The sequence below is a fragment of the Jaculus jaculus genome, chromosome 15, assembly GCF_020740685.1.
Source record: "Jaculus jaculus isolate mJacJac1 chromosome 15, mJacJac1.mat.Y.cur, whole genome shotgun sequence".
Lineage (NCBI taxonomy): Eukaryota > Metazoa > Chordata > Mammalia > Rodentia > Dipodidae > Jaculus > Jaculus jaculus.
Genome location: NC_059116.1, coordinates 11,962,965 through 12,035,053, shown reverse-complemented (window position 1 = coordinate 12,035,053; position 72,089 = coordinate 11,962,965).

Here is a 72,089-nt window from a genome sequence, read left to right as displayed (position 1 = left end):
GAAGTCATTGGTTCTTTTTTAAATTTTTTTGTTCATTTTTATTTATTTATTTGAGAGTGATGGGGAGGGGAGAAAGATGCAGATAGAGAGAGAGAGAGAATGGGCGCACCAGGGCTTCTAGCCACTGCAAAGGAACTCCAGATGCATGCACCCCCTTGTGCATCTGGCTAACACGGGTCCTGGGGAATAGAGCCTTGAACTGGGATCCTTAGGCTTCACAGGCACGTGCTTAACTGCTAAGCCATCTCTCCAGCCCTGGTTCTTTTTTTAAAAGATTTATTTATTTGCAATGAGAGAGAGAGAGAGAGAGAGAGAGAGAGAGAGAGAGAGAGAGAGAGAGAATGGGCACACCAGGGCCTCTAGCCACAGCAAATGAATTCCAGATGCATGTGCCTCTTGTGCATCTGGCTTATGTGGGTCCTGGGGACTTGAACATGGGTCCTTTGATTTGCAGGCAAATGCATTAATTGCTAAGCCATTTCTCTATCCCACATTCATTCTTTTTGTAATAACAGAGTAAATGACAATTAAACATTTAAATATTAAGAGCTGGGCATTTATACTACTTTATTTATCATCATTTAATTATCATAATTATAACTTTATAATTCAGAATTTTTTCAAGGCTCTCTGGTAAAACAGGTGTGAAATCCAATGCATCTATAGTGCTTCTTGGTCTGAATGAACTGAATTGTTTCCTGATGTATAGAATTGTTATTTCTAATCACAAGATGTTTTACGGAAAACAATTTTTTTTTCAGTTGGAATTGCAAGTGCAAATGAGAATTAGATATAACTACATGGTCAGTAGGAGCAGAGTTCTGTATAAATCATAAAAACCTACTCGTTGGTATTGATTTCAGCATATAATACATGAAAATAAATAACAGAAGCTGTGATTGATTAGTTGGGGATGGTCACAGGGGAAATATATATACATATAAATATAAATATATATTTTATATATATACATACATATGTAAGTCTTTGAAGAGATAGATGTGTTTTTTATCAGAAATGTGATTTTAAAAATATTTTTATTGGTTAAGTTAATCTAACACAATTCTGACAAATTAATTTGAATGAATCTGGAGTAAGGTATGCAGGCATAGGGATACACACTGCTGAAGCACACTCAACATATATTTGCAGCAGACATAAATATCAAAGATACATTAATACTTACTTTATAGGCAGCAGGTGCTGGGAATAGCTGACTCTGCTCCTATTCTGATAAGTTAGTGGGAACTGTTTTTCTTCTGCTGTGAATTTTAACAGTTGAAGTACCACTTTTCTTGCATATACATTTCCATGTGTTTGCAAGTTTTAAAAATCCTTACTAAAGATTTTCTCTATCTGTCTCTTCTCCAAAGTGAGAGTTTTAAATACTTAGGAAGTTGAAGTGAATAACCACCCCACACACATTTCTTCTCTGCACATGAACACTATGAACAGTGAGAGAAACGCTCTCTGGATTGCACATGGCTTTACCAAGTCAGATTTGTCAACTTGGAGCTGGCTGTCACATTTCTGAGAAGCCAGTCAGTGAGACACACACAGATGAAATCCACATCTTGACCATAGTCTAGACGCCTTTGTGTGTGTGTGCATGTGTGTGTGTGTGTTCATGTGTATGTTTTTTTTGTTGTTGTTGTTTTGTTTTGTTTTTTGCACTTCCCACTTGGAGTACCGTCAGCATTCCTTCTTCCCTATGCTTTCTGTGTCCAAATCTTGCCTCTGGACCTGATCTTCCCACAAGACCTTGTGTCTGAGGCCATGAGCCTCACCACTGCTGGACGTTTTCTCTCTCTGACTTGGACATTGTGCTTCCCTCCCTGTCCTCCCTGATCCTTGCCATGACAAGTCTCTTATGAACATTGATGGAGAGTGCCCATGAGTTTCTTCAGCCGTGAAATGCGCTCTTTTTATTTTGCTGTGTGTGCTTGGCTGTGAGCTTTTTAGCCACAATAATTCAGAAACTGGTTGACATTTATTCAGCCTGGCTTGTGAATGCACAGTGTTACTAATGATGGGCGACCACACTGGTCTCTGTATCAATCATTATGTCAAAAATACAGGTAATGTATCCTTGGAACGCAGGGTGGTCACTCTCCTTGCTAATGGAAATTTCTAGAAATGGGTAACTTTAAAACAGATACCGAACAAGAAGCATGTAAATGCTACAGAAGTTCAAAAAGAACACACATGGGGCTGGAGAGATGGCTTAGCGGTTAAACGCTTGCCTGTGAAGCCTAAGGACCCCGGTTCGAGGCTCAGTTCCCCAGGTCCCACGTTAGCCAGATGCACAAGGGGGCGCACGCGTCTGGAGTTCGTTTGCAGAGGCTGGAAGCCCTGGCGCGCCCATTCTCTCTCTCTCCCTCTATCTGTCCTTCTCTCTGTGTCTGTCACTCTCAAATAAATAAATAAATAAAAATTAAAAAAAAAGAACACACATGAATATAAAATATGTGTAAAGCAGTTAATTTTTCTATTTCATACTAGCTGTTTTATGTGGTATGACAAATATTTTAAACCAAGGCAAGCAGAGAGACATTGGGGATGATCCACAGAGAGACAATCACATAGTAATTACCCATTGTGAACACAATGATTTCATCTTCAACTTTTTAAAAAATATTTTTTATTTATTTATTTGAGAGAGAAGAGAAAGAGGTAGAGAGTGAGAGACAGACAGAGAGAGAGAAAGAGAGAGAATGGGCATGCCAGGGCCTCCAGCCACTGCAAATGAACTCCAAATGTATGTGTGTCTTGTGCATCTGGCTTACATGGGTCCTTGGGAATCAAAGTGGGGTCCTCTGGCTTTGCAGGCAAATGCCTTAACTGCCAAGCCATCTTCGCCAGCCCTATTTTCAACTTTTAACCAATGTGCAGTATGAAGTATTTATAATGAAGTGATACCTAGAACTGATATGACTTAAAACATGCAACACCTTTAGTTGATCTTTTGCGATTGGTTTCTCATGTGTGTGTATGTATGTGTCTGTAGCATGTGTATGTGTATGGTGTGGTATGTGCTTATATAGGTACATGACATATTGAGAGCACTTTTGTGTGTGGATATGCTGGCTTTGGGCAGAGAGCAGTGGATGTTTTTACTAGCCTTCTGGTCTCCTTCATATGGAGTATCACACTGAACCCAGAGCAGCCATGTTCACTTAGAGCGCCTAACCAGTCTGTTGAGGAACTCTCCGTCCTCCACTTCCCACAGACCTGGAGTCACAAGCCTGATGGGCATGCCCGGCCGTTTACTTAGGTGCCCGGAATTGAATTCAAAGTGAATCAATTCCTCTTAGGCCCTTGTGCTTGCAGAGCCAGTCCTTTTACCTTCTGAGCCACCTTCCAGCCCCTCAATTTCTTCTAAAGGTGTTCCTTTAGTTGCAAGTTATGCTGAAAGACCAGCTTGTTTAAGACCATTGATGCATTCACCAAATATTCAATGAGTTTGCTCTGTGTGGATTTTGCTTTGAGTGTTGATGTCCTTTTGAATATAAATATTAAGTACACAGTTTCTATCTTTAAAGTTATTTATTAAATTAAAAAAAGAAAACTTTAAAAAATGGGCCTAGTGATAAGGTTTAAGGGCTTGGAGAGATAGCTTAGTACTTAAGGTGATTGCCTGCAAAGCCATAGAACACAGGTTTGATTCCCCAGGACCCATGTAAGCCAGGTACCCAAGGTGGCACATATGTCTCGAGTTTGTTTGCAGAGGCTGAAGGTTCTGGTGTGCCCATCCTCTCTCTCTCTCTCTTAAATAAATAAATATAAATTTTATAGTCATTTCTAATGAGAGCTAGCTGCAGGTAGTTGTTATGGATGTAAGAGAAAGTACCTTGCATTTTGGAAACCCATTGAAAATTATTTAACCTAGTTTTTCATAAAGCATCTGCCATTTTAGAAAACACAAACACACATGCTTATTCAAAGAGGGAGAAAAGTATTCCATCAAATAACTTTTAGAAATTAAAGTTGTTATGAAATAAATCCAAAGTGACTAAATATTGATTATACCCATAATTTCTTATACTGAAGTGAAAAACAGAATTTCATGTTGTTTTTTTCTAACTACCAAGTATTGTATGAGATTACTTTTCCTAAAAATATTAGCCATTCCATGTTATAGTATAGTATTTAGGATATCTGAGAGAGCTGTAAACCCCAGGGAAGTTTGGGGGACTGTTGCGGAGTTCCCACAGATGCCTGTGGTTATTCCCAGAGTAAGTGAGCACTTTCTAACAATGGTCTTCATTCAGATACAAGACATTTGACCAGGGTATAAAGACTTGAAAAGAATGCATTTGATTTATATATTCGTTTTATGTCAGACTATCATTACATGCATTTTAGATACGAGGACTCATGATTCTGACCTAGAATGTCATAACAAAAAGCTTTCTCTGGTGAAACAATAAGTTACACTTCCTTATAAACTATGTTCTATCCGGGGGCTGGAGAGATGGCTTCATTGTTAAGGGTGCATTTTTTTTTTTTTTTTTTTTTGCAAAGCCTGACAGACTGAATTTTGCCAGCCTGGATTTGATTCCCCAGTACTCACATAAAGCCAGATGGACAAAGTGATACAAGGATATGGTGTTACTTTGTGACCACAAAAGGCCCTGGCTTGCCCCATTCTTTCTCAATGTCTTCCTTTCTGTCTAATAAACAAATAAATAAAATTAAGAAAGCTTCTCTGATGTTCAGTGTAAAATACTAGTAGCAAGAGAAAAAAGGCGTGATGATTAGAGTAGGCTAGTCAGCATGAGAGGACAATGACCACCTCAGCCTAACACCATCCTCAGAAGACAGACATCAAGTCCTCCTGCAAGACATGAGTGAGTCCTCACTGTGGCATCCCGACTTGTAATTGTTATGTTAACCCCTGAGTAATCCTGGTTGGTGTTCTCTAAATGTTCTCTCAGAATACTGCAAATAGACCCATTAGAGTGGCATGAGGTGCTGGGTTACTGACTACTGCAGCCCAGGTTGAGGTCCTCCAGTGCGCAGAATATATCACAGGTGTTTGATAGGTTGGGGCAAGGTGTGCGTAACTCAGCTTGGTGGAATGTCATGTTTTCCTGACCACAGTAGAACCCCAGTCACCAAACCAAGTGGGATCCAGTGATCTTGCAACCTCTCTTACTTCCCTGCTTAAGTCTTTGAATACTGCACTTGTGTGGTCCTCTTTGATCTGCATTCTTCTTCCCCTTTCAGGAATCATCTGCTCTACAACAATGTCATCTGGAATTCAAACACTCTATTACCTTGAAGCATGACAGAAATGAATGCCGTAGTTGGCAATTGGCTGACAGGTCCACAGCATGTGAAGCATTCTTTAAGTAGTCTAGAAATTCTTTGTGTAGTCTATTCCATGCCACTGTCATTGACTTGCAATTTCTTCAGAGTGCTCTGGTTCCCTTTGCTGAAGACCGTGAATCAAAGCCAATTTCTAGGTGTTTTTAGGAGGCTGCTGCTACTGTTCGTTTTCTCCTTTCAGGTTTTCTCTACTGACAGACAAAAAAATAAATAAATCAAAATGTGAATACCAGTGTGCCTTTGCAAACTTCTATGAATATCTGTGTGTGTAACTGTCTGGAACAACACTGAGCTGTGAATCTTTCACAACAGAATCCCCAGTTGAGCTGAAGTTTCAGCTGGGCCCCACCATTGCCTGAACCTCTCCAGCCTCCTTCTGGCTCACCTCTCAACTCATCTTCCCATTTGAGAACCTTGGCTTCCACCATCCATTTACCTAAATGCTAAATTACAAAGTGCATGCAGTGCAGCATTAGAAAAGATGGTCTGGGAGAGCACAGCGTTGAGGGCAGTATGCAACACTTTCCTTTAGATTTATCAGGCTCCACTTGTTGTCAAAAGTATTCTAATTGGTTATTGAGTGTCCTTGTGTACTCCATTTGTCCCATTCAGTGAATTTGCTTCATACCTTTATAATGAGGTTGACATTGTTTTGTAACATCCTATATTACATTCTGGAATTAGCTTAACCCCTAGAATGGCTGAGCTGATATATTTATTTCCTTCCTGATGAAAAAGAAATTGAATTTTTACATAGTATCTGTTCATATTTAAGGAATACAACATAGTAATTTCATTCATGGACACAATATGTAGTGATCAAATAATGACATGTGCCATTTTGTTTCCTTCAATATTTACCATTGCTCTACATTCTGAAGCTTCAGAAACTCACTGTGAGTTAGTTTGAAACATATGATAGTTTGGGTTCTATGAAAACCAAATGATTAGAAAACAGTGGTGCCAATCCCTAATCTTGGCTATATTTGGAAAGTGTGTGCGACCTCTTTACATCCCAGCTAACTTTTCTCTCCTCAGGTGGCCACCATTATGCACTCAATTTTTATGAAACTGATTTCCTTTTGCACTTTCACAAATGAATAAGCATGTTATATTTCTGTCTAATTTTCTAATTTCTGGCTAATTTCACTTAACATGCTATCTTCTGGTCCATTCATATAGCAAATGACCGGACTTCATTTATTTATTTTTTTATTGCTCAACAATATTCTAATGTGCATAATAAGCAAATCTATTAAATGGTGAAAGATGACAGAGGGAAGAGTCTTTCACATAATAGAATATATGAAGACTTTAGATAAACTACTAAAGCATAAACAACAAAAGCAAAAAAAAAAAAAAAAAAAGACAAAATGACTTGTCATGATACAATGCTTCAAAAGAGCCAGTGAACAACCCCATAGAGAAAAGCTGTGAGCTCTGGTATGAAAGAAAACACTAACTATGCAGCTAACAGAGAATTAATATTCAAAATATATAAGGACCTAAAACAAAAAACAACCCTTAGTATCCCTAAGAACAAATAAGCTCATGAACAACTGGGAAGATGGGATGAACAGTTTTCTCACAGAAGGCATATAAACAACCTAAAATATATAATAATATCACTAATCATCAAGGGAACATAAATTAAATTCACAATGTTGTATATCATTTCACTGCACTTAGAAGGGTCATTACAAGCAAAAACAAACTAAACTAAAACAAGTAACTAAAAAACCCACAGGAATCTAGGTTCATTGTGTTCCGACAGAAGAATTCACACTGAGGCATTGGTGGAGCAAGCGAGAAGTTAACGTTTATGTCCTTAGTAAGAGAAGCAAAAGTGAAATGTAAGAAGGCCTCGCAAAGCCAACGAACCCCAGCCAGGGGCTGCTGCTCATCCCCGTCCTCATCTACAATTCCTCTCCTCCTTGCTTACTACCAGGGAGGACTGCGAAGGTCTCCTTTCTCCCAGGGTGGACTCTATCTTAGCTATCTTTACCCAGAGGCCAATGTGGTACAAATAGATGCATGAGATACATGTATATGGATGAAGGTGTCAGTATGCGACTACACATAAAGTTGAGAGGTTTACTACACAGCACCCACACCTTGCACACGTGCTCCTTAGATGTAGGCTCTGTGGGAGCTGACTGGGAGCTGCTTAGACAACATTGTTTTCCCCAGTACCTTCTCCTTCCTCCTGTGTGGTTACTTTGGCTGTCTCAAGTATGACAAAAGACCTTATTTTATTCCCATCCCCACTGTTATAACCAGACTAGCTAGGTTATTATGATTGGGATGATTCTGCATTTGATTAGACCAGGAGGACATTTCCTTATCAGAAGTGGGATCTGCTAGTGGGTTGTGGGATTTTGTAAACGCTGCTTGAAAATAAAGGCAGAAAGTGAATATCAAATAGTTCTGTATGTCACAGAAAGGGGAAGTATGCCATAGCCAGAAAGAATGCATTGTTTTTCCTGTTGGGCTTTCTGCCTTACAAAATCCTAGAGAAGCATCTTTGTCATTGCAACAGCAGTCAGTGCTGTGACCCCTTTCTTATGGCGTCTTTGGTATAAGGGATTAGCACTCGGGGGCGGGGGGAATTTGGAGGTGTTTTGGGATATGAAATGTCCCCCATAGTCTCATGGGTCTGACATCAAGCTTCTCACTCAATCTTCACCTTGTAGCAAAGGGGCAGGCGGAGTGTTGCCCGAGGAAGTGCATCTTGTGGAGAGGCTTAGGGTGCATTTGTCCAAGCCCCGTTTACAATAAAGTTTACTTCTGCTGCCACCTTCTAGCTAATGTGGCAAAAAGGGATCCCCAGCCTCTACTCTGCTATGCACTTCCGTTCCATGATGAATGATTAGAGGCCAAAATAAGCTGTTGCCTTCTCTATGCTGGTCTTGGTTGGATGCGTTGTTTCAGCACTGAAAAGACCACTGCAACAGGAGTTGTTTATGAGTCATCCTTTCACACTTCCAGAAATAGTGAGAGAAAATTCCATCGCAGAAAAGCCAGAGATATTGTACTATATTTGAGGCAGAATGAAACCATAGCCAATATTAGAAAGGTAATCACATTTTCCCTGTCAGTTTGGGAGGCCTGGGGAAAACTCTTCATTGAATTTTAAGAATTTGAGGGTGGTACCTATATTTGTGACTCTGTGGAACTTCAGCTTGTCTCCAAAGTTTCCAAACAGTGCAACTAGAAAAAAAAAAAAATGATAGAGTCCATTGCTTTGTTCTAGGTGGCAAACAATTTTATAATCCTTATCAGAGGTAGCTTAAAAACAGTGTAAATGATTTCTTTTAGAATAAATCAGTCAAGAGAATAGAGAAAATATGATTTTTTCCCAATCACCTCCTTCCTTAAACCTTCAGAAGAGAAGACAGCTGTTGGAAATTCCATGCCTGAGTTAGGAAAATACAGAATGGTGACATCCTCCCCTGGCTGTTTCAGGAGAGAGCTATGGGAAGATCAAAATGAAAACCCTTTACAAATCAGCAAGGGTCTGGTTGAGAAGTGGGCCATGGTTGAAATGTTGTCTGAAGCTGAAGCAAGTAGAGTTTGGAGTCTCTCCGGGGTTCCTGAAGCCGATATGTGGTGCACAGCGATGAAAGAGATCTGTGCGCACTCCAGGTAGGAATATTTTGGCTTTGAGAAATTTAGGGTGTTTTTTAAAAATTATTTAAAACTTTATTTATTTATTATTTTCAAAGGAAGAGAAAGAGAACATGAACACTCCAGGACCTCTTGCCACTACAAACGAACTCTAGGTGCATGTGCCACTTTATGCATCTCACTTAATGTGAGTCTGGGGGAAGTGAGCCTGGGCTGTCAGGCTTTGCAAGCGCCTCTACTGGTGGACCATCTTGCAGTATGCAAACTTTAGTCTTCTAGTAGAATGACTGAAGTAGAAGAAAGTGTCTACATTGCTTTGAAATAATCAAACTAGAGTGATCAGCAGTGGCAATAAATACTAAATTGTGCCTGGCCTCCACAAAAATCCTTAAATATTTCACAAAATTCCTGTCCATTTTGTAATGAATAACCAATTTAAAGAATGAGGAAAAGAATGGCCCCTTACCTCAGAGTGTGGTCATCCTGGAGCTCAGGCATGCAGGATGTGTAAAAAGTGAGAATGGGTGAAAAGAGGTCATTAAACTCATTGGATCTGATCAAAATTAAACAATGGGCATGAGTTGATACTTTTCTTTCCAGTGCCAAAATAACTTATGACTATTTTTTAAATATTTTATTTATTTGAGAGAGGGGGAAGGAGAGAGAGAGACAGAGAGAGAGAGAGAGAGAGAGAGAGAAATGGGTGTGCCAGGACCTCTAGCCACTGAAAACAAACTCCAGATACAAGTACCACCCTATACATCTGGCTTACCTGGGTACTGGGGAATAGACTGGGTCCTTAGGCTTTATAGGAAAGTGCCTTAACAGCTAAGCCATCTTTCCAGCCTGATTTGTGACTATTAAGAAGACTAGATCATTAGTGAGTTAAACAAATGTAACAATGAAAAATAAAGAGAGGGCTAGGGACCCATGTTTGATTTCCCAGAACCAATGTAAGCCTGATATACAAAGTGGCACATGCATCTGAACGTCGTTTGCAGAGGCTGGAAGCCCTGGCACACCCATATTCTTTCTCTCTCCTTCTATCAAAATAAATAAAATATTTTTAAAAATAAAAAATTAAGATTAGAATGGATATGGAAATTTGAGTTATTTGCACAAATGCAAGTACTATGAGAACATCTTATTTAAAATTAGGCAGATTGTGTCAACTATTCCGTTTCATATGTGTGTGTGTATGTGTGTGTGTGTGTGTGTGTGTGTGTGTGTGTGTGTGTAGGGAATGGGCATGCCAAGATCTCATGCTATGGCAAAAAAAAAAAATAATAAAAAAGTTAGATGTTTATTCCACCTTTTGCATTCAGTTTATATGGGTGGCTGGAGAATTGAGCTCAAGCAGGCAGGTTTTTCAGGAAAATCGCTTTAACAATGGGGCAATCTCCCTAACTCTTCATTTGTCTTCATAGATGATGAAAGGGTGGCTTATTTTCCAAGCCTTGCAACACTCAGTTCAACAGGTGCTGAGCAAGACATTCATATGCCTATGAAACTTCAAGTAAAACTGTTTCAAAACTAATTTCAATCTTTTATTCTATAAGCTAATTTATAAAGAAAGCCAATGTCACATCATAGCCAATTACTTTCTAATGCTCCAAGTGGATTTTGTAAAATTATTCATTTTAAAGTTAAAATTAAGTATCACGGAACACACTTTTTTTCCCATGCTCTATTTATAGTTGCTTGCATTTTAAATGAATACACTGTCTAGAGCAAAGGTTATGTTTGCACTGGGCATGGGAACTGGAGCTCTCTGAGTGCTAAATGCATTGATGTGCTGTTGAGTATTTATGCTATCTAGAAACTCCACAAATTATGTTGATTATCAAGGTCACTGAAGTGGTATTCTAGCCACATGAGAAAATATAAAACTACCAATAGCCATGTTATTTACTATTACTATTCTCTATTATAAAAAAAGTCAATTTTATTGTGCCTTTTGAATATCAAGTATGCCCTTAGATATGTTTTGAGCTGCCTGAGTAATGCATAAGGTGAAAATAAGTGAATTACACCTAATAGATATTAAGTATTTATATGAGCTGAAAACAAATCAATATCCCTTTAGAATTTAGTTATGCATGTTTAACTTTTTTCTTTACTATATAATTTTATATGGAGCTAATTCGTTAAAAAATAATGCCGATAACTATTCAATAGAGTAATTAAATTTTATTTGAATACAACCTTATCTGTTCATTACTTCCAGCTCAGGGTGGAGCACAGAATTGAGTATATCCATGCCCACCAGAGATATTACAGAGTTAGCAATGATTTATTATCAAACTTTAAATTATAATTTCCCGCTACAAGTATTTAACTTTTACAGCACATTACTTCATTTGATGGAAACGGAGGCATTGGGTGTTATCTATTTCCATTAAGTGAGATAATGTGCCTTAAAACGACACTGTCAAATCGGTTTTCATTGTTTGATTTTTCTCTTTTTCTACTCCCTTTTGTTTGCCTTCCCCACTTAAGACTTTAAATGGGATTTCGTTCTCTACTAATTTTATCCTTTTCAATTGGAAAACAGTAGCTTTCTCCACCCTGTGTTTCTAATGGACCTTGAAATTAACACCATGCTATTCTGTCATTTATTTATTTATTTTTATTATCCTGGTGCTAAAAAATGGAAAACGTATTTTAGAAAACATTGTTTAGTGTTTAAGTATGCCAACTAAATGAAAGAGTATTTTGAAATGCTGAACATTGTGAGTGGGTTATGGCTGCTGGTTTCCTCACATTATTTTAATGGCTTCTCCCATAAATGAAATAATAACCACCAATGTCAAGTGAAAGTGATAGCTATGAATAGTGGTCACCGAAATCTCTGAGTGGAGATGGATAGCATACCCCTCTTAAATGAGAAGGGAAATTAATCCACTTCCCGTATCCAATTCACTTGGTCTGGTTTTGTCTGGTAGAATAGGAGCGAGGCCCTTGGAGACCAATGCTCTTCTCTGGCTGGGTCGAGGCTGCTGGTCACAGGATTCTGATTAGTGAGCACCTCCTCCGTGAAGGGGAATGGAGTCTCTGCACTGATGAATCTTTGTTGCAAATCAAGTAAGCCTTCTTCATTTTCTTCTACCCATTGACCTAATCACCTGGTCCCTTCAACTACCTTGTGCAAATATAAAATAAGCCTCATTCTTTACTGTGGAGATCCAGGCTTATGCTTGAGAATGTGCTACTGAATTTTTCATTTACATGATCTGGAAGAACGTGATGTCTGTAGACAATTGGGTCCAGTTTCCAGTACTCTTCAGGAGCAGTGGCTGTGCATGCTGGTGCATACTGGCAACCTTGGGCGATGTTGTCCCCGGGGTCCATGGATGAAGAATCGATTTTGCTGACTGGACTAAGGTGGGCCATCTAAATATTCGTACTGTCATACCATAAGATTTTATAACTGTCATAGAAGACTAAGAACATTTCTTGGCAGCTGCTTTAATGACTTGTGTCATTGCTGTGGCAAAGAACCTGGCAGAAGTGACGTGCCCGAGTAGATTTGGGCTTGTACAGTCTATCATGGCGGGGAATGTGTAGAGGCATGAGCAGCCGCAGTCATGACACTGAGAGAGGAAGGCTAATACGCTGTCCTCTTTCTCCTTTTCATCCACCCACACGTGGTAGCCCAACACTTAGTACAAGCCATTTTCATGTTAAGTCTTCTCACCTCTGTTAAGTCTCTTTTGAGGCACCCACAACTATACAACCAGAGGCATGTATCCTAGGTGACTCTAAATCCTGTCAAGCTGACAGTCAAGTTTACCCACCTTAGTGGCTAAAACAACCTGACTGTGTGCTTGGTTGGTGGTAGACATGCAACATCTCTTATTTAGTGGTTTGGGGGTCATTCAGAAATCTGTTGCCTATTCTTCTGATCTGTTAAAATTTAGAGATTATATCTGTCCTTAACTCAAAATGGGTACACAATTTCTAGGAAACTGGGGCTAGATATTTGACATAATGGGGGCTTATCAGTGGTCCCCTGCAATTTGCTTTATAACTGTTGTTATATTTACAAGTCCAGTCAGGTTGAAGAAATATCCTTTTCCCTTGAAGTGTTGTTATAATATTTATCCATAGGGGACCACTGTCTGAGTCATATTTTTTTCAATTTATTCTTTCATAGAATCTGTGCATGGTGTCTTTTAAAGCATTAAATAAGGACAGATTTTCAAGCACAGTGTTTCCTAACAGTTTTCAAAGCTCACACCCCTTACTGATACATATCAGGAAAAAAGGAAGCACTGATCAGTGAGGTAGTTACTGTGAGAGCCCAGTGGTTTCTCAGCTTAAATAGGGTCCTGTGAAAACTCAGCTTAAAACTAATTATTCTACCAATCTCTATATTCTAATCTTGAGAAACTGATGCAATCACCAGTTCCTTATTTTCTTCACTAATCTGTCCACAAGGCTGGTGGGCAGCATGTCTGAAGACTAACAGCAAAAAGAAGACAGGACATTTGATAGAATAAGAATGTACAAATACCAGGCATCCATTCACAGTAACACTGTCCATAGGAATGCCCACCTCTAATTTATCAGTATCGATTGTTCTTTGGTCAAATATTTGATAGACTAAAGATTTTAATTCCAGGTAATTTATTTAACCCATTCTATGTATTCTATTCAACTTTAATTATTTTGTTAATATTCTGTAATGTCTTCAAATTGAATGCAACTTGCAATTCATGTAGAAAATGCAATGTGTCATTCTTTTAAACTTAACAGATAGAAGAAATTTGAAAAGCAAGATGTTTATCCTACATTATTATATTATTTATATTGTTTATCCTACATTATTATATTAAGACTGCATGTTGTCTGTACTTCCTATAGTTTGTGGGGTGACTTTGAGCAAGAAGAGACTCATGTATGTATATATATATATATATATATATATATATATATATATATATATATTATATATATATATATATATATATATATATATATATATATACATATATATCTTAAGTGAGAGAGGGAGAAAGAGATAATGAGTATGCCAGTGCCTCTTGCTGCTGCAAAACAATCTGTGCATCTGGCTTAATGGCTTTACATGTGTATTGGGAATTGAACCTCAGGCCAACACGTTTTGCCAGCAAGCAGTTTAACTGTGGAGCCATCAATTCAGGACAAAAATGGGCTCTTCTAAAGCAGGTAGAAAGCCCAGGTTTAAGGATGTCTTAGTGACTTTGTTACTTGTGTTATATGCAACCTAATGTTCTCAGAAGCAAAACTTCTAATCTATTGAATAAGCTTCTTACACGTACAATACTCTGCTTGATGCTGGGATTTTATAATTCATTCTACAGGACAATCTATTTGATCTTTTACAGTGATAGATTAACTCACTTTCTTCTACTTAGACTGTGATATGATGCCAAAGATGGAGGCCTGCTCCTGGAATTGAAGAACCCAATGTGGTCCCCATCAGACGTCAAGCTTGAACTATGGACAAGCGGATGAATTTTCTATAATTATGCCTGTTACAGCTTTGTTGTTTATAAAGAACTATGCAGTTTCCATACTTTCCAAATTCACTTTGGATGCATAAGATAAAATGGCACCATTTCAAATAAATTTTAAATCAATTTATTTGTCTGCTATGACTGAATGCCTAACATGTATTCTATGTTTTTTGACAGAGGTCTGAAAGCCTACAGTTTCACATAGAAACCTTACCCAAGTCTGGGGCATTGCATGTCCCTTTATCAGTGTCTTAAACCACAGGGGCCCCAAGAAACTCCAGTCATTTCCTGATTCTATCACAGTCTGATCAGCTCCACAGTGTATGACTTCTCAGAGTACCAGATTCTTTCTTTTGTCCCTTTAAGCTCACTGGCTACCCACAGGATACTGGGACCTGCAGTACTCATGCCGAAACGAAGTCAGCAGACCCTAGTTTCTGCCTCCTCATGTGAACTCTGGGTGAGGTCGCAAGCATAGGCACCTGGTGTTAACATCTACATGAGCAGCGGGAAGGAAACAAGCGCATAGGATGGGGTGAAGAAATCGGAAACACACTGACTACACTGCTTCTCATAACTCCAAACTTTCATGGGAAGGGAACGCTGCTATTTCCATTGAATGGGAACTCATTATGACAAAAAGCAACAGAACTTACTGTTTAGGAGTGAGCCAGTACTCCATTCATAAACCTTGACCTACTGAGTTGCTGTAATGTTCTTTCCAATAGCTCTATCACCTTAGGAAAGGCCACTGATAGTGAATCAACAGATTTGGCAAACATAAATAGCAGAATTATCCTAGTTTACATCATGTCACCATTATATTGTACTTTTGATTGAATCAATTCATGTTAACCAAAATCAAAATCCTATTTTTGAATTGATTATTTCTAGGTCCTTGATTTTATGTTTCTTTTCTTCTTGTGAAATTATTTTATTTTATAAGAAAATATTTCAGGTGAAAAATTTACAATAATCACTGCACAAAACCTCTTTGTTATAATGAGAAGTGTAAAGGGTCAGGTTTATTAAAACGTGCTATAATTGAAAGAATTTTGAATTTTAAATGGGATTTCATATTATAATGAAAGAGGTTAAAATACATAATATTAAATGTACCTATTAAGAAATTGATTTAGGCTTTATTATGCCTATGATAATCAATTTAATATCTACTCATGGAAAAACCTGAGTTTTAAAAAATAAAATTCATATAGCATTTACTTGTTAACCTTGATTTAGGATGAATACATACCCAATTAAAAACCATTACTAATTTTCCTGTGACAAATTTGTACTTTTGACATTTTCAATAAATGTCATCACATGAGGAAATCATTAAAAGTATGATTAGTGAGCAATTACAGTGATTTAAAACCTTTTTCTAAAACAACTAGTCAAATATTTAGAGGCTATATATTAATCAGAATTATTCTTTCTAAAATAAATGTATTTTAAATAAGTTCATTTCCAGAATGATTTAATTATTTGAACCTCTATACGGAGAAAGTATATGTTCAGATTATTAGTGAAATATAAGGTTCCTTTTATTCAAATATGAATATAATGTGTCCCTTTATGCATAATAATGCTGTATGTCATATCCATCCATCACCCTTTGATATTGACTTTGTTTAGTGAACATATATTCTTATATGTCATTTCCAGAGAGTTCACCTAAACATGGTGTACTTTTACATAATGTCTCGACAATGGAGCAAAATAAAGTATTTTCATTAGAGATCATTTAAAAATTATTTCTTGAGAACAAACGATCTTTTTTTCCTCTTTTTTATTAATTAGTTTTGTACTCAGCAAATATAGTCAGTTTGGTACCATTATTAGGTTCACCCATTACCTACCCCCTTCCCTTGGCCCCTCCTTGTTGAAGTATATGGGACAGGCATTCTGGAGTTAGCCCACAGTTATGGGTAGGATAAATGTCTGCATATCATGACCCAACATGTGGCTCTGACATTCTTTCCACCCCCTCTACTGCAAAATTTCCCTGAGCCATGTTGGGTCCATTTTTGGTCTGCTTCAGTGATGAGGTGTTGGAGGCCTCTCGATCTCTGATTCAGTAGCCAATGGTGGGCTACAAGAGGGCCTACACCTATTAAATTCTCTATAAAAAAGTAAGGGCTATCTCATTTGTCTGGTGCTAACTCCCTCTTCGTTGGAGAATGTGATTCTCTTTTTCAGATAGACGCAGATCCTAAGGAGAGAACCACCCCATCATACCTCAAAAGGGGCCCGGCTGAATCTAAGAACAGTTGGTGAAACAAGCCAGGGTGCTGTTTTCTTGGTGAACCAGATACCAGCACAAGGGTGAAAGAGATCGACACAGAGAACAATCAACTCCTAGAGAACAAAGGATCTTAAAGGGAATACTGCATTGTTATCTGAGAAGTGGGGTAGCATACACTTTCAGGATTTAATGGCATACTAAGAAAAATTTAAAGCCATAATGCTTACATTTTTGAGTGATTCACATAATGAAGCAAGCACATACCATGATAGATGGTAACATGGCACATTCACAAATACGTTGCAAGTCTAAACTTGTACGCACCTAACACAGCACTATCTCGAACTATAGAAGGCAAACATTGACAAGGCTATGAGGGAACAAAATGACAGACCTGAGTGGCTTGGAATATTGGCTATTCATGAAGTATTTATTTCTATTTCCTCTGTAGTAATAGAATTGTAGCTAGATGTAGGGCTTGTCCTGGCAGAACACTGAGACCATGTGACTGAGTCCTTAATAATTGAATGTGAGAATTGATATGTACTGCCACAAGGCAAATAATAAAACTTCCATCATGTCCTCTCCAATTTCCTTGAACCACACAAAGAAGATATACATAGTTTCAGCACATTTTTCAGGTTGCCATAAATTCATTTTCTAATCCATTCTTCCAGAAGACTCACGGGTAAAATATTCCTCAAAAAGTTTTTCATGTTTACATCTGATTGTTGGGTTCCTTACGGTTGATAGCCTGGCTTAATCTAAAATCAGTGACTTGGCAGTTTTCATTCATTGAATTCTTTGTAAACAATACTTTCTTACTTTCATTCCCAGCACAGTTGTGTTGGAAGTCTGACAGCAATCTGATCTTGTTGTTTTTCAGAAAGGACATTGACAGGACATACCTCACTGTTGGATCTTAGGGGTGGGCTTCTCAATTATCTGCTTTGTCTTCCAATGTGTAGGGTTAATTAACTTTTTCAGTCAAATTTTACAGTTATTTTTAAATTTGTTTAGTTAATACATTTAATTGTTTGAGAGAGAAAGAAAAACAGAGAGAGAGAGAAAGAGGGAGAGAGAGAGAGGATGAACACACCGCGGCACCGCCTTATGCATCTGGCTTATGGGGGCTTGGGGGAATCAAATGTTAACGGCAAAGCTCTTTCCTTAGCCCCCTAGTTATTCTTACAATGCATGCTGCATTTTGTCCTTTATCTTAGATGATTGGTCATGTGGACTCTGAATATGTTATCAGATGTAAGGGCAACTTCATGGGTGTGCCATCAAATCAACTGTATGCGGGCCTGACTGAGACTTTTTCTTGGAGTTTCGTCGTAATAGATGATAGAAGTCTGATGGGTCAAGGAGACTGTGTTTTCCTTGGGGCCTTAATCCTGCAAGTTCATTTCTTTCCAGTTTACATGCCTCCGTAGGGTGGTCTCTTCCCAGTTTATTTCTTTTAAAATTTATTTTTATTTATTTGAGAGAGGGAAAAAGGGAGAGAGAGAAAATGGCTGCATCAGGGCTTCTAGCCATTGCAAAAAAACTCCACATTCATGTCCCATATTGTGCATATGGCTTTTGTGGGTCCTGGAGAATTGAAACAAAGTCCTTTGCCTTTGAAGTCAGGCATCTTAACTGCTAAGCCATCTCTCCAGCCCCCAGTTTATTTCTTCACACCTGTTGCTCTGCAGTATTGCCCAGCCTCAGGCTCCCAAACACAGTGAATGCTGCCACCCTGTACTTGGCAAGGGACTGAAGCAGCAGTTGGGAAGGTCAGTGGCAGACACACACACACACACACACACACACACCTTTACATTCTGCAGTTCTGCAACATGGAAATGACACAAGCTGTCTTCACACCAGGCTGAAAAGATCATGACTCCTCGGATATATTCACATATTGGCGAGTTCAATACCAATCCAGAATAGTGAAGATTTTTCTTTTAAGTGGAGAAGGTTTTAGCGAGATGGCTCAGTGGCTAAAGGCACTAGCTTTTGAAGTCTGCTGCTGTGGGTACAGTTCCCCAGTATCCACATAAAGCCAGATGCATAAAGTAATGCCTGTGTCTGGAGTTCGCCTACATTGGCAAGAAACTCTGGAGTATCCCATACTCCTTCACCCCAACATGCTTTCTCTCTCTCTCACATGCACAAATGCAAATAATAGTTTTTATTTTTTAACGTGGAGGAGGCTTTAATATTACAGGATGTAAAGAAATTATGCAAGTTACTTTTAGCACAGTACCATCCTCCAGTGAAAGCTTCCATCAAGGGACTTACATATTGTTTTGTCTTTAACATGAATACATTTTAGCTGTCAGTGGTATCATGTGATGTTTCAATTCATGAATACATTGCATAATGTTCAAATTAATATAAATATATCTGTTTCCTCAAACAAAATCATTTATTGTGAAAACTTTCAAATTCCTCTAATATTTAAGAATACATAGTCAATGATTGCTGTCTCTATTCACACTGCTTTGACTAGTACATCAGAACATCTTACTCCTGTCTGCCTATTACTCCTCAGTGACCACACTTTCACAAGCCCTAACCCGACTCACTTCAGCCTGAAGTTACGCCCATTTTTCTTTCAGATTCCCTGAGATTAGCTGTTTCATATTTCATTTGTAAGGGAGATGATGTGATTTCTTTTGGGGGTTTGCTTATTTTATTTGAGCATTATCCTTATTTTCATTCATGTTGTTGCAAAGATCACGGCTTTACCACATTTTCTTTCTCCACATCATTCACCAGTTGCTAAGGTTATTTCAATGTCTTGACTATTTTGAATAATGCTGAAATAAAAACAAAATAGCTTAGGGGCTGGGGAGATGGTTTACCAATTAAGACACTTGCCTGCAGAGCCCAGTGACCTGGGTTTGATTCCCTAATACTCACATAGGACCAAATGCACAACGTGGCACATGTATCTCAAGTTCATGTGCAGTGGCTGGAGGCCCTGGCATGTCCATTCTCTCTGTCTGTCCCTCCCTGCTTGCAAATACATACATTCAGTGATAGAATTACTAGATTAGATCATGGTTCTCTCCACATTTTTTGCAGAACACCTCATACAGTTTTGCACATGCCTGTGCTTTACGCTTGTGTATTTTTGCACTAGCAGTGTGCAGGGGTTACCTTTGTTCTAGATACTTTTAAGAATTGCTTTCCATGATAGTTTGAATGGATGTTCATCAATAGATTCAGAAATTTATTCAAGCTTATAACTTGGATCTGCAGCCCTGGCTGGAGATGTCACTATGGGAGGACCCTAGAGCCCAGCCCTAACGTATGTTTGGAGGCAGATCTGGAAACCCAGGTAAAGGTATGGAGTGTGTTTGAGCTCAGTCTGAGCTCCTGGAGCAGGCTCGCCCATGGCGCTGGTGGCGGTATTTCTCTCTGCTTCTCTGTGTGGGCCTGTGAAAGGGGACTGGCTTCTTTGATTAGGGAACTTCCCCTGAATCTGTAAGCTTCAAATAAATAAATTCCCTTCCTCCTGCAAACTGTGTCTGGTCAGGAGGTTCATTCCAGCAATGTGAAGCTGCCTAAAACACTTGCTTAGGTCTTTATTTAATCTTAGCTGTTTTATATAGAATGAGGTGATATTTCATTGTGGTTGTGACTTGCATTACCCTTATGATTATTGATAGTGCATTTCTAAACTCAGGATTATAATGACTAGACTGCCTAGGCATTTGTTTGACATTTTGATAGTATTTTTTTGTGTGTCAGTTGTATTATTTCCTGGCATTTTCTCCCTGTATAACCTAGTGTAGCCTGAAGTTCACAATATTCCCGAATTTTCCTCCTGAAGTATTACAGGTGTATACCATGACACCTGGCCACTGTATTTATTTCTGTCATACTTCATATTGCTACATAAGGCTTCATAATATGCTTGTTATTCTGAAGAATTTTCAGAGAACTTAGCAGTGAAAGATGTAATATCTTATCAGAAACTTAACCTTATTACTTTATTAATATAAGTGTAAGTGCAGCAGGTTTAGGGAGTTTCCCAAGGAAGAAAAAATGTTTAATTTGTGCCTTTAAGGGGATTAGAGGCTGTGCCTCATTGCACAGCAGAGGTATACCTGAACAAATTTTGCTCTGGGAAGTGAGAACAAAAGCTATAATTTAAACTTATCAGGTGCACACGAAGATAACTCGATATGAATTTGGATACTTTACGGTACCAACCCTCAACTTGAACATCCATATACATTTGTTTTTGAAATATAGTTCACCTTCTTGCTGAATTCTCATCCAACTGCATCTTAAAAGATACCCCAGCAATTTTTGTATGGCCTTGCATACATATTACATAGAAAGAGCACACTAGTTTTTGGGTTTTTTTGTTTCTTCTTTTCAGTTAGTGATTCTCTCTCCCTAGAGGATGAGTTCTTGAAGATCAGGAACTTTATCACATTGAACTCCTAATCCTAGTACTGTCACCATGTCTGGTATTAAAAAAAAATGCTAGATATTGCAGATGAGTAAATAATAAAGAATCCAGTGGATTAATTATATTATAATATGTTGGGTCAGTATTATATGTTTTTTTACAGACTCACAATACTTCTTTTTACCTATCATTGAGCAGTAAAAAAAAGGGATTCTCTGAACAAAATGAAGTGTGCATTTCAATATATGCATGAACAATAACTGATTTAGTTATTTTTAGTAAAATATTAAGCGAATCTTCTGCCACCCACTACTGTTTCAAAGTCCCTTAATACTTACTCCATTACTCCCATGGATTTTACGACTTGTGATCTGGATTGTAGCGCCACATTCCCCTCAACTCTTCTAAATAGAAGTACTTCTACGAAGTCAACAACAGCTTGAGCTGCAGGCATAACTGAAAGGCAACTCAAGGGACACATGATAGGGATGGAAGAGGTTTCAGAGGAGGTGAATGATAGGGTAGGGGGACATGCACACAAACTGAATCTAGAATGAATTGGTACCATACAAACTTTCCTCCTGAATAGTAAACTAAAAGATATAACCCTCAGTAGGAGTATGGGGGGATTGTCTGATAAGAAGGGACCTAGACAGTGTCGGATAAAGCTGAACCCTAAAACATTTGGCTCTGGTTTATAACACTTGAACCAGAATTTGATTACATCCCACATTGAGCTATTTATTAGAGAGATTTATGAGGTACCCAAAGCAATATAGGCTCTGTCAAAGCACTTGATTACCAGTCTGAAGTAAAAGGTAATACCCTATTGTGGAAGGCACCAAATGTTGCCAACACAGAACATCAAGAGATCTGGCTAGAATCTGGAATCTGTAAGGAAGCCAGTTTTCAGATGGTTAGAGCATATAGGGTTGGAAGGTACTGCATGGGCTCCTGGGGAAAAATGGCCAACAATGGTGTTTGCAAGCAGGTAACATTGTTATATGAAACCAACCAGTTCCTGACAAGATGAACACATCTGTGCAATATAGCCTATGTGGGTAAACAATGGCTTTCTGACTGGAAAGGAACCCATACCTGGAAATAGGACCTAAGCTAAATCCTTTAGAGACCAAGTTTATGGACTCCAATGAGAAGCTCTTGCTAGTCTTTTACCAAAAGAGAGGCTACACCAATCAGAATTTTGCTAAATTAACAAGGTTTATCCCTTTAACCTATACTGACCTCACTCTCCATTGGACAATCTGTTTTCCTTTTTCAGAAGGCAGCAAGAACTGAGGATAACTAAAAATCTATCAACAAAACAAGAAGGACAGATATCTCCCTGGCAGCGTATAGTCCACCGCTCGCACATTAGCCAGGGTCTAGGTGAAACCACAGAGGAATTGGAAAGATGAGCAAGAGTGTTACTTCCATGGCAAGCCTGGCAATCTGCACAGCGGTGATGGAAGCAAACACTAAGAATAGGAACAGTGTGCCAAAGCAGAAATCCAGAAGATGCTGAGAGATCAACACTAAAGTAAAACACACGCAAGACAGCTCAGAGACTTTTGTGGAAGAAGGGGCACAAAGACTGTAAGAGCCTCAGCGCAGGAGGGAATATCCAGAGGCATTGCCCACACCCTAGTTACTGAATGTGGCTCTCACAACCCAACCCACAGCCCCACGGTGAACACCAACATGCCCGCTGAAGAGGTCCCTCGGTAGAACGGGATCAGGGAGGAGGGATGGCACCCACATATGATGTGATCACACACAGTTCTCACTTAATAAATAAAAGAGAGATGAAGGAAGTGTGAAATATCAAGCTAATTATAATTTTGTTAGCCTTTGTTTTTCTGTCATATTTTTCTCTTTTGTATGGACTTTAATACATATAAACTCAGTAACTCATAGAGCTTTGAAATATTTCAATGACATTTTTGTTGTTATTTTAAATCCCTGTACTATAACAAGGACAGCATCAGAAATTATTGAAATTCCCCTAAGGAGTTAAGAGATTAGAAATGTGCTCAACTTAAAGACAAATTTTATTTTGTTATCTATTTACCATGATATAGGGAAAGTTAAGAGAAATAGAATGCAGTATTATCAGTTGCATTGAATATATTACCAATGATTTTTAAGAAAATAATTCTCATAGATGGGCAATGAATTAATTCATGTTATATATGATATATAACATATATCATATATAATATATGCAATAATATATAAATCATATATATATATATATATATATATATATATATATATATATATAATTATATAGAAATTTTAGACACATCATGTCATAATGTTTTGCTCCCATCATTACCATCCTACCTGATGTGGATGTCAATATCAATGATAAAGATTAAATTTTGAAGAATATTATCTTATATAATAATGCAATGAATTTTTTTAGTAATTTTTCTTCTTTCTTTTTTTAATTTTTAAAAATTTATTTATTAGTTATGTACACAGTGTGTATACAGCCATGTTGGTACCATGGTTAGTCTTTTCCCTGCCCTTCCCCCTCCGCATGGACCCTCCTCATTCTGGAATGTGGTTCGTGCATTGTGGGGGTGGCCATCAGTTATGGGGAACAGGCAAGGTCCCTGTAAATAATGTCCCAACATGTGGCTCTAACAATATTTCCACCCCCTCTTCCACAAATTGCTCTGAGCCATGATTGGTTCATTTTTGGTCTCCTTCAGTGGTGAGGTCTTGGGAGCCTCTGTTTCTCTGAATATCTGGTTTGGTAGGAGTTGAGTGTTCATGTGTCAATCTCCTTCACTTTTTTGCTAGTACCAGGTTCACCAAGAAAGCAGCACTCTTACTCATTTCCCCAATTACTCTTGGTTTCAGTTGTGGCCATTTTGAAGTACAATTGGCTGATTCTCTCCTCAAGATCTGCTTCCATCTGAAAAATAGAAACAAATTCTCCAATGGAGAGTGAATTTGGCACCATATAAATGGGATAACCATTACTGTTTTAGAGATAATTTAATATGCGTAGGCCCACTTGTAACCCATGATTTGTTGGAGCTGTAGTTACTTGACCAAAGTCTGGATCCTCAATTCTCTTCCATTGGTCTCTACTCCTGCTTTTATGCCAGTACCATGCTGTTTTTATTATTATGGCTTTGTAATATAGCTTCATATCAGGTATGGTGATGCCTCCAGAGATGTTTCTTTTGATGATGGTATGCTTGGCTATCTGAGGTATTCTGCCATTCCATATGAATTTTTAGATCATTTTTTTTAATATCTCTGTGAAGAAAAATGTTGGGATTTTCATTGGTGCTGCATTAAATCTGTATATTGCCTTTGGTAAGATTGCCATTTTCACAATGTTAATTCTGCCTAGCCAGGAGCATGGGAGGTCTTTACATTTTCTCAAGTCCTCCTCAATTTCTTTCTTGAGCATTTTTTTTATGTTTTCATTGTATAGGTCTTTCACATCCATGGTTGATGTTATTAGAAGGTAGTTTATTATGCCGATATCACCAATAAAGTTTAAGTTTTGAAGAAGATTATCACATATAATAATACAATGTATTTTTTTCCAAGGTAGGGTTTCATTGTAGCTCAGGCTGACCTGGAACTCACTATGTAGTGTCAGAGTGGCCTTGATTCCTCCTACTTCTGCCTCCTGAGTGCTGGGATTAAAGGCATGTGCCACCATGCCTGGCTGCAATGTAATATTTTATTAGTTACCTTAGTATTGTATTGGTGACTCCTTTACAATAGTGCTATAATTTAAACATTAAACAATGATTTTATCATTATACAAAATTCAAAACAATTCTAAAGTAAAATCATTCAGACTTAGCTCAATGTTTTCCAGTCAATTACCATTGTGTGTCAATTTCTGTGTGAAGTATCTGACAAATACCCATCCCCTTCTTTGTTACTGGAATTGATATTCATATAGTAAGTGTTATCCTAAAACTTTACACAATAATCTACAATCTTTGAGTGCTGTTCAGTACCTTAGGAAAAACATATTTTTTTAGTAACCCAATCAACCCTAGTGTTTGCAACATAGTCATGTCTATGTAGAAATTTCATGAAGTGCCTTTAAAATCTTAACATTTCAGGAACCTAATATTTATTGTAAAACAAAATTTAATCAACTTACCTTGCCATTGAAATGCAACATGCAAAATCACACACATACACACACACACACACACAACATAATTGTAACAAACAGTTCTTTATAAAAACATAGTTTGTTTTATTTATGAATCAGCAACTATAAAATAATGTTTTCAATAAAAATTCAGAACCTATCTGTTTTGTGAGATAAAGTTTTAATGAAACATCACCCTAACAATCTGCCCATGATTTGTGTTAGGCTGTATTAATGATATAGAATTAAATTATAACAAGTTAAACATCATTTTGATGCAAAAGATATTTGTCATCTCTCTCTCTCTCTCTCTCTCTCTCTCTCTCTCTCTCTCTCTCTCTATAAAATGAACATCTCAGTTTCAGCATCCTAACTCATTACAGTGTACTAGGGTAACAGCAAGAGAGAAACAAATACAGTTGAATTAGAATACAATATCACATATATCAGAAATATTAGCAGAGGTGCTGGAGACATGCTTAGTGGTTAAGACATTTGCCTGCAAAGCCAAAGTACCTAGGTTTGATTCCACAGGACCCACATAAGCCAGATGTGCAAGATGGCCCATGTGTCTGGAGTTTGTTTGCAGTGGCTAGATGCCCTGGCATGTCCATTCTCTCTCTCTCTTCCTCTGTCTCTCTGGAATAAATAAATAAAAATAAAATATTATAGAAATATATTAGCAGAACACAATTTTATAGTGTTTTATTTATTCATATAGTGTGTGTGTGTGTGTGTGTGTGTGTTGGGAAGATGCCAGAGTCTCTTGCTACTGCCAAAGAACACCCTACACATGCACCACTTTTTGTGTGTTGCTTTACATTTGAATGAATTAAATCTGGCCTGGAAGGCATAGCAAGTAATCATCTTTAACTGCTGAGCCATTTCCCCAGTCCCATGTATACTGTTTCACTAAATTTGAACTATGTCTACAATTGGAATATTTGTCTCCATGTGACAAGGCATTTGGAAATCTAATTTCCAAAAGTGCCTTTGATTTCCTAGCACTCTAGATATATGTTGTCCTAATTGGAGTTCAAATGTTTAAAGTACATGCAGTCCATGCCATTGTATTCATACCTTGCTTTCTTTGTACTATGGACTTGGGGTTTTATTTTATGTCTGACTTCTGAATCAATTCCTGCTTTGGGAAAATGATGAAGGATCTGTATCATTGATATATAATTAAACACTAAACTATTTACTGTTCATAATTTCTTAATGCTGCAGAAAAAAAATTGACAAAACATAGTTCGATAATAGTACTAGCTTTGGCAAGACATCATAATGGAATGTCTGCCTATCCTTTCTCTGTGAAGGGAAGAATGTATTTTTCAATAGGGGAAGAAGAATTCAAGATAATCATTCAAAAGGTTCTGTATATTCAAGAGGTTCCTTATATGATCTGAAAGTAAAAAGGAGGATTTCTCAGATTAAGTAAAATTGACTTTGCACAGAAGGACACACCCCTGGAAGTATTTTTAAAACATTTAACTGCTTGGCTTAGATGTTAACGACTCTGAGAAGAGAAAACAAGTTTAAGATGTGAAATAAGTAAGGGGAAGTTTACAGGGAATTAGATTGTGTAGTATTAAATATAAGTTAGCATATGCAGCCCGGAAAGGACACGTGTACCTTTTGACGGTGATTATTTTCTAGCATCCTTCCCCCTGTGTGATGAGGCCATAACTATTATTTTTTTTTCTATTTTATCTTCATGATTTACCTAATACCAGCAAAATAATTACTTCTAGGATGTTTCATAGAGCCATTATGAGGGTTGGAAAGTTATCTACAATGAGGTCTTTGATTGCTCAGTTGGTAGAGTGAAGGACTGTAGTGAACAGAGACTTATCTCAAAGGCTGGGTGCATTTCTTGTGCAAGTTTGACAACCTGAAGGGAGCCTACACCTCTTGAGTTCAAGTCTCCAGGTTCGATATAAAACAGCTGAGCATGGCCACTGTAACCCTAGTCCTGCAGGAGACCAATGATCCAAGAATTATTGGAGCCCTATAAGCTTCAGAAAGAATTAAAAAATGAGAGAGACAGAGATGGAGAAAAAGAGAGAGGGAGAGAAAGAGAGAGGGAGAGAAAGAAAGAAAGAGGGACAGGGAGAGGGAGAGAGAGTTTATGGCTTAAAAACAAGATCAGTCTGCACAGCAATGGAGGAAGACTCCTCAGGTTCCCCTCCGGCCATCGCAGATGACGATATGAGGTAAGGACACACTCCACACATCACACATGTTCCACATTACTCACACGCTTTGCATCACACACACACACACACACACACACACACACACACACACTCACTCATTCACAAAGATAGAAAGTCATTTTGACCAAGACAGTTGTAGGTCTTCAAATTTATCTCCTAGAAAACTGTATTTATTTATTTAGCTATACTATTTGTATTTCCTGTGGAAAATCATAAATTTTTGTTATGGAACTTTCCAGCTGTGATTCTGTAGAAATTTCAAAAACATGTTCCTATTTATTTAATATAAGGCAGGTAGGTAGTTTCATGATGTCATTTCAAAGACTCCTTCTTACCAGAGAAACATTTCAGTTGGTAATGTGCTTGCCTTGCAAACATGAAGACTGGTTGGCCCCCAGGATCCATGTCAAAATGCAAACTCGTTGGGGAATGTGGGTCGTGCATTGTGGGGATAGTCATCAGCTATGGGAAAGAGGCCATGTCTCTGTGCATAATGTGCCAACGTGTGGCTCTAACAATCTTTCCATCCCCTCTTCCACAAATTTCCCTGTGCCATGTTGGGTTTGTTTTAGGTCTACTTCACTGATGAGGTCCTGAGAGCCTCTGTGCCTCTGGATTTCTGGTTTGGTAGGAACTGAGTGTTCTCTGTGTCTATCTCCTTCACCCTTGTGCTGGTACCAGGTTCACCAAGAAAGCAGCACTCTTGCCCATTTCCCCAGCTACTCTATGGCTTCAACTGGGGCCCTGGTGAGGTGTGATGGGCTGATTTTCTCATCAGGATCTCTGTCCATCTGAAAAAGAGAAGCAAATTCTCCAATGGAGAGTGAAGTCAGCACCAGATAAATGGGGTAACCATTATTATCTTAGGTAGAATTTAATTGGTATAGGCCCTCTTGTAGCCCACAATTGGTAGAAGCTTAATAATGGAGAGAAGGCTAGTTTTTGGATATGGTTTTGACTTATTTCCCAGCTCCAGCTATGGGTTCCGTTCCACTGAGCAGATCAGTAGTCACAAAAGTTTTGACTGAATCAATTGCCTTCTGTGTGGCTTTGGTTTATGACGTTCATGAGTGAAACCAAAAGAGCAGAGGATAAAGTTTAGAAACATTCTATGATAGAGCTGAGAGCTTATGAAGATAGAATTTACAAGGAAATTTAAGAAAGAGTCCAGAACACCCGGGTCTCCTGCTTGATGAGTTGCAGGCCAGTGAGAGAACCTGTCCCATGGGAATTGTATCGAAGGATGACGCCCGAGGTTATCCTTCTCCTCCTAAGTGCACATACGTGAACATGAGCCTGCACACTCCCCTGCATTCCTGGAAATGGGAAATCCCACCTGGAGACCCAGATGGGGGTCTCTTATGGACTGGAAGGGGACTTAACTGGTTAGTTCAACCTTCACTCCAGGTGTCTACATATCAGCAGATTCATTTCTCTTCCAAGAATATGGTCTTATTCACTGCCTGGATCCTTTGGTTTTGTAGGCAAGTACCTTAAATGCTAAGCCATCGCTCCAGCTCACCCCCCCCACACACACACCAGTTTTTTTTCACATATTATTCTTATTTAGATTTTATGAATTTTTATTTTATTTTATAAGCAATAGTGCTTTCAGAACTTTTGTTTATTCTTATTTATTTATCTGACAGAGAAAGAGGAAGATAGAGAGAGAATGGGTATTCCAGGGTCTTCAGCCACTGCAAACAAACTCCAGAGGCATGCACCATCTTGTGCATTTGGCTTACATGGGTCCTGGGGAATCAAGCCTTGGACTGGAGTTCTTAGTATTCACAGGCAAGTGCTTAATTGCTAAGCCATCTCCCCAGCCCCTTTTTACTGTTGGGCATGTGTGTTTTATGTGTTTGGGATGTCGGTCTGGTTTGTGTATGTATTGTATATGAATGTGTGTACATCATGGTGCAGGTGTTTGTCGATGCACATGCCCCTTTGTGTGCATGTGCCAAAGCCTAAGGAAAATGCTGGATTTTCTTCTTCATCATTCTTTGGTATTACTTCCTCAAGACAGAGTCTCTCACTGAACCAGAAGCTGCTTTTGTTCTATTAGCCTGGCTGGTTAGAAATTCTCCTGTTTCTGCCTCCCAGAGGATTGATGTCACAGGTATGCATGGTCTTGACCAGTTTCAATTTTTTTTTAATCTATTTATTTGTTTATTTGCAAAGACAGAAGGAGAGAGAGAGAGAGAGCGAAAGAGAGAGAGAGAGAATGGGCACACCATGGTCTCTTGCAACTGCAAAGAATCTCCAGATGCATGTGCCATTTCGTGTATCAGGCATCCTTATGTAGGAGTTTGGGAATCAGACCCAGGCTTCCAGGTTTTGCAAACAAAAACCTTTAACCACTGGGCCATCTCTCCAGCTCTCATGCTCAGCTCTCATGCTCAGTGTTCTAGAGATTGAACTCAGGCCTTCTTAGTCGCTCCAGCTTGTGCCCCAAGGGACTTTACCTGCTGAAATATCTCCAAAGCACCAACTTTTGTCTTAAGCCATCTGATTGTAGACATTCCCTTGTGTGATGTAAACATTTTGATATCCTTTCTTTCTAAATGTGAGCTGAATATTTACCTGGGGCTTCAGCTCCCTGCCTTGTTTTGTTGTAAAGCCGGATCAAAAATTCCTCAGCCAGGACACATGCGTTTTCTTCTTTGAAATGGAAACATGTAAAACCTACATGGCCTGGGGCCTCTTATTGCAGTGTTCATTTTGTACTTATACCCTGTGGTTTTCTGTACATATTCTTGGTTATATGGTCTCAGATCTGTACTCATGTTTCTGTGTTTGAACTAGAGCCAGCGATTACCTGCACATATTCTTTTTTTGTTCTTGGCTATGATCACAGTGTACCTTCGTATTATAGTATTTTATTCTTAGACTCATTCATGCTCCAATATTTGGTTCTTAGGCTCTTTGATTTCTTGCTTATGCTCCTGGTTGCACTGCGGACAGCCTCTACTCCTGTTAGTATACTTCCATGTTCGTCCCTCATACCCTGTAATTTCCTAAGCGAGTTCCTTGTTTTCTGGTCTCAGGTCTCTACTCATGCCGTGTTTAACTCAGAATGTGGACTTCTAACATATACTCCTGTTGCATGGACTGAGATTCCCCACTCAATATGAACATATTTTCATTGTAGATTCCTGACATAGATTCTTGTTGCCTGGTCTCCAGAACCGGTTATTTCCTGTATGTATTCTTCTTCATATGGCCTTAGGTCTGCACAAAACCATCATGTTTTTCTTTCACTTAACGTTGAGCTTGACCAAAAATCTAGTGGAATTTGTCAAACATCTATAACTTAGAATCTCTAAGATCACGTCTGTGAATGTGTGTGTGTGTGTGTGAATGTGTGTGTGTGTGTAGATGTAAGTACACTATGCACATGCAAGGAGAATTCCAAGGAGGGATTCAGGCTCCATTTGCTATCATTCTTCCATATATTTCCTCAAGATAGTTTCTCTACCTCATCCCAGAACTGCTGCTTTTGGTCAACTATACCCAGAGAGTCTCCAGTTATTTTCTTTTTAACATTTTATTTATTTATTTGAGAAAGAGAGAGAGAATGGGTGCACCAGGGCCTGTAGCCACTTCCACCAAACTAGATGCATGGATCACCTTGTGCATCTGGATTATGAGGATACTGGAGAATCAAACTTGGGTCCTTAACCTTTGCCACAAAGTGCCTTAACTAGGGCATCTCTCCAGCACAGTTCTTTTATTTTCTTAAGTAACCACAATTTAATTACTTCATTCCATTGGCATTTCCTACAAAACTATTAATTCTCATAATCAGTTGCATGTTCTCAGGGGTGAAAAATTCCAGAGAGCTGTGTATGTGATAACCTATTGAGATGCAAATACTTACCTCCTATGTGTCTCAGTCCCTGTCCCCTACCAGGAAAGCAAGCTTCTTCCGTGAAGTCTTGGTCATTACCTATGCTCATTTCTATCTTCTAGTTTTAGAAAGACAGAGGCTCATGCCTTTCCAATGATGAGGTCATGAATGCGAACGCTTCAAACCCAGTGGAAAGGCTGGGTGTAGCCTTTATTCCATTCCCAGGATTACAATGCAGTTGAACCAATAACACATGAGAACAATTGTGTTTGCTTTGCTTCTTCACATTTTCTTTGACACTGGTAAATATATCTCCTTTCCACCACCCCCCTTTGGGTACCAGGTCTTCTGGCATCATAGGTTATGCAATTCTCATCACTTTTTTTCTAGTAAGGAGAAGTCTTGTGTGTGTATTTACATGTACGCACATGTGTTTGTGTTTATACATATGTGTGTGCATGTGCCCATTTACATGTGTGCATGTGGAAGATAAAGGACAATCTCGGGTGTCATTCCTTAGATGCTCCCCCCACTCCATTGTTCGCAGGGTCACTCTTTGGCCTAGAAATCACCAAGTAGGAGTGAGCCCCAGGAGTTCTGCTGTCTAGGCATTTCCAGGGTGGAGACTACAGTTGTACACAACATACCTGCACTTTTCCCCAGGGTCTCTAGAGAATAATCTTAGGTCCTCAAGCTCACACAGCAAACGCTTTCCTGACTGACCATTCTCCACAGCCCAGAGATTGCTATTTACCATGTTCCAAGTCTTTATTTTTTTCCTTCGTGTGATAAGTCTGTGATCTATTTGTTCAATCTTTTCTCCTTTTTTCCAACTTAAAATTAAAGCCATTAACTCACTGAGACACTGAGTACACAGATAATAGCTATACCCCGTACAATAATAAAACTGTGACATATAACCTTTGCAGCAGACAGTCTAAGAAGGCAAGCCACTAACTCTGCAGCAATCACCTACACATTACCAGGACCTGGTCAAACACTGCTAGCTTCCCTAATTTTGGCCTTTATGTCCAATTTACAATCAATCAGAGGAAATAAAAAATGTGCCCCTTCACAGTCACCAAAGGCAACCTACCAAATCTACCTCATTTTCAGTTTCCCTCTACCAATATCCCTTAATCAGAAAACACTTAAACGCTATCCTTTCCATTTTTTTTCCTCTTTAAAACTTTCATTTGTGTCTTTCTCAAATCCAGGAGATGGTGCCTGATTCCATTTATAAGGTACATTCCTAATAGTCTTGACTTGTTCTTCTTTCTGTCTCTTTTAATTCTCTTTTTATTCTTCTGTCTCAGTATTTCAGCCTATTCCTTACCCTAATCGTAGGAAATAGGAACTAGGATATGTATAGGTCACAGTGAGTGCAAATAGGTGGCAACACCATGTTGTTTCCCAACCATCTATGATTTATTTGGGAACATTCCTTAATTTCCTATAGTCATGCCCTTGTTTGGTAATGCAGTTGTAGAAAATAGGTATTTGTTACCAATCAGCTGCCTTTCACTCTGTCTGCATGGAAATTGTGGGTGGGTAGAAGAAAGTTCAAGATCTAGTCCTGGCTTGCTTGAGTTTCTCTTGGTGTTTCAGATCAACAGTCTGCAGCAGCAGACGGTTACAACCCTCCTGAGTCCTCAGGGATGAGGACCCTCAACTATAAATGCCACAGCTTATCTGCAGGCCCAGGAAGTCAGGATTCCATAGTCTCTGACTGTGGCCACATCGAAACTTCCTAGGTATAGAGATTTCTCAGTCCTTCCCTGTGTCGTAGCTATTAGCCTTTATTCCCTAAGACCCTTGGATTTAAACAGTCGGCAGCTCAATGGATGTCATCCAGGGATACACTTGCCCTTTCCCTTATCTAGCTCCCTATAGCCTTTCTAACTCTCTTCAACTTCATCTCTGTGGTCTCTTTTGCTGTACCTATGCACTCTCTCTCTCTCAACATCTCTGGTATATGCATGTGTGTAGGAAAATAGATGCAAACATTGCGGGTGTGCATGCACATATGTGCACATGTTTTTTGGGGGGGAGCAGAACTTGATGTCAGGTGTCTCTATCAATCCCTCTCCACTTTATTTTCTGAAGTAGTGTGTCTCTGATGAATCCAGACCTCACTTAGTAGGCTAGTTTAGAGATTCTACTTGCCTTAGGGATCTACTGTCTCTGCTGGAATTCTAGAAAGGCTGTCATAGCAACTGGGCATTTACATGAGTGTTGGGGATCCTAAATCTGGTCCTCAGGCTTCCACTGCGAGCACTTTCACCACTGATCAACCTACCCCCCGCCCCAGCCTTGCCTGCCGACCCTTGAACTTTGACTCTCTTGCTCAGATGGGTCTTCTAACTGCTCAGCTACCATTGCCACATCTGCCCGGCTCTCTCAGATGTTTGACCCTCCCTCAGCCACACTTTCAAGTGGTTACAAAGAGTCTCTTGAGGGAAGACTGACCCTTTTATTGGCCTTGATGTTGCAACACTGGATGGTAGGTGGCAGTACAGGATAGTGTCTGCCGGCTGGCTCACTAAATAGGCTTGGGCAGCCTTCTGGTAGAGCAAATATTAGCCAAATCACTACACCTATCCTAGGCTCATAGGAGTTATTCACTCTGGCCAGCATAGAAATGACGACAAAGTCTGCTTCAGTTTGCCAATGCTTCTGAAGACATAAAGACTAGAACAACCTCTTCCAAATATCCTTGGTTGAGGCTTCTCCTGGAGAAGCAAGGCTCCTTCTAGTGCATTCTCATTGCAACTGGGAAGTTCCAGAGATTGTTGATGTAGGCATGTATAGTCCATCAGGCTGTAAGAACATAAAATTTTGTTTAAATATTTATGAATTATTTAAGAAAGATAAGATTGAGATAGGGGACTGAATGGGCACACCAAGACCTTTAGCCACCACAGTCAAACTCCAGATGCATGCATCACCTTGTGCATCTGGCTGAAATGGGTACTGGAGAATTGAACCTGGGTCCCTCAGGCAAGTGACTTAACCACTAAGCCATCTCTCCAGCCCATAAAAAAATTATACTAATGGCTAACAGTAATTTTTGTAATTATTTTTCTTTTATTTTCTTCAAAGTATAAACATCTTTCCATTGGGTTATATTTTTATATCACTCTCTCTCTCTCTCACTGACTACCCTTCTCAATGGGGTTGTTGGCATTCACTGTGGGGTCAAGAATATACCAGTCTCAGCAGGGGAGGAGCAATGCCTCAAAATACAACTTCCTCTTCTGTGGCTCTCTCAGTCTTTCGGCATCTTCTTCCGCAATGTCCCCTAAGCCTTGGTAGGCATGTTACAAGACTCATTTAATGATGAGCTCTTTACATCCTCTGAATTTCTGTTTTAATGAGTTTTGAGCGCCCTGTTGTATACTGCTATCCGAGGATGTCAGGCAGGCAGTGAGAGCAGGAACAACTCGATTTGTTTAGAAGTTGGAGTAAGCATCAGTACTACTGGCATGAGGCTAGGGAAGAGTGGAAACATGGAGGGATGAGAGGAGGAGATACTTGAAAGGCAAATGGAGGGACGGAATACAAGGAATGGAAGGTTGGTAGCCGGATGGGGCAAGGGAGATTGGGAGAAGGTATACAAAACTAATGACAGCACAAATCAGTACCACAGAGACCTTCCTCCCAATTAGCTAATTTAAAAAGCAACAGTGACTTCAACTGACTCTAACAGTACATTAACAATGCTGAATACTCTTCCAGTGTTTCTGGAAGAGATGGATTCCTCTGTCTATCTCAGTTTGGTCTGAAAACGTGTATGTCTCTCTTTTACTGTTGTTACTTCAGGACCTGGACTCTATTTAGTTTCCTTATCGTCAAGAGCAACATTCCATCTCCTACTTATGTTACTAGTGACCATATCCATGAGAAACTAGCTTCATCATTACTTGGGATTTGGCAAAGCATTTCCTTCTAGTGCAGCCCTTCTTCTGAACTTGGAGGTGTGGCTCCATTTGGATGCTCGTTTGTTTTCATTTTATGGATATATATATAATTTTGTCTCAATTTTATAACTGATGCCTTTAGGCATACCATTTTGTCATTTCTATTTCCATCTTCCGATTTAGATTTGTAGGCTATTCAACATTTTTCAGCTGAACAATGCTATTTCATGATAATTCTTCAAACCACAAATATTTGTATACTAAATGGCTTCATTTTTACTTTTAATTTATGAAGACCTATTATTCTTTTGGAGAATTGAATTATCATCTTCTCAGTATTTCATTTCTCTGATACATAACGATTTTTGCTTCATTTTAACTTTTAAAGACATAATTGTTCTTAATTTTTGGAAAGGGGAAAGGGAGACTGGAAACATCAAGGCCTCCTGCCACTGCAACTGCATTCCAGATGTATGCTCCACTTGTGTGTCCAGGTTGACAGGGGCACTGTGTAATTGAACTTGGGCAGGCAGAATTTGCAAGCACTTCCTTAACTACTGTGCCACAACTCCAGCCTATCTTATTTTGTAATAAACATGCTATTATCACTTTTTTTTAAATTGATAACATGGTAATATAATAATCATGTGGACTGAAAACTTTTCTGAGCTTCAAAAAGAAGGATCAGTTCATGCCAACACTTCAAGGTTTCTTTATTATTAAAATTTACTAAATTACTACTTATTTGTTCTTTATCATCCCAATTATATTGGAAGAAAATTAACCTAAGAACTATAAATTTAATATGCAAAGTTAATCAGACAGAAAACTCAGAGATCTCCACCAAGGATGTCTAGTTCCAAAATGAAAGCCTCCAGTGAAAAGAGAGAAAACAACAGGAATTAAACCCCAAACAGAAAACACAATAATCTATGTGACACTGATCAAGAGAATTGCTAAACTGGAAGCAAATCATCAAAAAATCAACGATTGCATAAATGAAATACAGCATCATCTTCTCAGAGCACACAGGTTTTGTCACTAGGTTTAACTTAATTGAAGAAAACCAGAGAGGCCTCAAAAGAAAGATAAATGAAATGAAGGTAAACCAACAAAAAGATAATATCAGCTGAATAAACTTGAAGACATGATCAAATATAAGAATGAAATCCAAGAAGCAAACAAATAAAACAAATAGAGATTTTAAAACCCTCTCTAGATTCCTTCACTAAAAGAGTCACTTATGTGGAGGAGAGAAGCTCTGAGATGGAAGACAAGACAGAAGAAACTGATCAGCGTTCCTAAATTTTGCTAGGTTCAAAAAATCCAAGAAACTGCAATACCCTAAAACAACAAAACATGTGGATCATAGGTATGCCAGAAGGGGAAGAAATTCAGGCCAGAGGCAAAGAGAACATATTCAACAAAACTGTTGAAGAAAAGTTTCCCAATCTCACAAAAAAGGCACCCATCAAGATTCAAGAAGTGCAAAGAACATCATCATACAGAAACAAAGAAGAAACTCTCTAAGGCACATGATAACTAAAACTTGTAACAATGAGAGAGAGAGAGAGAGTCCTAAAAGGTAACAGGAGAGAAACAACTTACTAAGATCAAAGTAATCCCATAATAATTACCTCAGATTTCTGAACAGCAACCCTGAATGCCAAAAGGGTCTGAAATGGAGCACTTCAATATCTAAAACCTATGGCTTCCAGCCCAGGCTACTGTATCCAGCAAAAGTTTTCCTCATAATGGTGAAAGGACAAATTTGCATCAAAAGAGTCAGCTCTATGATTATATGAACACAATGCCAAAGCCAAACCTACAGATGCTATTTCAGAGAATATTCCACAGAAAAGACTCAAATAACTAATCCCAAGAGCCTATAATATGATCACAATGACAAAAAATAGGGTAGGCTGAAAAAAGTACAAAACCCAAAAAAGCATCAAACTCCATAAGGCACCCCATCATGACAGGTATTAAATGAAACTTTACAGTCTCAACTAATCCATCTGTCTTAACTTATCTATCAAAAGACACAAGGTAGCCAGGCATGGTGGGATACACATTTAATCCCAGCACTTTGGAGTCAGCGGCAGGAGGATTGCCATGAGTTTGAGGCCACCCTGTGACTACATAGTGAATTCTAGGTCAGCCTGAGCTTGAGTGAGACCCTACCTCAAAATAAATAAATTAATAAACAAACAAACAACAAGCTAGCATGGTGGATCAGAAAAATGGACTCTTCTATCAGTTGTGTTCAAGAAACCCACCTCCTCAGGGGGAAAGGATGGAAAATGATATTCTAAACAAATGGAAATAAATAACAAGCAGGTGTTGCTATAATAATATCTGATAAAATAGACTTCAAACCAAAAGTAATCAAAAATGACAAAGAAGATCACATTTTACTCACCAAGGGAATGATCCAACATGAGGACATTACAATCATTAATCTATATGCACCAAACACCAGTGCACCAAAATTCATAAAACAAATTCTACTTGACAACAAAATAGAACTAAATACCAACACCACCATAGTTGGGGACTTCAATACCCCACTATCATAAGTACATCCAAGGAGAATATCAACAGGGAAATAATAGAGCTCAACAGCACCCTAGATCATCTAGACCTAACTGACATCTGCAGAACTTTCAACCCTGATTCTACAGAATACATGTTCTTCCCAGCAGCCCACTGCACCTTCTGCAAAATAGATCATATATTAGGCTATAAGGGATGCTTTCATTTATTCAGGGAAACTGACATAACTTCCTGCATCATATCAGGTCTCAATGCTTTAGAACTAGAAATTAACAAGGGATACATTGGAATTATATCAGCTTCTGGAGACTAAACAACACACTTTTAAACAATGAATGGAATGTGGGGGAAATCAAATAAATCATCAAATTTCTAGAATTGAATTAAATGAAATCACAACTTACCAAAACTTATGGGACATTGAAGGTTGTTCTGATAGGGAAATTAAGAGGTAAATGCCATCATAATAAAGACAGAGAGTTCAAAAAATAATAACCTCACCATCTACCTAAAGGTGTTGTAAAAGCAAGAAGAATCCAACCTTAAGAGCTCCAGGTAGAAAGAAATAATCAAAATCAGAGCAGAAATTAATGAATTTGAAACTAAGAAAACAAGTAAATTGATGAGATGAAGAGCTGGTTCATTTAAAAAAGTAAACATTATTGATAAACCCTTGGCCAATTCGATCAAAAGAAAAATAGAGAAATCTCAAATTAACAAAATCAGAAATGAAAAGTGAGAGGTCACAATAGACATCAAATAAATTGGAAAAATAAGGCTTCCAAAACCTCTACACCATAAAATTGGATAACTGAAAAGAAAGAGGTGAATATCTAGACACATACAACCTAGTAAAACTAAACTTGGAGTAGATTAATCTCCTAAAAAACAAACAAACAAACAAACAAAAAAACAGTCACACTGAGATTGAAAAGGTTATCAAAAACTTCCCCCCAAATGTAGCTAACTTTTAATATCAATTGTCTATGGTGCATAGTATGTTCCATGTTATGGTTGGAAGTAAATTCCTCTTTATATGTCATTATAATGGATCTGGAGTTTCTTGTGAGTATGTAGACAGATATGCATTAGTTTTCAAACTTTTTTACCGCCTAACATTTCAGAGTATTTTCATTCTTTACTTCTCCATCTCTCTTTCTTGTGAAGTCCAATTGTATTTTTATTATATCTTCGTAGTTGTGGTTTTCATCTGTTACCACCCAAAATAAACTCTATTTTGAGCTTCACACTCATGCAATGTAAACCATTTATTTTTAGTAAAAAACAACAAAAAAAGAATCCTTATTTTTATTTTCCTTTACAAACACACACACACACACACACACACACACACACACACACACAGCCTCAATTAGGTACTTGGAGAAACAAAATGTATGAAGAACATTGAAACAGGAAAAAATACAAGACATTTTTTTAAGTCGATGTTCCTTGTTACAGAAAAAAAAAAAAATCAAGTCTATCTTATATTTGGAAATATGGTGCATTTATGTAATAAGCAAAGATTTTAATTTGATAAAATATCATTTTAATGTGCTCACCATTTAAGATTGAGCAAATTTTCCATTGTTGATATACTTTTGAAACAAGAACAACAGATTGTCTTTTCTTTTTTATGCAGGAGAGAGAGAATTGGGATGCCATGGTCTCCAGCTACTGCAACCAAACTCCAGACACGTGCTCCCCCTTGTATGCATGCATGACCTTGAAAATTTGTGTCACTGTGTGTCTGGCTTACATGGGACCCAGATATTCAAACATGAGTCCTTAAATTTCACAGGCAATTGCCTTAACCAATAAGCTATCTCTCCAGCCTTAGGGATATATTTTAAAATAGTCAAGACAGGAAAACCATATTAATTTGCTTCTATGATGGTTCCGTTTCAAATTTACATATTCTACAAGGACAACAGTGACATGGATTTCAAGCCAGTTACATAGAACCACATCTTTGGATAGTCAGTGTTGTTCTGCCTTTCATTCTAAGAATTCAACTATGTTGTGTTTATTTTCACAAAAGACTGTATCACAATAGTTGGTTCAAAATACAAGAAATTTAATTCTCCTTTCATGTTTCATGTTCTGTAAATGTACACCAGTCATGGATAAATACATGCTTTAAAGGATTGAAAAGCACACTGTAGAGAAACTGTGCAAGGCCAGGCATGGGGACACATGTGTGTAATCCCAGAACTCAAGTGACAGACATAGGATGATCACTGTGAGTTTGAGGCCAGCCTGAGACTACATAGAGAATTCCAGGACAGCCTTGGCTAGTGTGAGATCCTACAACAAAAATAAATAAGTAAATTAAAAGAGAAGCTATACAGGAAGCTATGGGGTAGGTAGCAGTCTATTGTGCAGTAGGCAAGACTTTTGTAATACAATCATTATTTATACTGAATAAATAGAAATTAAATCAGGAACAATATGACTGAAAATTAAGATTGTGATTATTATTAAACAAAATAATGTATAAGCATAATGTCATGTATAAAAGTGACCTTTGTCATGATGTTTTTATACATGTATAAAAGTTAAGACAGTCATATTCTCCCAATTGTGCTCACAGCTATTGTTACCATCTTTCTAGCATTCTCATCTTATTCTGAATATTCGTACTGCATATGTTTTCATGTGCACTTTTTTAATATTGCACACATGAGAAAAATCATCAGATAGTTATCTTTCTGAGACTGGCCAATTTCACTTAACTTAATGATCTAAATTTCTGTCTTTTATGTATACTAATTGAAAAATAATAATGACATACCACTTGCCAACCATTGTGATGATCATAATAAAAGGACAGATAATAAGAATCTTTCTAAGACAGGATAGTCATTTGTTCTGATAAGGAGATAAAGTGATATCATCACTTTGTAAAGCAATCTGCAGTTCCTCAAAAGACTCAGCAAAGATTTTCTGCATAACTTCTACTTATGTAAATGTTACACAAGAGAAATAAAGCATATAACCACAGAAGATCTTATAAATGCATGCTTCAGCTGAAGCATCCATAATATGCAACATAATAAACAACTCAGGTATCATCCACATGATTAATGAACAAATGTTTTATGTATTTAACAACGGAATATTATATAGCAATATTCTGACATAAACGAGTGTTAATTCTGTTACATGGTTGAATTCTCACTGTATGATAATGGTAGCAGCCACAGGAAGTCTATAAGTATATCTCCATTTTTATCAAAATCCAGAACAGGCATCTCTGTGGAGACTAAGGTGGTTCACAGGACTAGCAGACAGGAATGTGCATGACAGGTATTGCTAGAAGTATGAAAATCTTCACAGTAAGGTTGTGATAATGAAGGCCCTTCTCCATAAATATACTGTCATGGAAAAGGTCGCTCAGGTGAATGCATTTTGTGTTATATCTTTGTGGTGGTTTGATTCAGGTATCTCCCATAAATTTAGGTGTTTTGAATGCTAGGTTCCCAGCTGATGGAGATTTTGGAATTAATGCATCCCAAAGGCAGTGCATTGTTGGGTGTGGGCTTATGTGTACCATAGCCAATTTCACCCTGCCAGTGTTTGGCACACTCTCCTGTCACTGTTGTCCATATAACGTTGGCCAGGAGGTGTTGTCCACCCTCTGCTCATGCCATTGTTTTCTCTGCCATCATGGAGCTTCCCCTCGAGTCTGTAAGCCAAAATTAAACCTTTGTTCCCACAAGCTGTTCTTGGTTGGGTGATGTCTCCCAGCAATGCAAATGTGACTGTAACAATGCCCTATCACACATTGCTTTGAAGACAAGCATCTTTACCACTAAGCCATCTCTCCAGCCATTCATACATTTTTTTTTTAAACTCTGTGAGTCCAATAGGGTTACTTACATGATCATAGGTGGAGGCTATTTGGTGTGTAATGGGTCACTTACAGTGGCTACACCAGTAAAGAGCACAACACTCCTCTGCCAGCAACCATTAGCTGCCATTTGCTATTTGTTGGTGTGGGAATACTTAGGCCATTAGCCAATCAATGGTGAAGTGTTGACAGGCTCAATCTTGTGTAGGAAATAGTCTTGTGTGCCTATTACCCCTTTTTAAAATATGTGTGTCATACAGCATGCATAACCATGATTGCTCTGAAGTACAGTGTGCTTCATGCAGTGTTAATTGATTCCCAGGTCCTTTCACTGGAAAGCAACATCATCTTCCATGTCTGTTATAATATGTAATATCGATATGCCAATCCTTACTAAGCCCTTCAATTAAAATGGAAAACTAATGCCTTGGACTGATGGGGCTTATAACTGATATAAAGTGCATTTTTTATGAATTTTGATTCCCTTCTACTTACTTTCTATAGCTGCCTATTTATAAACAAGTTTGTGAGTGTTCAATACACATATCAATTGTGTGTCTACCTTATATTCCCCTCAGTGGATTTTTATATCCCACATAGTATATGTCCTACATAAATAAATTACATGTATATTACACAAATATATATCTCTGTGTGTGTGTATTCTCTGAACTCCTGCCCCTTAACTAAAATCTATGCAGCCAAGTTCTGAAATCACTTACTGCTGATTGGGTCCTGTGACTTTTATCTGACTGCTCTTTCAAAAGTATTGAGCCCTTTCAGTGCATTGCATGCCCTACATCCTAGTTTGATTGAATCTCAGTTGGTGGGATTGGTGAATAGTGGATCAAAAATGACTGTATCATGACACAAATATTTTGTCTGGTATTGTGATTTAGACTTTGTACTATTGTGCAGTCTTGGAGGAATCAATTTCACACCTGAAATAAAGTTTTTTTTTTTCACATACAATTTCTTTACTACTAATATTCCAGCATACCTTCTCACCGATTTCATATATATTATTACATGGATTGTGTCATGCCATCAACCAGAACCTACTATGTGTTATTTTGACAATCAATTAAATCATGCTTTTCAGCGGAATTTATGTTGGGAGAGCAAAACAACAGCATGCATTTATAAAATCTCTCCAGTGGGAATTTATGTTAATGGACTAAAATTCTCACTTTATTTTTTATAATTGATTCACTGAGAATCTTCGGCTAATACTCCATGGAAGAAAAATCAATACTATAGGAAAGCTATCAGAGAAATGAGCATGCAGAGGGGACATTGGGATTTGTCCGATGGGAACGTTAGGGCACACTTTCAGGAGGAGACAGCACACCGTGGCTCAGCCTAATCATGGAGCATACTTTTCTCAGGGTGTAGCAAGCAAGACTATGGGAAGGAGGTAACAGAATTCTTAAATTACTTTCCAAAAATGTGAACAATTGAAAGAGCAGATCTTTACCAAATAACAAAAAAAAAAAAAAAAAATGCATTTCTTTGATTTTTTCCCATCTCTTCATCTATGTACTTCTTTGTTCACTTATAAAATCATCAGATGGTTGGTTCTCATGAATGCAGAAGTTTGAGAGGCTGTGTGAAAAGACATTAAATATCCATGAATATGTATCGCTCAACATGGTGTCCATGGACAGAGTACCACAGCTCTTTGCAAGCAAGCTCCATCTGGAGCTGTAACGTTGCCAGAAGCGAAAACTGCAAGGGAAACGTTCCAGATATCCAAGCCAGAGCCCCAAGACTGCTCAGAGATTTCCAGTGATCAGAAATAAAAGGATTGCAAGAGATACTAGATCAGTATCAAACCTGACATTGAGGGAAACAAACTCTCTGTTAGGCAAGGAAACCCGAGCCTTGGCTTCTTTCTCTTTTCAGGGTTAAAATACAACAAGCCGCCCAGCCTCCCTGCATAGACACATTTCACATCTGGGGCATTTAAATCTTCCATTCTATTCAATGAAGGATACCACATTCTTGTTTAAGAGATTAAAAGACTCCAGAGAGAAGCAGAATTTATTAAATCTTTCCTTTAATAACAAAAAAGGTAGGACATTTTATGAAGTATGAGGTAAGAAAAGGTCTAAAAGAATTGAGTCAGTAGTTTTTCGCTGACTCTGGAGCCAATAGAACACTTTTCCCAGGGGGCCTTAGCATCTTTACAAGGGAAGACATGAGGCAGTTCCTCTCAGATCGAGCGCTTGTATACTCACTGCCTCATTCTTCCCCATACCAAAGGACACTAATTTTTTTTTTTTTTTACTTACCTCATTGACCTCCATCTTTCTTATCTGTCCAAGTATGATTAAATTTATTTCTTTTCTGAAAGAGGAGAGCTTATTTCCTACTGTGTTGAAAACCTATTTTGTAGCAGGGGTTGCCATATGGTATTTTCTAAAATGTTTTCAATCTGCATAAAGCCATGGACCCCCTTTTGATTAAAACAGCAAACTAGGCAGGAACAACTTGGGATGACTTGGCAAGACTTTAGGGTCTGACTGCCTATTATTAGCTGTGCTTACAGAAAAAAGAAAATCAGAAGTCAGGTTCTTATGGACACACTTTCCACACACAAACACCATCAGATTTTACACTTACATAAATGTAATTAAATGTTCACCTTTATTGCCTTTAGAGCTTTTACCAAAATCTTGGGTTTTTTTTTTTTTTCCTTAGAGAGACAAATATATGTCGATTCACCACAGATAGAAGTTCAGACAGCAAACCAAAGTACCAATTGCCCCAATACTACTTTTATGAAGCAATGAATATATTAGTTATTGGAATTATTTACAGATCAGTTAAGGAGCTGAGCATGGGAGCGATACCTGACTCCAAGGCAGATGAATCACTGAAAAGCCCACCAGCATAGCTGACAACTTACCGAAACTGCACCTCTGACACACCACGGTTTTTCAGGCATCTCCACTGATGGAAGAGACATCTCCCAAGCTGTTGTCTACCCATTTTATATCCTTAGCTATATATATAGCTATAGGTCTTACAGCCTCTTAAGTTTGGAAAAGTGAATCCCGACACTGATTAGTGTCTACCCTTCTCAGATGTTTACCTTGAGGAGTGGTCCTCGAACCCTGTAAACGTCAACTCTCCCAGACGTGCTGACCTCTTGACTCCTCTCTTGCCTCCGGGAGAGAAATTTTCAGTTTACAGAAATAAGGGATGAGACCAAATTAATAACTATATAAAATTTCCAGTAGTGTTATATTAAATTTCAACTCTGCCTAACCCGAGGATTTGTTCACACAGTGTTTCAAAAGAAATTGGGCGCATGCTAACACACGCTCCGATTGCTTCATCAACGTGACTACCTAAAAGAATTCCCACCCTCTTCACATTTCCTTGAAGGAGTCACACTTACTGTTTATAGCCTTTATCGTGCTTTCTATCTTTTCTTAAAAAAATAAAATAAAATAAAAAATTAAACCATGGCCCACCCCATGCAGTCTGCCCCTCATTGTTATATTCAGCAGAGATTTTTGTGGATTCTATCCATTATCCATGAAAGAGTCATAAAATTATTACCAGCAATTTCTACCTAGATGATTAGATACGTCCTAGAAACTAGATACAGTACATGGGATTTAACTTACTTTCACTGCTTTTATTTTGATTGATGAGTGTGTGATGTAGGAGTGGGCATGTGGCGCAGTGTATGTGTGTGTGGGCGGGGGGGAGAGGTCAGAGGTTGGAGCTTTCTCCTCCCACCTGATTTGAGAAAGGACTCCCTGGTTGCTTGCTGCTGCATGCTCCAGACTAGTTGGCTGACAATCAGTTGGATTCTCCTGGCTCCGCCTTCCATTGCCACATGCAGACTGGGGTCACGCAGGCGCGTACCACTTTGCCTTGGACTTTTTGTATGTGCTGGGGAAGGTGGTACTGAGTCTGGCAGGCTTTCAAGTACCTTTAACCTCTGAGCCAGCCCCCCACACCCTGATTCTATCTTAAATCAGGTAATTTTTCAACTCTGATGTTTCAACTCCCTCTCTTTATTTCTTTCTTCTTAACAAAGCAAAGTAAGAGTCACGGGAATTATTTCTAAATTTGTTCTGATAAAGTTGTCCTCTGAATATGAAGTGTCTCCCATAGGCTACGCCACTTATGTGTTAAGATTCTCTGCCTCCAGGTGGTCTTGTTTTTTGTAAGGATGTTGAAACTTTAGGGTATCAAGATATCTTGGGAGAAGTGGATCATTGGGCTCAGGCCTTGAAGTCTCTCAGTTGATCTCTGGCCCACCCTCCTCACTACATATGCACTGTGACCAACTTCTTCACAACCTATTCCCGGGCCTTCTCCACCTTAATAGACCGTATTCTTTCAACCTATAAGCCAAAATACATCCTTCCTGCCTTAAGTTGCCTCTTGTCCAGGTATTTGATTACAATCACAGTAAAGGTAAATAATACCCATGTCCCTTTTATGATTATCATGCTTGACCTATTGTATGCTCACATCATCACCATGGGGAACTTGTTTTATCTGAACTGATAAAGGTATTTATTCCTCAGAAGTGATATTAATATTATGCAGAGAAGAAGACGTCCAAACCTGAGGTAGTGAAGTAGCATGTAACATTTATTTTTTTCTTGACAGCCTAATTACTCAGAGGTTCCAGAGTGATCAGTGTCATTTTCACTTGACTATCGCTGTCTTTTAGCATGTCCCACTATGCCCCATTATAATTTTAAGTGACAAGTAGGAATTTTATATTTTTTTAAATACTTGTTTAATCATTTGAAAGAGAGACAGAGAGAGAAAGATCACCTGCTACTGTAAGCAAACTCCAAACTCATGCACCACACAGAAGCTAGCTGGTACATGGGTATTGGGGAATAAAACCTAGGCTATCAGGCTTGTTAAGCAAATACCATTAACTGCTGGGCCATATATGATGCCAAGTTTTATATTTCTAAATATTCAGGGCAGACTATGGGAGACAAAGGAATATTCTTCATTATCAATACAGTTTGTAAATGTGTTAGATTGGGTGCACAACTGAACATATATTTACTATGTACTACTGAATATAAAGTGTATTTTAAGGGTGTATCACACTAAATTTGGTCACATTAATGCAGTCTTCTGATTTATCTTCTGAGGATATGGTAGCTGTGAGGTATAGAAGAAAGGCAGATTTTTAGTGGCTGGAATGGATGGGTTCTTTCTCTCATCTTCATGACTTTTCTTTGTTCACTCATTATATTAAACAATTACTTGCACAAAATTTCTGGTTGAGTTTTTGGTAAGATAAAGACAGTTTTAAATTGTGTTTAAGACATGGTGGTGGTTTTAGAGAAAACTGTTTATGTGACATGCTTTTATTACTTTTATGAGGAATGTAAAGACTGAAAAATTCTCACCATGGACTGTTCATAATTTAGCAGAGGAGACAGAATTCACTCATATAGCAGCAGGTGGAGAAACTCAGGAGTTCAATAATTCTCTTTTTTCTCAAATACACTGAGAGTCTCATTGTATTGCAGAAAGACTCATAAAAGCCAAAAATTGCTTTGCAGGGTAATTATAAAAATTATAGAATTAACTGTCAGCATCAATTGCTACATCACAAAGCATTTTGTAATGAAGCAATTTAACAAAAATATGTAAGCTTTGGTCTAAAACCAGAACACTAGAATATTGTGGTCTCTTTGTGTTTACAATATCCATATCCTGAGATTTGAGTGACCAAAAAAGACTACTTGCTCCTGTAATTGTTTTTCACAAACAAGTAATTCATTTAAAATATATATTCCAAGAGCTATAGCTAAATGATTTTTTTTTTGTTTTCACTCTAGGCTCACTTTAAAATGGATGTGAATGTCATAAAACTCCCTCAGTATCATATTTTCATATGCATGCCTTTATATCCACATTCAAACTAATGAATAAACATTGAGAGTTTCAGACAATAAAGCAACAAGAACATTGAACAGTGGCATCATCCAGGTTTGTACTTTCAGACAAACAGAAAACATAGGTGCAAGTTATTTATCAAATTTAAATAGAAATTTCTCCTAGCATTTCTTAGGAGTTTAAAAATTTGAAATTCTAATATGTTGATCATCTCAGCTGTTATATATCTTATACCTGTATGCCTATTTGTAATGTAATAAAATGGAATTGGTACAAATAAAGAAGCATATTGAAGAATGATGCTGGTAGTTTAAAATTTTATTTGGCTGAACAATAAAATTATTTAAAGTAGTAAGATATGCAGGCTATACACATATACATTAAATTTCCTTTATCTTAATCTGTTTAGTATCTGAGATTTATAGCTCAACATTTACATTAATGTTTCCCCATATGTCTAGGTGTTTCAAACACTTAAAAGACAAAATAAGTGATTCAGAGAAATAAATGATAATGTTTTGTTTTGCACTTATCTTCCTTTTAAAACTTCTATTTTGAACTTTAAGAGCTTTATTTTTACTCTATAAGAGATGGCTGTTTTATGAAATCTTCTGACCTCATTGTACAGAATCTTTCAAAGTTTTTCAGAAGTGAAGTTGGGCAACTATATAAAGATAACCTGGTCCCTAGAGGAAAGATTCAACAATTAGCAAACCCCAAGGGACACACTCAAATTTTTGTCAAACAAGGACTATCATATTGTTAAACTGTCGATATATTTTAGAAGATTTGGCCACAGTGCCAAGCTTTTTGGAAGTTTCACATTATCCAGTAGAACTTAGGGTGTAACGGCAGGGGAGATGAGTTAGTAGTTAAGGTGCTTGCCTTCAAAACCTAGCATTCTGAGTTTGAGTCCCGTCCCTAGAACCCATGAACAGCCAGATGCACAAAGTGGCACATGCATTTGAAGTTTGTTTGCAGTGGCTGTAGGCCCCATTTCTTTCTCTGTCTGTGTGTCTTGTATCTCTATCTACTTGAAAACACATATATTTCTTTTAAAGATTAGGACTCAGGATGTGAATAAACACAGACAGAAGCAGACAAAGACCTTCAACGTTGGGCAGACGGAGGACATGGAGTCTATGTTGGATCTGTTTAATTGTTCCTGTAAAGTTTGACTTCTATTGTACACTGATAATTCGTAAGATGCACAGGTGTTTATGAGTAGCAAAAGTATTAATACAATCAATTTGATTGGCAAAAATATGAGCTTAATTGTACATCTTTTTCTAGTACAACTGATAATAAGGATAGAGAATGGGTTAAATCTCAAGAACAAAGAGGAGAAGAATAAAAACAAAATCCGTGCCAGGAAATGATTAAGGGGATGCATTTCACAGACATATTGGTGATCTCAGGTTGGAACAATGGCTAATCTCTGAGGCTACAGGGAATCATAAAATATATCCCAGCTGTGCTTAAAATGCTTGCAACCTCCTCAAACCTATTAACACATCTAATGTCTATTGATTAAGTAGCTAAGAACCCAGCTCAGCTTGGTTTATTGGATAATAAACAAATCAAATTATTTTAAGAGGAGGTTTGCTTATTGACCATTTCTCCCAGCTGTGGGTTTTCAGAGCAGCCTTCACATGTATCAGTGAAGACACACGTAATGGTCCCAGAGCACGTCTCTATACAGACTGGTCCCCAGGACAATGTAAACACCACTAAGTCAGCATATGCTGAACTTTGATCTGAAGTCATGGCTGAAGATAAGACAACCTTCTTGGAAACTCAGTTTGCCTAAATTCCCAGGAAGGCTTTAATCACTTACAAACAACATCTATTGTTTTTGAAATGAATTCAACAGGGGTGTTTGAGGTGCACTTTCAGCATTATTAGCTTCTTCCCCTATATTCTTTTTTAAAACTATTTCATATATATATTTCTATACTTACAGACAACAAACTGTGGCATTTCCCTCTCCTCCCCTGCTTTCCCCTTCAAAACTCTGCTCTCCATCATATCCCCTCCCACTCTCCATTAGTCTCTCTTTTAATTTGATATCATCATCTTTTTCTCCTATTATGAGGGTATTGCTAGGCACTGTGAGGTCTTGGCTATCGAGGACAATGTCTGTCTGGACAGTTGTATGTAAGGAGAGTTCCCCTTCCTTTGTCTCTTGCCAACTCTTCCTCAATGGAGCCTGAGCGCTGGAGGGTGTGAGATGTTTCAGTGCTGGACACTCCTTTATCCCTTCTTCTTTGTTCTTCTGTGTTGCCTTCTGGGTCATCCCAGTTGTCCCCTGCACTCTTAACAACTTGTTCTGAGCGTGGAAGAAATGAAATACAATGCAGATTGGTTTTGGAGTAAGCTTAGAGTATGACAAGGCATAGGCTAACAGTGAACCTGATTTTGAAGACATTTAACTAAGAGTAGACAACCTTAGGAAAGACATTTTTGATATTTGGAAGGACATTATTAAAAGTAAAATCCCTATGTATTTGAATATAGTATTTCAAATAACAGAAAAACAAGAAAAACTCTTATATTTACTCTTTTGAAAAATATTTTATTTATATTTGTTATGAGAGAGAGAAAGAGAGCAAATGAGAATTGGTGCACCAGGGCCTGCAGCCACTGTAAACAACCTCCCTCACACACAAAATGTGCCACTATGTATATCTGGTTTACTTAGGTACTGAGGAATCAAACCTCAGTCTTCAGGCTTTGCAGGCAAGTGCCTTAACCACTAAGCAATCTCTCTAGCCCAAGGCTCTTCATTTTTTTATGGGGATGAAAACACGAACTTGATTTTTTTTTTTTTTTTTAATTTGGAGACAGGATCTTACTCTAGCCAAACCAATCTGAAACTTGCTATATAGCCTAGGCTAACCTGAATGTAGGGGAATTAATCATCCTACCTCAGCCATCCACATGCTGGGCATACAGGCATGTGATCTTATTTTCATTAGAAAGTGATGAGACAAAACAATGGAGAGGGAAGTCTGGGATCTTACTGTTTGTATACCCATTGAAATGAGAAAAATATGGACTAGGATTTTAATAGTATAGGCAAGATAACAATTGGAAATATGGACCATACAGAGTAGGCTCACAGGACTCTTGTGTCTAGGTGCTCTTGAGCAGGGAAAACTGGAATAGATCAATGTGGAAGGGAGCAAAACTCTCAGTGGTTCACCTTTATGACCAGGAGTTTGAAGAAGTAAGTTGTGTGGCTGTAAGGTGGCTGTGGTTCAGGGTGCAAGCTTACAGAGTTGGCCAGCCTGGTTTTGGTTCCCCAGCACCCACATAAAGCTGGGTTCACAGTGGCACATCTAGATTTTATTTGCAGCCGTAGGGCACTCTGACATGTCCATGCACAGAAACACACACACACACATGAATGTCGACTGTGTTGTGTCTGCACATACACATATGTGTGCATGAAAGTTAATAAATACAATTTAATAATGAAGCAAGCTAGGAGGAAAGAATAATTGGCAGTGTAAAAAACAGACAATTATTTCCCAAATTATTATTTACATTTATTTACATCTGGGTATATGGAAAATTGGTAAAAAAAAAAAAGATGATTGTCTATAGAGACAATTTCACAAAGAGAGAAACTCATATTATGAGGAAGATGAATGAAACAGAGGTGATTTGAAAGTAGACAGATACGAGGGATGTCAGCAACCCTAAATCAAGGATCTAAATGCTTCATTTGTGAGACGTATGCAAGGCTGCTATAATCATAGCATGTTCTGAGATAAGAGCAGAGAGTACGCTGTCATTGTCTCTAAACCCCAGGGATGTGTATATGAATAGACCCCTTCTATGAGAAATTATAGTCCAGTGATTGTTCACAACACATGATTATCCTGAGTTTTAGTGCAATAGCCAAAATTTGAAGATAATCATGTCATAAAATGTTTTAAAAATTATTTGCTATATTAATTTAACATTGAAATAAATAAGGCGAATTGAAGGATATGCTCAATATCTCCAAAATCTGTAGGGAAGTAATGATATCTTTGACTAGATAAGACTAAGAATATTATATACTGCTTGATCAAATTCATTGTGTCTTCTTCTGTCTTGTTTTTTTATTATTATTCATTCATCTTCTCCATCTGTAGATAACAAAGTAGTTAATTGTTTCAGAGTATTTCTAACAGCTGGAGAATATTTTCAATCTGTCCACAGCTGTTCCAAGAACAAACTTTTAATTCTATAGACTTTGCTTACTAATTACATAGCTTTGGCTAATGTCTCTAATTGCCTACTATTACAAAGTGTAGTGCACGACCTTATGGTACTTTATACCCTTCCATTTTGATCTATAAAAAAGTTTCTTTCTCCAATTGGCTCTTAACTGTGAGTGCCACCCAAGTAATTAGACTAAATTACACATATTTGTAAATAGATTTAACTTGAGAGAACAACATGTGGTGTAACTTGAAAGTATGTCTCCCTGTTCAAAGCCTTTTGCTCAGTATTACTTCCATCATGTCATCATTCCTCTTACCCATGACCTGTGACCTGTGACTTATTTCATTCTCACTTGAGCCACAGCACTTCAAATTTAAAACATATACTCAGTACAAGCCAGAACAAAATATAAAGATCCTTAGGCTGTGAATTATTCATACCTTAGACTGTTTGACACTTATTTCCCAAATTATTAGCTAATGAAACATCCAAATGGTTACCAGTTTGCATAATTTCCTATTAAAGAGGGTTTTCCCAAAACTATGAGTGATCCCATTGACTTTACAGACTCTTTACTTCCATAGTCTGCAACCTATACACAGACCACTAGAGTCTTCCTCCAGTAGTTCTCAGTTCCTCTTAAAATGTCATGTAAGCAGCACTCCTGAAAAATGCCATCATCTCCAAAGTGACTTTGTAGGTCAAATGTTTTGATCTGGCTGTGTGAACTGACTCTTGCTTACTTCTCTCAGGTATATTGCATAATAGAAATCTGCCTGTTCCTTAAACACTCCAGGCTTGTTCTACTCTTAGACTTTGCAGAAACTCTTTGAAACTTTACCTTTTAACCCACTTTTGTTCCACAGCTCACAATCTGAAGGACATCTTCTCATGATGTTTTCTCCGTCCATCACACAGATGATACAAATTTCAACAATCTTGTTTTAAGTCATTTCTCATTGAATCTATGTTTTATGTAGTTTACATGTCTAGGAATAAACTTATTAAGGGCTTAAATATTTACTGCCTGCCTTTTTTTTGCCTCAGAATAAGTATAAGCACTGATTTTAACCTCCCACATCAGCCATCACTTCTGAAAAGTACATTATCAATGCTTAAAATTGTTTCTAAATGAATGAATATCCAACATATGTGGGCTATTTTGTGCTTCCAAACCTAAATAATTTTAAAAGAATTTTAAGTCATAAAGTTTTCTTTTGCACTATGTCTCTCTTTCAATTCAGAATATTAATAATTTTGAACTAACATTTATCCATGTGTGTGCATATGTGGTGTATGTAATATGAATGTACATGAGTGTGCACATAGGCAGTGTGCACATTTGCAGATGTCAGGGGAGAACATTGGCTATAACTCTATAGAACGCTTATCCTTGTTTCCTTCAGACTGTGTCTCTCACTGAATTTGGAGTTGCCTTCTTTTGGTCAGACAGGCTAACCAGTGAGCATCATCTATCCCTCTGTCTCTGCTGCCCATCAGACTGAGGTAATGGGCATACGTGGACATGCCCATCCTTTTATGTGGGTGCTGGGGATCAAACTCAGGTATTGCAGAACTTCAGGCTTGCAAGGAAAGTTTGGCTACCTGCTAAGTTGTTTCCCCGGATCCTACAGTAATGTTAAATGTGAACATTTCATTTAATAACACACCGTAACTGGGCGTGGTGGAGTACACCTTTAATCCCAGAATCTGGGAGGTCAAGGTAGGAGGATCACTGTGATTTCTAGGCCAGCCTGAGACTACAGTGTGAATTCCATGTCAGCCTGTGCTGTAGTGAGACCCTACCTTGAATAACAACAATAATAGTAGTAATATTACAAATAATAATATTGCAAATAGCTTTCTTTTGTTCATGTTTTACTAATAACTAGAGTTTCGAATACTATAACAAATCCTGTGTGCACTGATGGCTTCCTATTTCTTCTTCTGTATATTCTAAGATGCTATGCAGAAATTGTAGATATGTAACAATTCCACAATTAGCAGAGAACTAATGGTATAATAATTTTCCTAAAGTCAATATATGCTGCCTACTTAATATATTTAAGACCACTTTGCAGTATATATTGCTCATACACACACACATATATGTAAAATATATATAATATATATAAATGTTTTAAAAATCAGAGAACGTAAGAATTTGTTCCCAATTTCCATTAATATCATAAAGACTTGACATTTTGATTCAGGTGCTTTAGACATAGAAATTTGATTTTTCAATGTGTGTTGGGGCAGTTATCATGAATATAGATAATAATTTTCCAATTAGAGAGGTAACAAAAAAATAGGTTTTGGAAAAATGGATACATTTGAGTTATAAAGCACTTTATAATCCATTTTCAACCATACCAATTAAATATTTATGAAACCACACAGGATTTTAAAACATCATGGTTAAGAATGTTAACTTATTATTCTTATTATGAAATATTTTAGACACAATGTGAGAAGCACAGAATAAAGTGTTCATGTATCTGAGATGGAGCTGAATAAAACAAAATTATAAGTAGAACAGAAGTATCTTGTATACTTCTCTACAGCCTTTCTTCATTATTTAAAGGTTATTATTTATTTTTCTGAATTTGCAAAGCATTATTCTATGTGAATCTGTGAACTCCAACACACTGAGATTGATTTACATGCACATATAAAAGTAAATACATACTGCCATTATGTGTTACTAATTATGCATTTATATATTTTCTTTATATCTTCATTGATATATACCCTTAAATCAAAATTTTTACACTTTTAATTCACAATATTTTGTTCATTATTAATGTAAGTGCCATTAAATAGGTACTGAGAAATCAAACCTGGGTCCATAGGCTTCACAGGCAAGTGCCTTAATTGCTAAGCCATCTCTCTAACCCTACTTCAAAAATTTTCAAAGTACATGATGCCCAAACATAACTGCTTTAAAATACATACCCTGAGAATATCAGATAAGAATCTTATTTAATATATTTTGGTCTGACCCACTAATCTTCATTTTTAACTTCAACAATTTTCAAGGCCATCTTTAACATTTTCAAAGGCTTGTATATGTAATTTCGATGTCTTGTGATTAGTCTTTATTCATATTTCAAAGGATAAGATTTTTTTTTTTACCTTTAGTCTTTGCTATGTGCAGCCCAGCTTTTGTCTTCACTTGAAGCCAAAGTGAACTTCATGATATTAACTCTAAGTGATGTTCTAGCTTGTTGCTTGTTATGAATTGAAAACTCCCAGATTAATTTTTGACATCATCACTTGAAATTCACTGACTATTTGTAGTTCCCAAAATTTGACTTGTTATGTCATGTTGCTACGATTTTGTCACTTTTTAACTTTCTAGAACAGCAGATTTTCTGTCCCCATCTGTTTCATAGGTGTCTACTAACCTTAGCAAAAATATCTTATCTTGGCTAAGACTTGATCACTTGTACAGTATTTTTTTTCACAATTCAAGTTGAACTAAATGTGCTTCTAGCTGGTACCTTTTGGGTTGCATTTATGTAAAACTTTATTAAGCATTTTTATTCATTGCTTTAGATTAATCACTATTAAAGAAAAAAAAGTGCTTGTTAAGGAGAAAGGTAGCCTTTAGGATTAGCTATGCCAGTAGATAAAAGTCATTTGTTTCTCTATTAGTCCCAGATCCTCCAAATTAACCCCTGACACTTCCAGCTGGGGATAGTACAGGACAAAGACCATTTTCATGCCAGCAATGCATTGTAAAAACATCTAGTGAGCACTTTGTACAGTTAGAGTGCTTTGTATTTTTTTGAAACAATGAAGATATTATTTTTACTGGCCGTGGGCAAATTGTATAGCAGTGTTATTTTTACTAGTAGATTTTTCTGGAGGAGATTTTGTTCTATTGTCTTTATTTGATGATTGAGGAAAACTAAAGTTGTATCAAATGAAATGGTTTAATTTAAATTGCAAGTTGGAGTACAGCCAGACAGGGACCCATAATTTGCACAATTCTGCTAAAGCAACAACTTTTTACACCAAAAAATATCAACCTGTCAGACCACCTTCTTTCCTTTCACTGTGGACTACTGAGTGAGAAAATTTCAAAGGCCTAGAGGCTTTAACTGATGAAAAAACAACATGAGCAATTTTCTTATTTTTACTTATTCATAAAAATTTATCTCAGGTAGATATATAAACAAAGGCACAATTACAATATTCATGTATCCTATTAAAATTGGTTTTGACAGAAGATATAACAATGTATATCATGTTGAATCTACAACATAAGGGACTGATCTCAAGGTTAAAATCTTACAGTCTTCATAGACTACGACATAAACCATTTAAGGTTATTAATTGATAATTTGAAATGATGGTCTTTGGGATGTGCCAACAGTATTCCTCACCATTAAGCTGAGCCAAATGCAAGGCTGAAAAATATAACTGATACTTTGGACATTCTCCAAGACTTGCCATCAATCTTATTTTTTTACCCTATTATTTTTAAGCTACTCTCATGTTTTATAAACAACTGCACAATAAGCAGTGTTTCATTAGGGGGGGATTAGGATGTGCACACCCTGTAGCAGTAGCATCATGAATGCTTGGTTCCTCCTGCCCTATAGACATAAACTTCTGCTCTTGGCACTTATAGTATAGGTCAGTCAGTGTTGGTGAGAGCAAAATTTATATTGTTGTAAATTAATCTCAGTGGAATATTGCAAACTCTGCACTGCCAATTTTGAAGGGTAAGTCTGACAGTTTCTTTTTAAAATTTATGTGTGGAAAAAAAAAAACTTATCATCAATTCAAATGACATAAAGGCATGAAACAGTAAATATCTATATATTTTGCCATTTTCAGGTCCTATCTCCTCTTCTCTGTTAAAGCCAATTTAATTTAATAAGAGGAAACACTTGCTCCTGGGGGTATGCATGCTGGAAGGGAAACTGAAACCAGTCCCTGGTGCAGAATCACAAGCACACATTCTGATTTACTAGAATGAAGCCTTATTCATATCCATATCCGAATAACACTGGGAGAGTACATAGCTGAAGAAGATAATGTTTATTTACTTGTATATTGAAAACGTATGGAATATTAGAAATAAGAACAGAAAAACTTAAGAACTTAATTAGCAAAATATTTTGTTAAATTTTATTTATTCCTAATGATAGGAACTTCTTCTGATATAAATTTGTTGTTAATTATAAATGATTAATTTGTACACAAAAGAAGTATTTTTATTATCTTTTTTTAAATTTTTATTTATTTATTTGAGAGTGACAGACACAGAGAGAAGGACAGATAGAGAGAGAGAGAGAGAGAGAATGGGCGCGCCAGGGCTTCCAGCCTCTGCAAACGAACTCCAGACATGTGCGCCCCCTTGTGCATCTAGCTAACGTGGGACCTGGGGAACTGAGCCTTGAACCGGGGTCCTTAGGCTTCACAGGCAAGCGTTTAACTGCTAAGCCATCTCTCCAGCCCAATTTTTATTATCTTGAAAAATCAGTCATGAAATTAATTGAACATGATGTCGGGCATTAAATTCATTACGGTTGATTTGCTTTGTGTGTATGTATGTCTGTGTGTAATTAAACCCAAAGTCTTACACATGTAAGACAAACACTTTTTTTTTTTTTTTTTTTTTGAGGTATGGTCTCACACTAACACAGGCTGAATTTGAACTCATTTTGTATTCTCAGGCAGACCTTGAACTCACAACAATCCTCCTACCTCTGCCCCCTAAATTCTGGGATTAAAGGTGTGTACCACCATGCCTGGCAAGACAAACTCTCTTATGATTGTGCTACATTTAAAATCTCACGTGCATTGATGTTGCAATGTTGTTTCCTTGACTTCACTCTTACCTGGCCTTCTCCCCTACAGAGAAAATGCTGACTGTGTGTACCTCAAGTATAATCATCTGTCCATTAAGCTAGACTGGAGAATTCTCAGGTGAGGAGAAATATTTCTGAACCTCTCTACAGGATAATCTTACTTAACCCATCAGCAAGAATTTGCATAATATGTAATGATTCATCAGAGCATATCTTTGTTCTATGATTTTTTTTTAAATAATATTGTTTTTACCAGAACAATGCACATGAGCAGCAACATACTTCTAGTTGAGGGATAGATGTGTTCATTCCTACAATATCAGGATTTTTTTGCTTCGTGTGTGTGTGTGTGTGTGTGTGTGTGTGTGTGTGTGTGTGTATGTGTGGGGTGTGACCTGGTGTGGTGTTCTGTGGTATGGTATATGGTGGAGTGTGTTGTTGTGTAGCACCCCAAAGACTTATCTGAGATAAGGAGTGATTGCCTACTTTGGCCAGACAGCAATGTTGAAGAATATAGTTTTTAAGTTTTTATCTGGATTTGTTTGTGTGCCTCTCTCCTCTCCTCTCCTCTCCTCTCCTCCTCGCCCCTCCCCTCTCTCCTCCCCTCTCCCCTCCCCTCTCTTCTCTCTCACTTTCTGATGAATTTTGCAAAGAGAACATAAGGCCGGGAGAGGCACTCTTCAGGGAGGGTGGGGGAAGGGAAATATAAAACAAAAGACAGGAAGTCAGGAAGGGTATTTGTGAGGAAGGAGACAAGCAAAGTCAGACAGGAAGATGACAGAGGGGACTAAGGAAGAGAAACAACAGCAAAGCATTATGAAAATGTCATGATAAGATTAATTACATTACCTGCTACTTAAAAAAAAATAACAGTGAACAAAAGCAGTACTGTGTCCAAAATTGATGAGATCTTCAATTATTGTAAAATCTTAAGTTAATAGTAGAATATAAATTTGATATGTAGTAATTCCAAATTGAATTATCACAACATAAGTGGTAAGTTTCTTGGTGTATTTATACTATGCATATTTTTGTCTTTTTAAATATTTTACTTAGTTATTTGAGATAGAGAAAGAGGAAGATATGAGAGAGAAAGAGAGAGAGAGAGAGAGAGAGAGAGAGAGAGAGAGAGAGAATAGGAGGTGTGGCAGGTCCTCCAGCGATTGCAAACAAACTCCAGAGGCATGAGCTACCTTGTACATTTGGCTGACGTGGGTACTGGGGAATCAAACCAGTGTTCTTTAGCTTCGCCGGTAAGCAATTTAAGCCATCTCTCTGGCCCTGCATTCTTAATTTGAGTCTGACTTCTAGTAGCATTTTAAGGCACATAGAGACTGACCATCACAGTAACATAAGTCACTATTCATCATTCATGTTTTAATTGTTATATATTGTACTTACACATTCCATTGCTTTTAAATGTTCATTTATAGCTTTAAGGGGTTTAAGCCTAGAAAAACACTCATCTATCTTCTCTGCTACTTCATGTGTCTGAGTCAATATGGTACGTTTGGTTCCACTGAGGTTTTCTCAGTCCACAGAGATGATTCTAGTGATCTGGGCCTTTTTTTTTTTTTTTTTTTTTTTTTTTTTTTTTTTTTTTTTTTTCTGGCAGCCACACATTTAGCAATAGATAGACAGATACTTCATAGGAGGATTGCTTGCAAGGTTCCTAAAACTTTCAAGATTTCTACATGGTTCTAATTATATGTAATTATCTTCTTGAAGAAAAACCTATAAAATACATGTCTTTACTTTTATAGGAATGTAAAGATAGGTAATCCTACATATAGAAAGGTTTGAACAATCTCTCATTCAGAAGTTACTTTTCCTTTCCTCTTGCACTGAAATAAGAAAATAATTAAAACTTTATCTCTGCAACCAGATAATATATCGTTTCTGGATTTTAACATTCCAAGGGAAATATTGAATTGTTGCATAAACTCATTTTTTTAGTATGTATGGCTTAAACAATAACTGATCTTCATGCTGTATATGAAGTGCCAATGGGGGTGGAGGGCTGGGAGTTTCCACTATATATTCAGAAACCCGTGTAGAAATTTTCATTCATTTGCCCTTAAATATATTTTTTAATTTGTTTATTTTTCCTTGTTCATTTGAGAGGTACAGACACAGAGGGAGAGGTAGAGAAAGAGAGAAAATGGGCGTGCAAGGGCCTCCAGCCACTGCAAATGAACTCCAGACGCGTTCACCCCCTTGTACATCTGGCTAAGGTGGGTCCTGGGGAATCGAGCCTTGAACCAGGGTCCTTAGGCTTCCCAGGCAAGCACTTAACCACTAAGACATCTCTCCAGCCCTGCCCTTAAATGTTTGTCATTTATTTTATTTTTCTTTCCTTTCACCAAAGGTTTTAAAATATTTCTGTCCAGTATATCAGTATAATGATTTTTCTTATTATTCCTTTAGTCACTAGTTTTCAAGAATACAATGTGCAATTTGTCTTTCAATTATTTTTTACAAGCAGATACAAAATATAATGGTTATTATCTAGAGTTAGATTAAAATCTTGTCACAAGAACTGATAAATCAATATTTAAATAATCACATTTCTAGGCATAAAAGTATTACTATAAAATTCTTTGGCTACTATAAGTAAACTGTTTTTCTGATTAATATTCACTGCTAGTATGTGGTGGTTTTATATGTAAGACTTTTAGGTACCAGCCTCATATTTCCATTTTCCTTGACTTGCTTTTGGAACTAATGTCCAATGGTTATTGAATGGCTTGTAAATTAATCAGAAAATCACCAATAAACAGATAGAGGATAACTTCAGAAACATTATACATTTATGATATTTCAAATATGCATTGGTTACTTTATATGGGGGAAATTTAATATTAATACATTTAAACAAAAAATAGAGTTCTTTCCATGCATATAAATTGAGAAATTACTTTTTGACAATTCTAATTTACAGTAGTCCCTGTATAAAAGTGAGAAATGTGAATGTCTGTTTCTTCAAACTCTTAAATCTACATAAAGATTAATCTCCCTTCTAAGTAACGTGGCATCATTAATCATTCATGCCTGTAAATGTCAGATGCAATGGACATACTATGCAATCAAATTTGATCTTTTTGTTGTTTGAAAGAAATGCATTTCCTCTCTTGACAAGAGGATAAAAGAAAACCCTTTTAAATACTATGTTTCAGTAAATAATCTCTTAATGTAGGTTAAAGATTTCTATAGACTCTATGGTAATTCATTTTAATAATAAACTCAGATTTTTTTTAAAATATAGGACATATGGATTAATTCTACTTAAGGTTTTATAAAATGTTTCTATCAATTTGCACGGAGAGAGAGAGAGGGATAGAGAGATAGAATGAACATGCCAGGGCCTTTACCCATTGCAAGCAAACTACAGATGCACGTGCCACTGTGTGCAATCAGCTTTATGTGAGTAGTAGTGAATTGAACAAGGGTCATTAGGTTTTGCAGGCAGGCACCTTAACCGCTGAGCCATCTCTCCAGCCCTAATTTTGATTTGCAACGTGAACTTGATTTCTGTGATTATATGTACATTTGTTTAATTATCTTCTTCCATTTTAAATCCTTTAAATGCTATAATAAGATTTGATAATTAGATCTGCATTCTTATGTAGTCTAAGATTTGGTAAATCATTTGTTCCTTCCATATTTATTTTGTTGGCTTTATTTATGTGAGCATTCTATATAAATGAACAGAATCTCACAAGAATTTGTCATTTTATGGCTGGTGTTAGTACAAACAAGTTAACCTCTTCCCATTCTCATGAAGTTCTGCTAGTCAGAAACTACAGTCTGATGGTTCAGTAATGTCAAGATCTTGCTTATTTGTGTCCCCTAAATAGGTTTTAGCACTTGTAAGAAAGAAGCCTCAATTTGTCAATGTTAGAATAGGTAGTTGTATTTTCTTATAGTTCCCCTTTTCAACATTTCTACTATAGGATAATTTTATATACGGGTTTAATGTGGAAATAATCTCATAAATTTTGCCTGATCTTTCCTATATTTCAGTTGTCTAAAGAAGATTGATAGAAAGGGTTTAAAAATGTTTTGGATCACAATTGAAATTAAAGTCACTTTAAAATTTTTTTTGTTGCTATTGTTTTATACTTCTTGTCAAACAGTGAGGGGCGTGCATGGATCTTGATTAGCTATTTGGGAAACATTCGATTCTCAGGAGAATAAGCTATTGCTCAATGTGGATATGCTTCGTGCAGCTTGAGCCTTAGGTGTAAATCCCAAGAATGACATAAAACATATTAAGCACTTACTTCCTACTGAGGTACCTGTGTACAGTAGTTTGAATAAATGCCCCCCCCCCCCAGTATATTCAGGAGTTTATTAAAACTTCTTGGATTTCCAACCACCTGCCTGGAGGAGGTGTCACTGAGTGGATCATTAAGGTCCAGCCTTAAAATGTGGTGGTAGATTTGTAATTCCCATCTAAAGATATGCAAAGTGCCTAGTTCCACCTGGAGTTCCTGAAGCATGCTGTGTGGTGTGGCTTGTGTCTAGAGGCCTAGCTGTCTCTTCCTGGTCCTTTAAGAGGGAGCTACCTTCTACCATTATAAAACTTCCCCTGGATCTGTTAGCTTCAATAAATATCCCTTCCTCCATAACTCTGCCTGGTTTAGAATTCATCTCAGTGAACCTGAAAGCTGTCTACTACACACTGTGAAATGGCAGGAAAAACATGAACAAATTTTTATCCTAGGAAAAAAATCTTATAGGGCAGTGGAGACAGCTCAATGAATAAAGCACTTCTGAATAAATATGAGGAACAGAGTTCTGATCCTGAGTGCAAACAAGTTCCAGTGGAGGAGGCAGCTCACCTGTGATTACAGCCTTGGAGGAGGCGGACTGGGAATCTTCCCAACTAAGCTACTAAGCTAGTCTAGCCAAATGGGTGAATGCTGGGTTCAAGTGAGAGACCCTGTCACAAGAAGTATGTTGAAGAATGATTGAGGAAGACATCTGACATTAATCTAATCCATGGCCTACAGACACACACACACACACACACACACACACGCATGCACACACACATGCACATACCTGGATATGTGTGTGTGTCAACATATGCAAACATGCAAAAACACATACACACAGCCTATGGTAGTTTCAATTTATGTCTCCCAATTGACTCAGGAGTTCTTTTTGTTTTTTGTTTTTTGATTTTAGTTATGTACACAGTATGTAAACAGCCACATTAGTAATATCCTTAGCGTCGTCCTTGACCTCCCCACCCTCCTCATTGGAGAATGTGGGTCATGCATTCTGGGCTTAGCCATCAGCTAAGGGGAAGAGGCAACGTCTCTGTACATAGTGTCCCAATTTGTGGCTCTAACAATCTTTCTGCCTCCTCTTCCGCAAATTTCCCTGAGCCATGTTGGTGTGTTTTAGGTCCACTTCAGTGATGAGGTCTTGGAAGCCTCTGTGTCTCTGGATATTGACTCATAAGTTTTATGAAAACTTGTAACTTGGATCTCCAGACACTTGACTGCAAGAGGTGTCACTGGAGTTGGATGTTGGGGTCCAGCCCCAGTGTGTGTTTGGGGGTGGATCTGAATTTCCAGGATCTCGGTAGGCAGAGTGTTTGAACTCTGCTTGGGTTCCCTGCTGCTTGGTTACCGGTTTTGGTCTTCCTGTGGTGCTGGCTGTGTGGTTGTCTCTCTGCTTGGATCTGGGAATGGGGACCAGCTTCTTCTGCCATCAGCGGAACTTCCCCTGGATCTCTGAGCTTGAAATGAATCCCCTCTGCTCATAAGCTGTGTCTGTTAGGAAGTTCATTTCAGCAACACAGAGCAGACTATAAAACACACAAGAAAACACTGCAAGAATAAATGCAAATATATCATACTATTTGCACTTTTTAAAAACTTTTTTGTTTATTTTTATTTATTATTTGAGAGCAGCAGAGAGAAAGAGAGAGAGAGAGAGAGAGAGAGAGAGAGAGAGAGAGAGAGAGAGAGAGAGAGAGAGAGAGAATTGGCGTGCCAGGACTTCCAGCCACTGCAAATGAACTCCAGACACGGGTGATCCCTTGTGCATCTGGCTAACGTGGGTCCTGGGGAATCAAGCCTCGAACCGGTTTCTCAGGCTTCACAGGCAAGCACTTGACCACTAAGCCATCTCTCCAGCCCTAGTTGCACTTTTTAAATCTGAAGTTTGGTGAGCAGGTGTCCAAGGAGGACAGGCTCAGTTTAAATTTAAAACAAAACCTCAAAACACAAAGCTCTATTTTATATTTTTTCCTTATTGAAAGTGGTATTATATTTATTTGAAAGTTTATAATAGAGTTTCTTGTTTATAGTTTTATTGTTCTTAGAGGTAATCTATATGTTAGTCCATTTTATTTTGCTACGACAAAATATTCAAGACTGAGAAATTTTTTTAAAGTTTACTTGGCTCATCATTCTTCTGGTTGGAGAATCTCAGCACCCTGGTGCTGGAGTTCTGTACTGTGCTGTGTGTTTTGATCCTGGCATGGAGAAAAAAACAATGTGGAAAGAGCAATGTTCTTGTAGTAGGAAGAGGCCCAAATTGTGTGGACAGATCTTGCTTTGTCACGCATACCAGGTTTAAAAATAGCGTTATGCCTTTTACAGCTTTCATGAACACTACCTGTTAAAGTTTTCACCACTGTGGTGATATGATAATCGGAACCAAGCTTCCAGCCAGGAAAAGCATTTCTAAATCACAGCAACATCTAAAATACATGAGAAGAAGCCATTCATAATAGCAATGTTCACAGTTAAAGATTTTGAAATTTGGACTGGAGAGGTTGCTCATTGGTTACGACAGTTGTGTGTGAAGCTTAACAATCCAAGTTCAATTCCCCATTACCCACCTATAGCCAGATCGATAAAGCAGCGCATGCATCTGGAGTTCATTTGCAGTGGCTGGAGGCCCTATTGGGCCCATTCTATCTTTCTTACTGTGTTTCTCTGCTTGCAAATGCATAAAATATTTTGAGAAAAAAATAAAAAGAAACTGAAATTTTCATCAGTTATACAATTTTAGCAATGATTCATGGAAAATAAACTTGTATTTTGCTATGCTAAGCCTCCTACTAAATGATTCTATTTCAATCTATTAATAACTCATCAAGAGTGATTGTGATACCTAAAACTACTGAAAAATGTATCTGAAAAATTCATATTCAGGCAAAAACTTTTTAAATTCCTGAAATAATTTTGATGCAATAGCAGTGGATTGTCCTCTAACAGTCCACTATTGCACTGGGAATTTTTGAAAAATGTTATCTATGATCTTTAACAAAACTATGTAAATTTCAAATTTACATGAATATAGTTATTGGTTACAGATAAAGGAAACATACATTTTATTGTGTAAAAAATAAATTATTTTGAATATTTTCTTTTACAAAATAAGGTACATAACTAAAGCGCTAATAATAAGCAAGCCAAATGCAGGACTGAAATATGATTGTAACAATCACTGAGGGGCTGGAGAGATGGCTTAGCAGTTAAGGTGTTAGCTACAAAGCCTAAGAACCCAGGATCAGTTTCTCAGAACTCATGTAAACCAGAAACACAAGGTGGCACACGAGTCTGAAGTTCATTTGCTGTGGCTGGAGACCCTGGCCTGCCCATTCTCTCTCTCTATCTGCCTCTTTGTCTCTTTCTTTCTCTCTCAAGTAAATAAATATATTTTATAAAAGATTCAAAAAGTCAGCTAGGTTCGACAGTCAAAACATATAAATAAAAAAGTAGAAGTAACAAAAATAGCACGAAATACTCAATTGTAAAAAGTTCTTACAGTAATTGCTGTCATTTATTTTTTTTTTTTTAAATATGATCTCATGTAGTTCAGGATGGCCTCAAACTGTGTAATTCATGATGAACTTGAAATCATACCCTTCCTTTTTCAGCCTCACAAGTACAGACAACTGTATCTTGTTGAGAGTACTCACTTTTTATTTTTATTTTTTTTTGTTTTTTATTTCTATTTATTTGCTAGCTAGAGAGAGAGAGAGAGAGAGAGAGAGAGAGAGAGAGAGAGAGAGAGACGGAGAGAGAGATTGAAAGAATGGGCACCCCAGGTCCTCCAGCCATTACAAACAAAATCCAGATGCATGTGCTACCTTGTGCATCTGGCTTACATGGGTCTTGGGGAATCTAGCCCCAGACCAGGATCCTTAGCCTTCACAGGCAAGCTCTTAACCACTAAGCCATCTCTTCAGTCCCAGGAGTACTTATTTTTAATCAAATTGGGTGTCATATATATAAATTTATAAACTATTATAAAAGGATATTAGAGCTCAATACTAATAAAAAATCTTACAACATAGCTAACAAATGTAATTATGATAAGTATTGTGCAAGTATTATGTAGTCAGCAATTATAATTACATTTGTTATTAAAATAATGCATTGTGTGGCTAGTTAAATATGTGCAGTTCAAAACCCATAATATACAAAAAATGCCTACTAACAGGTTTATCATGATATTATAATGTTCTTTGACTTTTAAAATATAAAACCAAAACCTAATGAAACTATAGAAATTTAAAAGTCATAATGCATTTACTGTAGTAAATAAATGTTTACTGGACAAATATGATCCACATGAAACCATGTAAAATTTATTCATGTGTTCATGTAAACTTCTACGTCTTAATACCAAAATTACCTTGTAGGTTTAACTCATGACATTACTATTACTTTGAGTATTTAATTACAACAAAAAGTAAGTGCTGCAAAATTATTTCAAGGGTTTTAAAAGTGTTTCCATGTTGAATCTAATTTAAAACTTTGAAACTTTGTTTAGTTTAAAATGAATAAAATGAAAAACTATGTTAAAGGTGTCACATATCCTGAGTGCAAAAATTGAAATACAATAATTGGTGGACAGACACATTTTGTGCAAAAATGTCACTATTCAAGAAAAAAATATGAAAATTGGTCAGAAAGGATGCAATAATTCACATAGTAATAATTCTCCATTCCATCAAATAAATGTTGACTGGACAGATGGTTTAGTGGTTAAGGTGCTTGCCTGTTAAACTCACAAACTGGGTTTGATTCTCCAGAACCTATGTAAATTTTGATGCACAAAATGGCACATGCATCTAGAGTTCCTTTGCAGCAGCTGGAGGCCATGGTATGCTCGTTCTATCATTCCATCTTCCTCTTTCTCTGTCCCTTCCTCCCTCTCTTTCTCTCTCTTTGGAAATTACAAAAATAAATAAATATATAAATTGTAAAAGTACATGTTCTAAGTACATGACCTACCAGAAAGGTATGTCTCCATTTAGTCATACAGGAAAGGAGTTGTAAAATTTCAAAGAGAAATTCCAATGTTTACTGATGCCAAGGCTGACCATACAATTTTCCCATTTTTAAATTAAAAAAAATATTTATTCTTAGATGATACTGTATTTGTGTTTTCTAGTAATTATGTAGACATTTGATTGTTAGAAATTGTTTGTTTAGACAAACTTCTATGCTTATATATTGCAAGTTCTTCAGAGAAGTGGGATTTTGATTTGGTAAGAACTACAAATTAACAACTTCCTTCATGTTCTTCATTCAAGGTCATTTAATTTGTGGTGCTTTAAAATTACACTGTAAATAGCAACCTATTTCAATTGTACCAGTATACATGTCACTCTTCACATACATATCTGCATTCAATTGTGAGCAGCAAATACATCACAAATGGCATATGTAACATTTTCAAAAGAGTAAACTAGAGATTGAAAGCTAAGTGGATAACCATGAATCAAAATGATTGAAATGTGAAGATTTAATACTATAATTGAAGGAAATTTAATTAGCAATAGACTATAACTTAAGAGGAAGTCTAGTTAAATAAAGAAAAATATGTGTTAAGTTGCTCTTGCAAAAAGTTATATTTGTATAGTGGTTTTGACTCTGTTTGTTTTAACTAACCTTGAAACGATTTTAAAAGAGCAGTTGTCCTCAAGCTGTTTAATAATAACAGATGTTCAAGTATTTAAACCCTCAGAGGAAAAAAAAAATACCAGACGATTAAATGTCACAATAAATTTCTGAAAAATGGAAGAATTTAAGTTCCATAGCTAAAAAAAATAATAATAATTTAGGTGACTCAAATAATTCTGACTTCAAAGTTAATTAGTGAAGAGGAAACTTAGCAATTTTAAATTGTTCATTTACAATAGGACTCATAAGCTCATTTTCTTTTTCCTTTAGAAAGAGAAGATTCCATCAGAAGGCAATTTCTCTGCGAGATCGGAGCTTTGCCCCCTAGTGTTATTGAATCGTGAAAATCTTAAGGGACTTAGTTAATATGGGAAGATCATTTTCCTGTCTAGAAGTGGTGCATTAAAAAGGTAATAAGTCATCCCTGTATGGAGGACTCAAGTGAAATCCAGTTTCTGGTTTTGTTTTGCATGCTACGTAAGCGGATGATGGAAGGATTATCTTCAGCACAGGGACTGTTGCCATGAAAGGTCCCATCAATTTTGGGGATGATTTTCCCACATGTTATGATGTTGATACCTTATAAAAATATAAACCTCATGCACTTTCAATACTAAAATAATGATTTGCTATGGTATTCAGTGTTAAAATTTGGCTAATTAAGCTTACGTGCTGTTTTCTATTTACCTGAAAATGCTTAAATTAGACAATGAAAGCAAATAGACAAGAGCCAAGTAAAGAGTAATTTTAATTTATTCAGTAATTTGCATGTGTAGTGATTATTGGCAATATAAACCAGTGTTTGGGCTATAGATCTATTTCTTACGAAGCATTTCTTGAGGGAGCTATGCAATATGTAATTGTGTATGCATAATATAATAAGAGACTAAATAACCCAATCAATTCAATAGCAAGCTTCAAGGTACAACTAAATATTATTTACTAAGAATTTAATAATATGTCCTTTACTTGTTTTAAGTATTTTCCATTGGGTTGATGCAGTGTTTCTAATTGTGCTAATTAACTGACTAACCTAAAGCAACTTGTTTTGGGACCACACATGTCTCAGTACTTTAATTTTTATAGATTCCACCTTACAAATACAATTCAGCCAAGTATCCATGAACCTCTCCTCATCCCCAACATCTAGGTACCTCTTAGAAATGTATATTCACAAACTGTGATAGTTAGAATATAAAATGTCTTCAAAAAGCCTCATGTGTTTGCAATTAAATCTCAAACTTGGTCCCAGATAGTGAGTTGTGTGGAAGTGGAGCCTAGCTAGCGGAGGTGTGTCACGGGGGTGAGCCTTGGGATTTCAGAAACCATCCCCCTTTCCAGTGCTGGTTAACTCACTCTTGCTGTTCCTCTGAGTTGCTGTGACATGAGGTGATGGTAGTCTTTCCCTGCCATGTGATTCCCTCCATGATGCAGTCCTCCCTGGAGACTGTAAGCCCACATAAAACCTTTCCTTCCATCAGCAGCTTCTGCTCAGGTGTTTTGTCACAGCAATGAGAAGGTAAATGCTACATCAAGTGGTTGCCTCCTAAACTATAAATGCCTCTTCTAAAAATTGTTCAGTCTGCCATAGTTCTCATGAGTCAATCAATATATTAATCCAATCCACATAGTAAGTATATACCACAAACTGAAGTTACACATGTAATCCTGTGGTTCCCAATGAATGGCATAGACATTTTTGGTCTAAAGCCAGAATCCAGTTTGATCCCTGAAGCATTTGCTTGATATTCTTTCTTTTCCAACAATAACTTTATATTAATTCTATACATCACATACATTGTCTCATTCTACTCTGATTATTCCGATAATCAGTAAAGCCTACATTAATCTTCCTTCTTAAAATTTCATTTCCATGCTCATAATTCTAATTGAAGCATCATAAGTTTTCTTCTAACTGAAGCATCATCATTTTCCCTGAGAAATAAAAAATGCTACTTTTCAATGTTCTACTCAAAGCTTCCACAAAACTTTCTTTACAAACATTAGTCCCAGTGGTTTGCTTCAAAAATACATCTGAAGTTGTCCTTTCCAGATCAAAATATTTCCATGATAATTATGATGGTTTGAATATAAATGGCTCCAATAGATTCCGGTTTTTATTTTATTTATTTTGAGAGAACCCCTTTGGCTCTGGCTGTTTGTCCTTGCAGGTGGTGTCTTCTCTTTCTTTGCTGTGGCTGCTGATATGAGCTAGCTTCTTCAGCCATGATACAGCTGCCCCTTGAATCTGTAAACCTGAAATAAGTCCTTTCCTTCTGTAAGCTGATTCTAGTAGGGTGTTTGTGTCAGCAATAACAAGGTAACACTAATGGAAATTTAATGCTTTTTAGTTATCTTTATTTAAGAAAGAGAAAGAAAGAGAGATAAAGAGAGAATGGATGTGCCAGGACTTCTATCCACTGCAAATGAACTCCAGACACATACCACCTTGTGCATCTGGCTTGCATGGGTCCTGAGGAAATTGAACCGGGGTCCTTGGGCTTTGTAGGCAAGTACCATAACTACTAAGCCAACTCTCCTGCCTGGTTTTTAATTATTACTAAAACATTCTCAATATGGCCTTCAAAATTGAGCAGGTTCTAACACCAGTCTACTACACTACTGTATTCTCTTAACCAACATTGCAATTATCCATCCATAGTGTTCTGTCTTTGGTACCTATAAGCATGAAATGCTTTCTTTAGTCAAGCTCTCACTACACTCTCTCTCTCTCTCTCTCCCTCTCTCTCTCTCTCTCTTTCTTTCTCCCCCCTTGATCTTACACTCACACCAAAAAAGTTTTAATAATTTTATCTCAATAACATGCATGTGTTCTTCACCGAGTAATATGCTGATTTTCAGAGGCAATAGATATAAGTCAACAAAAAAAGTTAAATCTTTAACTTACTCATGGATTAGGGAATTTTGTCAAAGAGGGGTTGGAAAGAATATAAGAGGCAAGGGTGGGGGGGGGATATCAAGAGACATTGCCCCCACCCACCAATGACTGACGTTCTCACAATAGATAATACACAGCTCCATGGTGAATACCAGCAATTCCACTAAGGAGGACCCTCAGTGGGCAGGGAGCAGGGGGGAGGGAAATGATGGTACCAATATATGATGTGTCCATACACAGTTTCTACTAAAACAAAAATAAAGCTTTATTTTTATTTCATTATTTTATTATTTATTTATTTATTGTTATTATTGCCCCACTGAACTTTTCCCCACACTGGGAATCTTGTGAAGTCAGTGAAACATTAAAGAATTTGTTCTGACTACTGAGGATAACTTACTTGGCCCGAGGTTTATATATACATTGTCAGGATAGAGAAAACCTATTTCAGTTTTCTACATGGTCAGCCATGGGAGACATCCCTGTATCAAAGAAAACTCTTACTGACGTGTTGACTGTATCAACTTAAATTGTAAATAATACAATGTTCACTATAGCTTTCCTTTAGTTAAAAAAGTGACATATGTGCTCCTTTTTGTAAGGGTGTAACTTAGCTATTTAACTGACAAGTTCTGCTCATTCAGGTCAGCTATCAAGACTATTCTAATTTTCATGGTTTTAACTGGGACACATTTCATGAAATGATATTGTATATGAAGCAGAATTGTTATAGCTATACTTGCTCACAGTGAAAGAAATATTCCTGAGTGGCAAGCTAAAGTATACATCAAATACTGTCATTTTCAACATGTCATATGCTTCTTCAGTATATGAGAATGTAAATATTTCCATGTTCCTATACTCGTATATAACTCAGATAATGTGATGACATTAATTGGTCAAAAAGTATAGATCTTAACTCTAGTCTATTCTTTTACTTAAATTTTTTATCCTCCTTTTTGTTATTACTTTAAAGATTGCTTTAAAGTTTGACCTGGTTCTAATTTAATTCCTTAGAAATTCATCTTGTTGAGGAAATGTTCTCTCTGGTGTAACTAGCATCCCCAGCTCAGCCCAGTGTAATACAATATAGTGATGCTCCCGAGTTATTCCCCAGTGTCACATATTGCACCCCTGAGTATGTTTCATAAAATTCAACTTTTTAATTTCTGTGTTAAGAATTCTTGTTGGCTAAGGGAATATATTAAAATTACTTTACTGAAGGTATTCTAGTCTGCCTAATATCTGTTGCTATTCTAATATACAAAGAAAAGAGAATAGAAATAACTTTAAAGACTTGATCCCATTGTCCCATGCTTTAAATTCACAATGAAAGTCAATTCATAATTGGCAACTGTTGTGTGAAATTATGTAGTTCCTGTGGACAGCCTAGACTTCTGAACTTGAGTACTATACTTCTCACCTTCAAATTTTCTATTACTTAAGCCTACAAGTGCTAGTTCTTGATATTATAGATAGTATGAAATATACATTGCATTGAGAAACCAAAGAGGTTTAGGACTGCAAGATCCATCCCACAGATTATGCAAGTTAGCATTTCTCCACTAGAAGGCTTGCTAGCATTTGCCTGCTATTTTCTCTGTTCTTCTAACTCTTGAAGATTATTTTTCTTATTTCATTTTAG